The 71,677-nt window shown below is 42.7% G+C and overlaps 5 protein-coding genes across 11 annotated transcripts; all 5 read right to left on the bottom strand.

Moving 5' to 3' along the window:
* Positions 1–13,355: 13,355 nt before the first annotated feature.
* On the bottom strand, positions 13,356–33,854 carry LOC308311041 (inositol polyphosphate 5-phosphatase K-like). Of its 3 annotated transcripts, XR_013963580.1 has the most exons (15): positions 33,692–33,854; positions 32,156–32,220; positions 28,571–28,675; positions 27,281–27,389; positions 26,760–26,876; positions 26,108–26,283; positions 25,764–25,875; positions 24,405–24,514; positions 20,068–20,314; positions 19,570–19,707; positions 18,512–18,595; positions 17,808–17,912; positions 17,130–17,350; positions 14,924–16,811; positions 13,356–14,655 (listed from the first exon to the last, which is right to left on the bottom strand). XR_013963580.1 is itself a non-coding variant. In XM_080757538.1 (13 exons), exons 2-13 carry the CDS (start codon positions 32,206–32,208, stop codon positions 17,264–17,266), a joined length of 1,443 nt encoding a protein of 480 aa, XP_080613664.1. In that variant the 5' UTR covers positions 32,209–32,220; positions 33,692–33,854; the 3' UTR covers positions 13,356–17,263. The 3 variants fall into 3 exon arrangements, 1 of the variants encoding a protein (XP_080613664.1); XR_013963579.1 differs by having other exon boundaries at positions 13,356–16,811; XM_080757538.1 differs by having other exon boundaries at positions 13,356–17,350.
* Positions 33,855–36,707: 2,853 nt separating this feature from the next.
* LOC308310931 (uncharacterized protein) lies at positions 36,708–42,071 on the bottom strand. Of its 2 annotated transcripts, XM_080757392.1 has the most exons (5): positions 41,677–42,071; positions 40,946–41,007; positions 40,277–40,310; positions 37,326–39,241; positions 36,708–37,280 (listed from the first exon to the last, which is right to left on the bottom strand). In XM_080757392.1, exons 1-5 carry the CDS (start codon positions 41,933–41,935, stop codon positions 37,266–37,268), a joined length of 2,286 nt encoding a protein of 761 aa, XP_080613518.1. In that variant the 5' UTR covers positions 41,936–42,071; the 3' UTR covers positions 36,708–37,265. The 2 variants fall into 2 exon arrangements, with proteins under 2 accessions (XP_080613518.1, XP_080613517.1); XM_080757391.1 differs by having other exon boundaries at positions 36,708–39,241.
* A 913-nt stretch (positions 42,072–42,984) lies between these two features.
* On the bottom strand, positions 42,985–50,181 carry LOC308310868 (uncharacterized protein). Of its 4 annotated transcripts, XM_080757323.1 has the most exons (11): positions 49,945–50,159; positions 49,194–49,301; positions 48,761–48,858; positions 48,511–48,585; positions 47,718–47,786; positions 46,799–47,062; positions 46,187–46,328; positions 46,019–46,088; positions 45,583–45,734; positions 45,072–45,280; positions 42,985–43,667 (listed from the first exon to the last, which is right to left on the bottom strand). In XM_080757323.1, exons 3-10 carry the CDS (start codon positions 48,831–48,833, stop codon positions 45,118–45,120), a joined length of 1,008 nt encoding a protein of 335 aa, XP_080613449.1. In that variant the 5' UTR covers positions 48,834–48,858; positions 49,194–49,301; positions 49,945–50,159; the 3' UTR covers positions 42,985–43,667; positions 45,072–45,117. The 4 variants fall into 4 exon arrangements, with proteins under 4 accessions (XP_080613449.1, XP_080613448.1, XP_080613451.1 ...); XM_080757322.1 differs by lacking the exon at positions 42,985–43,667 and having other exon boundaries at positions 44,629–45,280; positions 50,121–50,181; XM_080757325.1 differs by lacking the exon at positions 42,985–43,667 and having other exon boundaries at positions 44,629–45,280; positions 49,170–49,301.
* A 1,930-nt stretch (positions 50,182–52,111) lies between these two features.
* On the bottom strand, positions 52,112–52,786 carry LOC308310649 (eukaryotic translation initiation factor 3 subunit K-like; the record flags this gene model as incomplete). Its single annotated transcript, XM_080757030.1, has 1 exon — positions 52,112–52,786. The coding sequence occupies one exon, from the start codon at positions 52,784–52,786 to the stop codon at positions 52,112–52,114; it is 675 nt and encodes a 224-aa protein (XP_080613156.1).
* Positions 52,787–53,678: 892 nt separating this feature from the next.
* LOC308310728 (vesicle transport protein SEC20-like) lies at positions 53,679–54,368 on the bottom strand (the record flags this gene model as incomplete). The annotated part of the gene is made up of 1 exon (XM_080757124.1): positions 53,679–54,368. The coding sequence occupies one exon, from the start codon at positions 54,366–54,368 to the stop codon at positions 53,679–53,681; it is 690 nt and encodes a 229-aa protein (XP_080613250.1).
* Positions 54,369–71,677: the final 17,309 nt, after the last annotated feature.

Below are 71,677 nucleotides of genomic sequence, written 5' to 3'. Positions count from 1 at the left end.
TGGAGTCATTAAATTAAATGATGTTGCTATCTCAGTTCAAGTCACAGTAAATTACCAACCTGTCAGGCCTATGCCATTTATGTATTCTATGATAACACACAGGAATATGTTTTAAAATAGTAAAAAATGTCAAATATGTTTAGGGGTAAGGGGTGGTGCAAGATAGTAGCCTGGCTTGCTTGGCCATACAATATGGGTGGATATGCCAAAGGCAATTTATTTAAATGCCATTGGTTCCCAACCTTTTTATACTGAACTTGAAGTACCACCAGAAAATATTTGGCTCTCCAAGTACCACCATAATAACTCATACATACTCATACCTGCCCTTTTTGTTCCATTCCTAAGCCAATAATGCTGCTGTTCTGACAAAACTGTCTAATTACTAATCGGCACAACTGATGATATTTCTAATGTGATTAATCCGTTCTCAAATCTTGTCATGCTCATTTCAGCACGGCGGGGAAGCCTATTTCAACCAATTGCTTGGTCAGAAGAACTACCTGTAGTAATATAAATATTTAATTCCACTTTTTCTCCTTTTTTGGGCGACTCCTGTGTACCACCAGAGGGGGGCTCAAGTACTAGGCTACTAGTACTAGTGGTTGGGAACCTCTGATTTGCCTCTGTTTACTGATGATTTTATTGAGCTCTCACTCTCAATAGACCAACGTCAAAACTGATGAACACACAATGAACAAACAACGATCAGTACATGAACAAACTTAAGCACATAAACATAACGAACATGACAATATAATGCATACATGATGAACACATGGATTTACCCATGGCTGCATAAGGGGAATGAAGGGAATGGAATGACAGGAAACCCATATGAACAACAACAAACGTCAAACTAAAAAAAACAAATCGCATCAATTAAACTCATTATACAAATCAAACATACACCTTAAATGTTGACAAAGAACGTAAAACATTGGTTCAGAAACAACAAACAAACCTTGGTTAATGAGTAATGACACGCTTCTCTCAAACAATTCATGTCCTTCCGTCTACACGGAGGCTTGACAAACAATGTTGTGAGCCACGCCGGACGTGACGTAATTCCAAATTACCTTTCCAAAACTAATGTGAAATAAAACAAAATAATGACAGAAACATATTTCTGGCAGCCAAAATAGGGCCCTTGGTGTAGAGGGGGAAAAGAGAAGGCCAAGTACAGACAGAGCCAAAAGACAAGTTTGCCAAGTATTGATTGTTTATGTGGTTAAAGATCTGAAAATTAATTAACATAAATTCAACTAATAGCAAAGATAAGTCAACAAACCACAGTAAATTAATTAACCCTATAGAGTGCAAAGAAAACGAATTTAGCGTTTAACCCTATAAGTAGTGCAAAGAAAACGAATTTAGCGTTATAAACGATAGGATATACCATGGCATTTGAGGCCAATAAATAATAATAATAAAAATGTCTAAAATAACATTCAGTATAGGAACAAGTAAACAACAAATATAGTGTGAAGCATGGAAAGCATATCAAATGGACACCTTAAATAAGAACTTTCTCATGCATTATTAACAGGGAAGTCATCAATGGGTTGAGTGGGCACTCAAAAGCAAGCCAATTCCAAGAGTTTAAAGATTAAAAAAACAAACAAATAAATAAATAACTACATAGTTCATTTATATAGTGACTTTATCACATTGGAGGAATCCATGCAAAGCCGCAAACTGCTCGTGGGGAGAACAGTTATGGCTTAAGTGTTCTGCTCAAGGACCTAAGGAAAAGTCTAATATGTCCCCCCATAGGGATATCCCTTGGGTCTAGTGTTTAAGATATTGGACTTTCACGTGGGAGACCCTGTCCGAATCCTGCAGGGTGTTACATTTACTGTTTCAACCAGCCTAGGTGTGCAATATGCTTGTGGTGGGCAACCTATGATTGTACTGCAGTGATGTATCACAAGAGAAGCTTTGCATCAGCTCAAGAATGTCTGGGGATCCTCAGATCTTCCCATAAAAACCAAGATCAGGATCTTCCAAAAGCCTGTTCTGCTGTATGCAGAAACAGAACAACTGTTAACACCACGAAGAAAATCCTAACACAATCAGCAACCTGGAACTGTGGCAGCGAACAAGCCAACTCCCTGTGGAAGAAGGAATTCTCCAAAGACGCTGGCGATGGATTGACCAAACCCTTCGCAAGCCTGCAACTAAGTATCACAAGATACGCCCTATAGGGAAAAGGAAGAGGGGCAGACCAAGAAACACCTGGCGGGGTGACCAGATGTGAGGAGATCTGGGCATACATGGGGAGCTCTGGTGAAAATGGCCCAGGAGAGCTATTGTTCCTGGCCTATGCCAGGATAGGCGTAAGTAAAGTAAGTAAGATGTATTACTTATTTCTAGGTCACTGTGCTGCAAATAACCATAAATACTTCTTGATATTAAAAGGGTTCAAAATAAATCCATTCACATACAAACATGATACATATTATTATAAGAAGATATTAAGCATCCCAAGGTGTGCATATTGTACATTGGACAGGAGAGGGATCTCTCAGCATGCAAAATGGTAAATGGTGCATTTATGTAGTGCCTTTATCCAAGGCGCTTTACATATATTGTGCATTACATTCACACATCCACACACATTCATACACCGATGGCGGCGGAAGCCATGCAGGGCACCAACCAGCACATCAGGAGCAATTGGGGGCTCAGTGCCTTGCTCAAGAACACTTCGACACTCTGGGGGAGCCCAGGTTCGAACTGGCAACCTTGCGGTTACCATCCAGCCACTCTACGCCTGAGCCTGCACCGCTGCCCCTGCCGCCGCAAACTCGCATATACGCACGCACGTACGCTTGCACGCACGCACGCACACACGCTTATTGTTGTGTTATTGATCGATTTTGATGTTGTTTGTTTGTACGGTATAGGGAATGTGATTGGGGGGTTTAGTGTTGGTTGTGATTTATGTCATTGGGTGGTGTTCATTTGATCATTTATTTTGGGGGAACCATGATGGATAGGGGCAGTTTACAGGGAGCACTTACACAATAGTTTTCCAATGACAGGGGCTGGATTTGCTGAGAGGATGGGGGGGGGGGGGGGGGGGGGGGTTGATATATACCCCCTCTGGTCACTATATAATTGTTTTATGTGTAGTCGGGATATGTTTTATTTTGGTGACGCTGAATTACCTGTTGGGTTAGAACTTCATGTAAGTTGCACATCTTTATGAAGAAGTGCAGTTCTTCATAAAAAAGTGCATTTTGTGTGTGTGTGTGTGTGTGTGTGTGTGTGTGTGTGTGTGTGTGTGTGCATGCGATCTATTGCTACTATGAGTTAAATATTCGTTTCATCATAAGAAAACAGACACTCAAACGTGTACAAAGCAGTAACAGAGCGTGAAACATGCAAGCTGGATGTTCAAATAAAAGCGTTCACGCTTGACAAATCCTCCCCATATGCTTTAAAACCGGGGCTCTTTCTAATGGATGCTTCCCCGCTATGAAGTTGAAAGCATTTTCATAGCCACAGCCATGGCCATGAGCTTTAATTCACTGAATTGTCATTTTGAATCATCATTCCATTTGAAGACAAAGTGTTTCCCTTTTGGCCTCCGTTTGTCTTTGAAGACTCATGATTACACAATTACGCAATGTGTGGCTTTTAATGATACTGCTCCTCTCCTTGCTTCAGACTGCAACACAGAATTCATGCAGTTACACACAACATATGGTGAGCAATGTACTGCAATTATCCTATTGCTCTGCCAATATGTGTGATATACTGGCACGGCAGTTATTCAGCACAGCTTCGGTCTTTGGCTAAATAGGTTCCACTGAAAGAGAGGAACCAGAAGAGAATGCTAGGTGGATTGTTTTCTAAATCACAGTGTAGCCTAGAAGCCTAGAGGTTTTACCAAAGGGTGGAGCTAGAGCATAGGTTTCAACAGGAAGACCGGGACCCGGAAGCACCAAATCTTTAATCTAATCTACCGGTAATCTAATCTATACAATTGCAAAAGTGTGTCACTTTGTGTTGTGATTGGCTGAGCTTTGCATAACGTCTGTGCCACATGGCAGTGGCAGTGAGAGAGGGGGGAGAGCGAGGGTAGAGTGAGGGAGTAGTGTGGATGGAGTGAGAATGAGAAGGAGAGGGGGGGGGGAGGGTGAGAGAGAAGGGGGAGAATGAGGGAGGGGTGAGAAAGGGGGGGCCAGTGAGAAAGAAAGAAAATGAAGGAGAAAGGGGAGAGAGAGGAGAGGGGTGGAGAGAGATGAGGGGAGGGGAGCGCGAGAGAGAGAGAGAGAGAGAGAGAGAAGGGGGAGAGAGAGAAATGTGAGGGTCGTGTATAGTGTGGATGTGCAGGCCTACAATTTACAATTTAGGCATTTAGCAGACGCTCTTAATCCAGAGCGATTTACAGTAAGCAAGAACACATGGTAATTCATCAAATATATCACAATATAATATATTTATAATATAATATAACAATATAATAAATCACACCTGTGTGAAGAGGACTCCGGGGCGTCCACAGAAGTTACAGCCCCACAGGAACGCTGTATTAACCGGGCCAGGGTGCCGGCCCGGTTTCGACGAGCCGCCCTGCTTCCGAAACAGTCGAGAAATGACAGTTACCATGTGGGAGTATCCGGGGGGGTCCATGGGGGTTCCCGGGGGGTCCCCGGAACATCCAGACCACCAGGAACGTTACATGGGAGCTGGCCTGTTTCCGGCGAGACACCCAGCGTCCGAAACGGTCGAGGAATGACAGAGTTACCGTGTGGTGGTCCCCAGGGGTCCCGGGGGGTCCCTGGAACATCCAGATCCGGTTTGTGGAATGCGGAATGCGGTTTAAGTATTGACAGTTTAAGTTGTTAAATGTCTGAAAACGCACATGAACATGAATCCAACACAACAGTGCTGTCAAACAAGTGTATAAAGCTATGAAAAGGTTTAATCTGCAACACAATTTTATGTAGTGGGGGGTCCCTGCTTCATCTTTCTCTCTCAGCTAAGGGGTCCTTGACCTGTAAAATGTCAAAGACCCCTGCGCTAGAGGAAAGGTGATGGGGCTAACCAATAAGACATCAATAGGATTTATCCTGCAATTTGCCTGTTACATATCTTGCGCACAAAGTTGACATTTTGTCCAAAGGAGTGGCACTCAAAGTAAAGGTCCACAATGTCACTCAAATGTTTTGGCTCGGAGGAGCACACTTTTCTAGATGTTTATTGGTTTTGTTTATTGGATCCATTGGCCACAGGCATCCGGGTAGGCTTATAGACATAATAGTTCCCCCGCACCATTTTATTGCTTTGGTGTTTCCCACAACCACATTCCCATCAGTAAATTAATTTTGACCCCAGAAGCCCATAAATCATGGTGAGCCACCGGCACATTGTCTCTCCCTAAGAGCAGGTTTTCTTAAGCGCCGGCCATAAAGAATGCATCATCGATCGTCCCTACTGGCGCTTTATTAATGCTCTGCATAACAAGTGTTTCGGTGTGCGATCAATCACATGAACCCACAATGTTTGTCAAGCAGACACGATCGGACCCTCATTGTACGCTTGTAGTGGCGGAAGAAGTAGCCTACGGACGGAAGTAAAAGTATCAACACTGCAATGTAGAAATACTAATAACAATTTACTTGAGTAAGAGTAAGTATTGGCATTACAAATTATGCCATGCAGTAGGCCTATATCCCATTTCACAAGTTGGTCATGTTTAGGCCTAAAGATATTTTGTGTACAACCTTTGCAAATTATGTGACGCATTGTGAGCTTGTAGATCGGCTATTTCCAAATAGCCAAAGTATAGCCAAGCCAGCCAGCCAGCCAGCCAGCCAGCCAGCCAGCCTGCCTGCCTGCCAGCCTGTCTCAAACATTTTTTGCCCCACTCTTCCCTTCAATTCAGCGTAAAAATAAACTTACTTTTAAAACATATACATATAGACTTTTAGGTTTTGTGCTTGGCCCTGATGCCAGAATTACAATACAATTTAGGCATTTTGCAGACACTCTTACAGAAGTGTGACTTACAGTAAGCAAGGAAAACTAAATGTAATACATCAAATGCATAGAAATAGTAATATGGGATCATAGGTAAACCAAGAACATATCAGTCAGTCTAAACAGAACAATATAAAAAAGTACCGGTAGTTTGGGGATAAGGGGTTTAGCACGGACAGAAATATAGCCCAAAGTATCAATTAAGTATAAGGTTTTAATTAAATCAACATAGCCTATCAAATGTACATATACTGTACAGTAGGTGTAATAATGATTTCTTGGACCTTCTGATTGCCACCTGGCAAACCATCCAAAACATGATGCTGAATAGGTCTACACTGAAAAGCTTATTGTCATGCCAATATAGGCCTATCTGTTGAAATACTGTCCCATTCTGATTTCCTCTGAAGACATTTTTAGTTTAGTTTTTTCAACGGAACAGTGATTCAGGCACACGCCATATTCCACCCAGCAAGTAACACGCTTGGCTTCTTTTCAATTCACGTTCAGCACAGGCAAGTTACACGATTAATCAAAATTCACATTTGTGACCTGTTATATCATCTGCAGCACAGCCTACATTCAAACAAACTCATGTCTGTTTCGTGTCAGCATGTAAAGCAACACTATTATGTGATCTTCTAACAGGGTCATGTGTAACAAAGAGAGAAATGCAGTGCACTACATCTTAATCAAAATGTCAGTTTGTGTGACCCTCTGATTTCCGTAATGTATTTCACACTTGATATCGCACAATGGTCAACTATAGTCTAGATTTGTTCTTTAGTTGTTTTTGTTTGTTATTTTTAATGTATTACCTTTTTTCATTCCTCACCATTCTTCCCCTGTTGAGCACTGGACTCTCGGAGGGCGAAGGCGTCGCTGCACACCGAGATCTCCCTCCACAGACCAGGCTTGGAGTCCTGAGTGAAGCCATGGAGCAGGTGCTTCACTAGCACACCGCTGGTGGTCAGTCCATCGGACGCCTTCTCTACCCCCTTCTCCTGCAGGGGGTAGAAGGCATGTGGTGAAATAATTCTCAGATTTTTGCAATACCACAAAAGTCCTGTATTCAGAATTTTACTTGAGGAAAAAAGTACCAAACCTTTTTCAAAAGTAGCATAAAGCTACACATTACATTGCAAGGCCTATTTCCAAGGTCTTTATTTTGAATGCATTTGTTCATAATGGATTAAGCAATTACTCGAATTAATCCCTGTTCTTTTTTACTTATCCAGGGTATAGGTATGCTAAGCATGAATTGTGTTTTTCAGAAACACCCTGCACAGTCACACAGACACAATTGTATAAAAGACATTTCATAACCTACACCCAGGGAAGATGTTCTTGGAGGAGTCAATGGGACTCTCCATAGACCACCGTGATCTGTCATGACAAACATACAAGGGGTTTCACATTACTCACAGCTTGTTTTCATACACTGTATTAACCGCTTTCACCCTAGTCCTATTTTGGGAATACCATTAGTTTGGGAATGCCATATGTCATGGACACTGGGCTCACTTACTTCGACTCCCATAATGCTTGGGTGCACTGCTTCTCCTAGGGAGAGCTGGGGCTGTCTTAAGGTGCTGCCACACTTACTAAAGAGCTGCGGACGTTCTCGGCTGTCTGCAGCTTCTTTTCCGGGTTTTTAGGCAGCTGGTGGATGGAAATTAAGCTCCACCCTCGCGGCTGAGTGCCGCAGAGAAGAGCGTTTCCGGGAATCTGTCCGTCGCGGCAGTCAGCCGCGGAGTTGGAGCTTCTTTTCCATCCACCAGCTGTCTAAAAACTCGGAAAGAAACATGCGCAGTTGAGACCAGGAAGTTGTACATGCCCAAATTTGTGTATTTACAACTTCCTGGTCTCAACTGCACATGTTTCTTTCCTTCCAGGGAGCAATGGCGTCCACCGTACGGTCTTCGCTTCTCGTCCTCTTTAGATAGTCCTTGATGTAGACCAGGAAGTAAAGTAAGTGAGCCCAGTGTCCATGACATGAGAGACACTGGGCTCACTGCTAAAATTTAAAATATCTAAAACCACATATTACTCACATAAAGACCTCCAGGAAAGTGTTCTAAATCATCATCATTAACATATATGTTTTTGTAAAAAAGGGTGAAGTTTCCCTTTAAGTCGTGAAAATAGGCGATCTACAAGCTCACAAGGCAAAGCCCACCACCTCTGCGGTGGCCGGCAGAGACTTTACCACTGTGCCACCCGAGTGCCTCTGGGCTCATTTGATTAAGATATATCACTGAGATTTTACTGACTATGACTCTGCCTTCCAATATGTGCATGCCCTTGGTAGGCAACACGGCCTGGCTGGGACATGTGCTCCAAGAACTTGTCTTTTTACAACTTAATTTCATACGGGAACCAGAAGACAATTGAGGTTTGATTGGGCCGAAACGTTATCTTAGTAATGAGAATGACATGGAATATTTGGGCAATGCTGACATCATAGTGACAACATAATGATGACGTATGCTTTGAATCAGCTTGGCTTAAAACTAGACCGCACAGTGTGAAGTTCACACATGGAGAGAAGCATTGAGTAAGAATGCAATAGAGACACTCAATATTTAACTGGACCATTACAGCCCATGCATAGGAGAAGCTTTGAATATGAACCCACTGTTCCCGACAATGAGCCAACAGCAAGGAAACTCAGGAGAATCAAGACCTTACAGTAGTCAACAGTCTACCAAGACTTTGACGCAATCTGAAGTAATGAGACATCATCTGACTGACACTGGAAAGACAACTCACATTTGTAAACAATGTGACAAGAGTTTCAGTCGGTCAGATAGCCTGAAGACACACCAGCTTATCCACACTGGAGAAAAACCTTTCCACTGTAAACAATGTGGCAAGAGTTTCAGTCAGTCAGGTAGCCTGAAGAGACACCAGAATATACATACTGGAGAAAAACCTTTCCACTGTCAACAATGTGGAAAGAGCTTCAGTCTATTAGCTGACCTTAAGAGACACCAGCGTATCCACACCGGAGAAAAACCTTTCCAATGTAAACAATGTGGCAAGAGTTTCAGCCTATTAGGCGACCTGAAGAGACACCAGCGTATTCACACAGGAGAAAAACCTTACCACTGTCAACAATGTGGAAAGAGCTTCAGTTTATTAGGTGACCTGAAGATTCACCAGCGTATCCACATGGGAGAAAAACCCTTTAATTGTAAACAGTGTGGCAAGAGTTTCACCGAGTTAGGCCATCTGAACAAACACCAGCGTGTCCATACTGGAGAAAAACCTTACCACTGTAAACAGTGCAGCAAGAGTTTCACTTTGTTAGAAAATCTGAACAAACACCTGCGTGTCCACACTAGAGAAAGACCTTTCCACTGTAAACATTGTGGCAAGAGCTTCAGTCAGTCAGGTAGCTTAAATACACACCAGCTTATCCACACTGGAGAGAAACCTTTCTATTGTACACAATGTGACAAAAGTTTCAGGCATTTGGGTACTCTGAAAAGACACCAGCATGACCACACAGGAGAAAAATCTTTCCTGGGGACCCCATAGAAACGCCCTCAACGACCCTGGGGGTGCATGGATGGACTTACAAAAAAAGAAGAAAGAAACAAATCAAGGACATCTGTGTTTGTTTTAGTTTTTAGTTTATAAAGTATCAAATGTTGGCACCAAAATATCGAACGGAATCGTGAATTTTGTGAACCGTTTCATCTTAAACACCTGCAGGCTCTGTCTACTGGTATGTGGATTGTTTTACCTTTGCTAAACGTACAAATATAAAACAACTCATATTCATAGATATGTACTATGTAGGTATTTGGCATACAAATTGTGGTATGTCGATTTATTTCCATGATTTATTTTTCGGGCAAGTGGGTATGATGACCTTTGGGCAAGTAGAACATGACCGGTACCTGCCCAATGGACAAGTTGCCTGTGAGACCTTAGTGTCATCCCCTGTGCCTGTGGACTGCTTAATTTATATACCGGTATTTTATTTATATATTTTTTATTATGTAGGCGTCAGCATTAGTTTAATCGTTGATTGGTCACCTTTACAACAAGGTACTGGACCAGGCGTTCGTGGAATGAGCAACACGGCTAAATGCGTGGGTTGCGTATAAAAGTGACATCATGAGTGATTCAGGTAGGCCTATAAAAAGCCTTTCTAAACAGGCAGTCTGGAGGTTGCCAATATTTGGGTCCTCACAGCACCACACCGGTTTCTGAGAGGGAGATGTTTGTACTGATTTGCTATAATGGTAAGCATGTTTAGTTGCTTTGTTCATTTATATTTGGGTTTGGTTGCTATGTGTATGTTTATATAATTAAAATGTTTGCATTTGTCAAGTCACTAATGTGTACTGTTCCTGGTTTTGAGTCGCTGTCAGATTGATTGATTGATTGATTGATGTGGTGACATTCAGTGTACTGATGCAGTTGATGGAAGGTGTGGCCATTGTGAACTGAGTCACATGCGTGCAACCAGAGAGCACCTGGTAATGTAGGCCTAGTTTGTTTTAGTTATGCATTTTACTATTGCACTTTGTATTTTGACAACTTTGTTTTCAAAGGATTAAACAGTGTTTTGTGTCTATATGTTTATGTGGAGTTTAACCGCTGTTCCTTTTTCGTTGTAGTTTTTGTAATAGATGTACCGGTTACAATTCAGCTGGCCGGCTACTGTGAGTGAGCAGGTTTATGCTCCTAGATCAGGGGTAGGCAACCTGCGGCTCTTATAGGTCCTCTCCCGTGGCTCCCAGTTGCTACGGCAAAGAAGTATGAAAAGGAATAAGAGGTTTTATTTTTTCTTTATGTAACCAAGTGTACCAAAGGATTTACTTTTGTATGACTACGCCACCTTGATAGTTCAAGGAATTATCTAGACCAGTAAACTGGGTTCCCCACAAAATGCAAGTTTGCTATAAGGACTTGAGACGGTGTTCCACAAACCGGAAGCACACAGCATGCAAGAAAAAACAGGAGCGACACCGTGGAAAGAGGTGCAGTCACAGCCAAACCTTAGTCGTGGGTTAACGTGAGATCCCAGTGGTAGCAACCCATACGGCCAGTCAGCTAATTCACCAAATTGTTCTCTTCGGCCTCCAAATGCAACACTCGCCAACATGTGGGGGGGGAAACGACAAATTAACAAAAGAAAACAGCTCAAATAACAGAAAACAGAAATGGCTCAAAATAAACTTAAACTAAACTAAAACAAAACAAACTAAAACAAAACAGCAGTGGCTATATCTAAAGGAGTGGGAACAACATACATTTAGTACACAATATAAATAGACAAAATAAATAATTGTAACAAATTGTTTGATTGTATACCTTTAAATGTCCATATGTGCCCTCACATTCCCTCCTGCCACATGAAAGAGGTCAGCACAGCTAGGGCACATGAATCATCAACCTGAATGATGACAGATATGTTTGGATTCATAATGAACATATACAGTACCTGAATGGTAACAGCTACATTTAGATACAGAATGAAACATGATTAAAACAGTCTTGAGACATGTTACTCACCCTGTCACTAGTACAGATAAAACCCCATGCAGACCCAGGTCTCGAGACCCTCGGCAGCATTCACCAAACATCTGATGTTGGCTAGATGACAGGGCCTTTAAATAGTCATTTGATTGTCAATGAGGAAGTAGACTGTCCCTATGGTGGCTCTTGAGGCTCAACTCCACCTGGCCACATTTACATTTAATCATAATTTATTATTGAATTTGTAGTAGGCATAAAGTTATTCTTTAATTTTGATATTTCAATCAATCAAAGTCATGTTACATTTCTACTCAGTCTCAGACAAAACTGCAAATGGCTAGAATGGAAAAGGCTGTGAACTGCTGAACCACATGCTGTCAGCGCCATCTGCTGGCATATATGGTACAAACAAAAATGCAGTTTTATTGCTGTGGAGTGTGGAGTCTGTGGACCAGTCATTTGAACACAAGCATCCCTGTTCATTTGCGGAAAATACAGATGTTAATTTAGTGAACATTTGAGGTTGTGTGGTGCATTACTGATTTGATATGTAAATATCTCTAGGCCTGTGGTGGTGTGAGCACTGTGAGCATGTAGGTCATGTACACACAAGTAACAAAAGCCATGCATTGGAGGGCCCTCAAAAATACAATGAACAGGTCACGTCTCTCTCACCCAAAAATAAGGTAATCTCAGATAACTTCATTGTAGACTGTTCATTGACGTAAGTAAAAGTATCAATTGCAATGTAGAAAACTGTTACAAGTAAAGGTCAGAAATTCAAAATGTACTTGAGTAAAAGTAGAAATGTATTGGTATAAAAATGTTGTTAAAGTACCAAAAGTAGAAAGTAGTCTCTCATCATCTAGAATTTCACATGTTTTCAAGTGTACAAAAATCTTTCGAAAATAGGAGATCCACCATCTCACAATGTGTGACATTGCAACACATTGTGAGCTTGTAAATAGTCTATTTTAAGTACAGTACTTGGGTAAATGTATTTTGTCACTGTAAAAAAAGTTATGAAAATGGAAGATCTAAACAAGCTAACAAAGTCTTGTTTTGAGCTTGTATACTATTTTATTTATTATATACGATACAACTTTATTGTCAGCTTACACTGAAATTTGTTCCTCGTGTACTTTTTAATAACTATAAACAGGAACCTCTTTTACATTTCCACTCCACGGCGACAATTTACAAGGGGTAAACATATTGACAATTTTATCAACAAATAAAAACTAGACTAAAATGTTTAGTGGAAATAAAGAAATCCAGCAGAACTAAAAGACAAGTCATGTTATGTTTGATTGCACTCGGGTGTTGCACTAGACTAGAATACTATGTATCAACCATATAGGCAGGGGTGCACTGGCCACAGGACGTACCGGTCATATTACCGGTGGGCCGCGACCGTAGGGGGCCGCTCAAGTTATATGATTTAAAAAAAAGTGACAAATAAACCCTCTTCTATCTTGAATCGTTTTGCCAGCATTCTTGTGAGAGCAACAAAGGGTTGTGTAGTTGTCTGTTGGTTTGTATCATTTATGTTGTTCTGTAAAAGTGGTGGTATTAGGGCTTGTTTGGTTGTGTGCCTCGACGGAGCGGAGTTTCTGCTATCTGCGCACAGGTTGTGGTGGGCCGGTCTGGGCCAAATTCGCGCGAAAATGACCGGGCCGATTTTTTGTCCCAGGCCAGCCCTGCATATAGGGTGATTTTCAGTTTATTGGAAACATGAACTGAACTTGAGGATGTACAGATCACAGAGATGCTGTAAACATGTTGTTAGGATATTTTGCTGTGGGGCAGCAGAGGGGTTGGAATACTGGTATACATATATCATAAACACAGATAAACCAGATATGAATTGTGAGAACCATTTAATATTTAACAAGGCTATTTTCATACCAAGAAAACACATCAATGTAATTTTAGCCTGTAGATAAAGTGATGGTGATCGTTGCTGTGGGGCAACCATCCATATTTCAACGTTTTTGACATTTTATATTTTAACTTTTGTCACATACGGTATCATGGTACATGGTGTTGTCTGTTGTGACACAAAAGTAGAAGAAATAGGGAATCTACAAGCTCTACTAAACTGGTCACAGTTAAAATATAACAATTTTGGGAGGTCCCCACTCCCCAGTTCAAATATGATTTATTTCTTTTTTAATAAATAAATAGAGTTGGGGGGTCGGTTACCATTTCAAATATGATTATTTTGAGGAGTTTTGAAACATTGATGATAACAAATATAATCAAAAATATAATCAAACCCATCACCATCTGAAAGGCACTTTGCTGAATAATTAAGAAAAAATATATATGTGACAGTTCTTTCTGAATACATGTATATAATATGACAAATAAACCAACAAAAATAACAATCACTTAAAATAAAACTATAATATCAATAAAACAGTGCAATAATATTCCTTTATGCTGCAGTGACACAGTTACAGTAGAGAAATGGAATAAACATGGAAATGAAACTGTACAGTTGTGCATCGACGTCGTTGTTATCGGGCAGAAACCTTGCATCTCCATATTTACACTTTTTATGTTGTTTTTTTGGGGGTGCGCACGCTTTTCCGACACACCGAAGATCCGAAGCGGGGGGACATGCGATGCGATGCGAAAAAGCGATGGTCCGACATACGCTGCTCCCGTGCTTGCGGTTAGGGTTAGGTTAGGATTGAGGTTTCGGATCAATAGTATGTCGGAACTAAAGCCTGCACCCGTTTTTTGTTGTGCTTTTTAAATTAATGCCCTACTTCGTCGCACAACAGTGTAGCGAAAACAGCAGATCTACGAGTTCAAACCGTGTCAACTTGTAGATCGGCTATTTCCACTTGTTTTTAAATGTTGTTAAAATGATAATAGGAAAAAAGGAAGGGATTTTTAGACATACAAGGTTTCCCCACCCGATAGCAATGATTTGCAAGCATTATGCTAAAAGAAACAACAACAAGGATCAGAAATAAGTGAACTGGCCTCAGAACAGTTGTTAATTCTGTCGACCAAATCGATGACTATAAATGCTCACCGGCTTTTCACTGGCGAAAACTACAGAAAAACGTAACAAAAACAAAGCTGTGATGACTAAAATGTATTGTCAATTTCGTCAACAAATAAAAACTAGATTAAAATGTTAGGGTGGACCTAGCCTCGGTACCAGGCTTTCATTTTTGTTGGTGCAAAAATTGAAAGCCTGGAGGAACGCATTGGCCGCTCTGGTCTAAAAGTGGGAGTCAACCCTTCCGGGTGGGTGTCGCTCCAAATTATGTGACGTAGCGCTGCACTAGGGGGGAGAGGAGGGCCGGGGGTGACGGACAGATCGATGAGATCCAATCAGGGCGTGCGCAAATCTCAGCCGCGACCCGCCCCTCTAGACCAGAAACCTAACACGTTAGCTCAGGCTAGGGTGGACCTAGCGTTAAGAGATCCAGCAGAGCTAAGACAAGTAAATGAATGCTTGGTCATGTGCGGGTGTCACGCTCCGATTAATTCTATAGAGGATAGAGTCAGTCTATAGAGAATAGATTCAGTCTATATAGAGTCTAGCAGTAGTAGATAGTCAGTCTATACAGCACAGATTCAGTCTAGACTCTAGCGGATAGATTCAGTCTAGCGGACAGATTCAGTCTATATAGTCTAGCAGTAGTAGATAGTCAGTCTATAGAGCACAGATTCAGTCTAGACTCTAGCCGCTAGTCTAGCGGATAGATACAGTCTAGCGGACAGATTCAGTCTGCTCCAGCGGCTCCCAGACGTTTTAGCTGGAGACACAAAAATAAACATTTGATCGTCTCCCCCGGGAAATCGTAAAATGTCTAAAACTGAGGGTTTGAACCAGATAGACACATGATGCTGCTGAGCAGACACATGATGCTGGTCACATATGTAGGTTTTGTAACTTTTGTAGCGATCGTTGAGTGAAGACACCACTATAAAGATGGAGTGTTGCTTCAGTGAAGGCACCACTGTACCTATTCTAACCATTTTAAAGTTCAGAACTAAGTTGGCTCCCTGTTGAAGGTAGAATACAACAACTGAGACTCATTATGGTCTATACAATTTTAAAGGATCAATGCCCAAAATATTTGAAAGATTACTTCCAGTATGTAAGTGATTCCCACAGCTTGAACTCAAGGGCTAATGTAACTGATCTTAAACCACCAAACATAAAAAATAAGGTAGGTAGAAGCTCATTCCAATACACAAATCCCAAAGGAAATTAAATTTGCCCAGTCTTTTATGACTGTCTTTGTTGTTGAATGCTATTGCTGCAGTGATTTCAGTTAGCTATAATAGAATAAAACGTGTTATTGTTATTAGTTAGATACCATACATATGCTGCAATTATTTATTTTGGGATCGCAATCGAATTAAGTCCTCTGAACATTTGTGCTATCAGGATACGGCAATTCTACTATGCAGCTTGGTGAATTGTATCATGAATTTATCAAATACATGTAATAAAATAAATACAGAAGGAGTGTTGCTTTATTCAGTAGGACTAGTGAGTCTCACAAACTTACACTTGTGTCTCCCACCTAACCACTTGTTCCTGTTCTCTAAGCAAAACCTATCCTCACGTTATATCAGTTCACTGCATTTTTTTATTGTTATTTTCCAGCTCAGGTTTAAATCAGTTATTAATAAAGTAAAATAAACAACAATCTGTTACTGGCCTTTTTCCTCAACCTTTTTTTCTTTTTATCCGACACAAAACGGTGCCCCCAGTAAACGGAGGACATTGTAATTGACATCATATCTCCGTCTCTGTGTCTTAATGCTGCACTAAGTAACGCGTTTTGTAATTAATACATTTGTATTTTGTCAATCTGTATGGTAGAGTATGTTTAAAGGATCCCTGGATAATTAGCCTTGTACCTGCCCTCTATAACTAGACATTAGACATAACAAACACCTAGATTTATTTTAGAAATAGTATGTCTTATACTCAATAATATTCTCGCAAGTAGAAGCTGTCATATGCCCATGTGTGGTCCATGGTTCCATGTATGGAATGCATGTGGTACTAAAAACCACACTTGTGTGAAGTGAAATCAATGCTTAAAGCAAACCTTTAAAGGTCCATAGACTTGGCTGACATGACGTCACGAGTGATGTCCTGTTTTTTTTTTTTTTTTGGGGGGGGGGGGGGGGGGGGGGGGGGGCATAAAAGTCCATAGACTTGGCTGCCACACGTCTTTTTCTGAAAGCCAGATGTTGGAGGGGAGAAGATGAACTATTTCTAGAATAAATAAGGTGTTTTAAAATGTTTGAGGGGCACTAGCCCCTCCTATGTGCAGCTTTGAGGGTGTGTGTAAACACAAACATTGTCCCAATACAAACATTGAAGACAAAAGTGAAGACGCAAATTGTGATTGGCCGGAATGAGATGATGGATAATGATGTATGATGATAAGAGCACCCCTCACTTCACACAGGTGTGATTTTTTAATTATAGTTATAGAGGGCAATCATAATGTATCAAGGCATATGAGTCTTATTAGCCAGGGATCCTCTTAATACACTGTAACTAATACAATTGGGGTGCTTGTATTTGCTCTCCCTGCTCTTCTATTGAGGCATTTCGATTGTGTCAAAGGTCATGGTATAACCTAGACACAAGATCGGAAAAACCTTTGACCTGATGGTCGAGGTTCAATTCATCACCTGAGAAAGCAGGCATGCTCTATTAGTTCAATAGAAGTACAAAAGTCAGCACTTGCATAGGAAACCGGGTTCAAATCCAGGGTAGTTACATCGTGCAGCTTGTGGCTTTGTCGAGTAGGTTGATATTCTCAGGAAACATGCCTTCTTCGACGGCCACCTTGGACTCGTGGACCTAAAAAAAAAAAGAGATGAATTATTATTATCTGTTCTATAACCCATTTAAACCTGAGGCCGATTCTACAAATCTTGGCGCTCAAACTATTTCATGTACAGTATTGGGCCCATCTAAAAATATTTTGTTCCAGGGGCACCGGCACAGGAGCAAAGAATTAAGTTAAAAAGCAATTGCTTAGATTTTCAAAAATAGCCGATCTATAAGCTCATAGCACGGCACGAAAACAGCATTTGTAGTCAGCAGATGAAACATGTTAAGCACTCAGAGCTGCCATAAGCACTTAGGGAAAATAACGTAACATACAGATGTGTTTTCAGAAGGGATATAAAAGAGGTCAGTCTACCTCAGTCTACTTTCCAACAGGATAATCTAGTCCAATATTCTCATTTCTGCTCGACTCACTGATTCTAAAAATGATCACCCGGATTGGTTGACTGACTCTAATGACACTCACCGTGAATGGCTCACTGATTCCGATAATGCACTGCATGGTAGCACTGTAGTAACACAACACACACTCTCCTCCTCGCACGGGAAGCTGCTCCTTACTGAAGTACACCTGCAACATAAACACATTTATACTTTATAATGTCTGGTGTTAAGTCCCTGTGCAGGTTCTTCTTGAGGTGTCCAGGTGGAACTCATCGCTATGATCACTGCCTCATCTACAACTCGATGATATTCATCTTTCTGTCGCTTCAGGACTTCCCTATATTCACACCTTGATTCAACTTGTTTGTGCTTCTAAACTGACTGTACCTGTAGGGACATAATTATGTATTGTAAATGTATTTGCTCTGTGCCCTTCTTTCTCTTGTGTTGTTAAACAGCTGATGGTGTGCTGGGAGAGATTGTATGAATCTATCTGCCTGTATACTTTGTCGAAAATGAGATGCTGAATTTGAAGGGGCTATCCCTTCAATAAAAATCTGACGCCTGCAGCATTTATATATATATATATATATATATATATATATGGATATATTCTTTCCCCAACTAACAGTCACATCTATGATAAGGTTGGATATTCTCAATCAAACACATTATTTATCTGGAAGAGCTCTTAATTCATTATTATTATTATTATGGACTGCTTAATGGACACTTGGACTCTACCTCCTGAACCACTGCTGCCCTGATTGAACAGACACAGTTTACCTGGACGAGTTGTTCGTTGAAGGACACTTCTTGGTCTTTGACCCAGGTGTAGGTGGTGTAATCTGACACACTGGTGAACCCCACCTAAAAAAACAATAACAATACATACATTAGTGATCAATTAACACCTGAAATAGCCACTAATTACAAGTAACAGGCACTGGAGGGGAGAGGATGCAAAGCTGTGTAAACCACCATGGCATCAATGCCAACGCTCCGATCACCCTCTGACCCTAAACCATAACCCTAGCAATAACCAAACCGTGGTCTTTACCACTAAGTATCTACTGACCTGATGAAGATCCATTCAGATCGAAACGGTGTCTTTCTTTCATTAAAGTATTCCTTTACCACATTCCTTTGCCTTGTTGGCCCTGCACCCACTGTCAAGGTGCGTGTAAATAGGCATGCTCTGTACCACTATCTAACCATGACATAACCATAACATAACCAGTGTGTTCAACCGACAGAGACCAATCAAAGGAAAGCAAAGCAAAGTTACCATATTTACCCAGAGTAACTGGACTAAGCCCAAGAACTTGTTTACAGCCAGGCCCTGCTCATAGAACATTTCATGGTAGGGGTTCAATGCGTTGCTCAAGGGCACTTCAACGGTGGTAATTTTAACGTGCCGGTCCGGGGATACGAACTAGCGACCTTCCGATATCAAGACCGCTCCGCAAACCGTTCGGCCACCGCTGCCCTGAATCCAGTTCCAGGCACTGGAGGGGAGAGGATGCAGACATTGCAGAGCATTGTAAACCTAGCCTCGGCATAGCCAGCCTTCACTTGCCTTTGCGATGCATATTGCCCCAGGCAAGATTAAGTCCGGCCCCTCTCAATTGTGGGAGGACTTCATGGCCGAAGTGGTGACGAGCCAACCAGATTCGTCTGGAACCATGAGGCTATAACCAACCAGGGCCCATAATTAAAATATGGGGCTATGGTTATTGCAAAGCTCAGAGCTCCGATCACCCTCTGACGCTAAACCATAACCCTAGCAATAACCATACCACTAACTAACCCGAACATAACCATAACATAACCAGTGTGTTCACCCGATAGAGACCAATCCAGTCCCAGGCACTGGATGGGAAAGGCTGCAGAGTTGTGTAGAGCACCATGGCATCAATGTCAGCGCTCCAATCACCCTCTGCTTGGAGACGCACCAGAGGACTGTCAAACATCTTCCTTAACTGTAAGAGAAAGAGCAAAAGGAGAAGTAGCAATAATTAATGGTTTATTTACAATGGTACAGGGAGTCTGGCCCTCTCTAGTCCAGCTTCTGGGGGAGAGATATGCCTTGATCTTAGCCAATAGGTGCACCTGGAAAAAGCATTCTTTTGGGGCTTTTTATGACTTTATTATCATTAGGACAGTAGGCTGACAGGAAATGGGGAGAGAGAGATGGGGAGTGACACGCACCAAAAGGGATCGGGACTCGAATATGTCAGACTAGGTGTCCTGGACCTGGAAAACATTAGTTCTGACCTAGCCTTGAATCAAGGCTGTGGTTTAGAACCACTGTATATACATTAAGAGAACAGCAGTAGTACCTGTATGGTGAAGATGCCGAGTACAGGTTTGTGGTCGCTGATGCCGTACTCCATGATGCTGGTGTAGGACTCCTGTTTGATCTTCAGGGGAAAGGCTTCGTCCTCCTCCTGGTGTTTGGCCTTCCTCCGTGCCAGCGCCCGCTCTTCACCGTCGCCATCCTGGTCTTCCTCCTCGTCTCTCTCTGAGGCATTGGGTCTCAGGCGCCACAGCACCCTGTCTGTCCACGCAGGCTTACGCTTCTTACCGCTGGACAACGTGACAAGAGGGACACACCCCCGGGGTTCATTTAGTTTTAGTCACATTTTAGTGTCAGTTAGTTTGTCTGTTTTGTCAAAAAAATATTTTGGCCATATGTATTTTGCCTTAATGGCGTCGAAATGCCTGATTTTACACTTGGTTGCATGCTAATCTACAAGTTTGCATGATCTTGGTAGATCTGCTATTTTCAGAGCGCAACCAAACATAAAATGTCTTTTAGTTGGATCTCATCTCCACTAGTCCCTCCCTTCCTTTAGTCTAGTTTTTATTTGTTGATGAAATTGTCAATATTTTTAGTGGGTTAATGCACATAATATCAGTTCCACAAGCAACACAATGAAAGACTTGTTGTCATGCTGAACATGCCGATGGAAGAATCATAAAGGGACACGTTGTCAGTTGCACACAGTGGTGTAAGCAGTTTGGCTGCCTGCTCCAAACATGAAAATACTCTATCGTCAATTTATTCTTTGAAATTCAGAATTATATCATTTCATTTTCATTCAGATTATTAATCTATCATTTGAAAACCAGATAGGAGCAATAGTCTGGAAACATGCGGTGCACGTTTTTCTTTTCCATGCTCCCTTATGGGACGCTCCTATTTCACTCTACACAAATACATTTTCCAAAAACGCTCCACTCAGAACAGGGATGCTGGGAGTTCAAGTGGTTAACAAATGCAACATTTAAAATGTTAAGCATATTTTGAATATGGTAATAACATTGTTAATCACAATTATTTGCGCCACCATAAATCGTCCCATCCCTAGTGTCTACCACCGTCACAAACAATGATGATGCCCAGACAACGGGTGTGTTCAATGACGCACAGGTCTTATGTCTTCAATGGACCAAGGGCCTTAACCCATTTTGAGCGGGAACCCCTTTTGGTGTTACATACAAGATTATGTTATAATTTAGCTATTGAAAAATAGCAGCTCTACAAGGTCTTTTAGGTCTGCTTTTTTTGAAAAATCGTTTTTTTATTTCGACGCCAGGCCTAAATGGGTTAAAGGGAACAACCATTGGTCACAGTTAATTGACAGAGACAACAGGACATGTGTGTCTTGCAATGACTGCTGGGAGGCAGAAGCGTGGTTATATGTAGCGGAACGCAACCTGCTTGGCTAGATCCACTACGTCAGTGGTTCTCAACCTTGTAGTGGAACGTAACCTGCTTGGCTAGATCCACCACGTCAGTGGTTCTCAACCTTGTAGAGGAACGTAACCTGCTTGGCTAGATCCACCACGTCAGTGGTTCTCAACCTTGTAGAGGAACGTAACCTGCTTGGCTAGATCCACCACGTCAGTGGTTCTCAACCTTGTAGCGGAACGTAACCTGCTTGGCTAGATCCACCACGTCAGTGGTTCTCAACCTTGTAGTGGAACGTAACCTGCTTGGCTAGATCCACCACGTCAGTGGTTCTCAACCTTGTAGCGGAACGCAACCTGCTTGGCTAGATCCACCACGTCAGTGGTTCTCAACCTTGTAGAGGAACGTAACCTGCTTGGCTAGATCCACCACGTCAGTGGTTCTCAACCTTGTAGCGGAACGTAACCTGCTTGGCTAGATCCACCACGTCAGTGGTTCTCAACCTTGTAGCGGAACGTAACCTGCTTGGCTAGATCCACCACGTCAGTGGTTCTCAACCTTGTAGCGGAACGTAACCTGCTTGGCTAGATCCACCACGTCAGTGGTTCTCAACCTTGTAGCGGAACGTAACCTGCTTGGCTAGATCCACCACGTCAGTGGTTCTCAACCTTTTCAGGCCGTGACCACCCAAAATAATCCTATTTGAACTGGGGACCCCCCCCCCCCCTCCACCCTGACAAGCATTCAATTTCATTCGGTTTGATTCGGTTCCACAGATAAATATTGTGAAAATAACAGATAAGCTATTTTCCCACTTATATTTTTTAGTGGTGCCGTGCAACCACTCCAAGGAACAGCAATGTCCGTGTTAACCTATGTGACTATGTATGTGACTATGTCCCTTTAACGAGTACCAGTAGGGGCGCTGTTGTGCCAGAAACAGAGAGATAGAGATAGTGCTGCTAATATGAGAGAGAGAGAGAGAGAGAGAGAGAGAGAGAGAGAGAGAGAGGAGGGGGTGGGAGAGGGGAGTTAAACAGAGAGATAGACATAGTGCTGCACTGTTGCCTGCTAATGAGAGAGAGAGAGAGGAGGGGGGTGGGGGATGGGAGAGGGGAGTTGCACCACTCAGTTCACACAGGTGTGATTTTCTTATATTATTTGACAAATTGGTCAATGTTTGACCCATTTTTATCGTATATTTTGTTGATTACTAGGCCTGTCACAAATATTACATAGTCGTCTAATCGCAATTATTTCACATAATTGCAATTATTTCACATAATCGTCATAAACATGTTGAAAAATATTCATACATTTTCAAACATTTTCCAAATACAGCGGAAATAGCTCGTCACATAAGACGTCACAATGCTTGTAGTTATATTTCTGCAATTTGTTTTACATAATTTGTAAGTATATAATATAGAATTTGTCAGTAAATTATTTGTATATTTAATTTATTTGTCGCATTTGCACTGTGCAATTTGTGATATTGAAGCCTAAAAAACCAAACAGAAATTGAGTTTTTATTCATATGTCCCAATGCTCAATGCCTAAAGCATTAAATCGTTAATAGCAATTAATTGTGTGACAATTAATCATGACAGCCCTTTGTTTCTTTCGTTGTTTCTTTCTTTCTTTCTTTCAAGTCTTAAAGGTCCTTAAATTGTCAGGGGATCATGTGGGGAACCCCAACCCACAGGTTGAGAACTATTGTCAATAGTATATAGTATACTATTTGTAGTATACAATAGTAATGTATAGTATTAGTTTACAGTATAGTATACTATTATCAATAGTATACCAGTAGAGGTTATGGGAGTAAAAGGAGGCATAGCACAGGACACATTAATGCGAGGAGGGACACAGTGGGCTTTTTGAACTCTTACTTAAAGACAAACCATGTCCAGTAGCACCTGTGGAGTCGAACAGAGGCAAACAAATGCAATGAATACAAACAGCTGACGAAAGGGACAACATACAAATATGCTGTTCCAACTCTTCACACTTTAATTAGTCTCACTCTCAGTCCTCAACACTCAGTCCTCAATGCGTACAGCAGAGGAACTCTATCTATTCAGGGAATCTGAATCGAATTAACATTGCCCCCCTTTCTCACTAACAATGTTCTGACAATGCACTGACAATCTACTGAATTGCCAGGTGAGTATGCAATTCAAACTGCAATGGGGAGTTTTCATATCTAGTACAGAGCCCTGGGGGACCAAGATTAACATATAAAGGCTTTAAGACAGTGGTTAAAGCAGCACTATGTAACTTTTTAACAACTATATAGCATATTATGTCCAACAAAAATATAAAGTTATATGTTTAAGCAATAACAATCATCCGTCCATGTATAGACTCAGGGGGATCCCTGCTAGGGGCTTGACTGTATTACTATGTATATGGGAGACGATGAGTTTCATCCTGGCAGAACTGCTAAGTCAAAGCAAAGACTGGTCAATCACAGCACATCCTCGCCGGACATGCATGCAGAGGCTCTTGGGTAATGAAGTCAAAGACGTTCAGACGGGCATCGATTAACACAGACATTGTCGCCTGGATCAACGACAGGTCTGCTCCAGGTCTGCTCATGAGAGGCGTGACAACGCAAGCATATATAAAAGCGAAACAGAATCCAGGTCCGGTCAGTCGTGTGCACGTAACGAGCACGCACGCGACAATTTCATGAGACTGCGCCCGCGTAAATACGCTTGCGTGCCCCCCCTCCCAACTTCACTGCACGTACAGAAAGAAAACACAGGTCTCATTGAAAATGAATTACTAGGCACGTTAATCGCTGCTCATCTGAAAGGACCTTTATTTAAGTCCAAAGTAGCTACTACAAACTACATAGTGCTGCTTTGAGAGCAGTTTGGAACTAAAGGCAAATGCTACCTGTTCTCATAGGTATAACATTTGCGTGGTGGGCTGGGTTACAGGTATAATGCATGCGTGGTGGCTGGGCGGGGTTACCTGCTGTCATAGGTGTCCGAGTTGAGGTCAAACTTGTACGTCGGCTGGAAGTCCAGAGAGCCTTCTGAAAACTGCTGGATGATTGGTTCTTTCTGCTTCATCATGGTCAGCTGACAACAACAACAATAACAGCATAAATGCATACACAACAGCAATATAAATGCATATTGTACATAACAACAACAATAACACACACAAAAATGAATAAATAAATAAAATAAATAAATGATGGTTCCTTCCGTTTCATCATGGTCAGTTGACAACAACAGCATGGAAAGTATAGTTCAGGTATTCGGAACTCCACAGAAATGATGTGAAAGTGTGTCATGTTTGATACAACTGATAATTGGTTGTGTCTGTGTGACAGGGTAAAAGGTTGTCTTCGGTGCATTTTTGGATTTAGTGAGATTCAGAATGTTTGGAGAAGAGACGTTGGGTCCATATTTTTACCACCATATTTGAAGTTGAACCCCTAGCCTAGCATCCCTATCTATAAATGCATCAATCTTTACAAGAACGCCATATATGGGCATAAAAGGGACACAAACATGATAACTGGGTGGGGCATGCATTTCCAACTTGCATCGTTCCAAGTAGGCCAGTGCAAAACGGGCACCACTCTAGTATTAATAATAATAATAAAAACTAGATAAAGTGCCCCTCGGGGCACAGGTCTGGTTGTGACCTCCTGGTTGCTATAATAGGCCAATGTGAAAAGGGTGCCATTTCTTCTTACACCTTGGATGGCAATTGGATGATTTGAGGCATTTTGTTCCAAAAATGTGTTTTGCTAAAATCCACCTGTTGGTGGCGCTGTAACAGGCCCATATGTAACGAGTGGGATATATTCCTCAGCCTGGTAGGAAAGCCTGTGAAAGATTTCACGTAAATTGCACGCTGCGTTCATGATTTGAGGCTTTCTGTTCAAAACGGGCCAATCCTGCAACCTTTGATAGCCAATGTTAGCCAATTAGGATGGAATACTGTATGAAATATCTGACAGATCCGGCTTGAACACATGACTATAGAGATAGTGTGTAACGATTTGCTGTGTTTTTGGACAGAATCTGGAGGAGTAATATCCAAAAATGTGTTTTTCAAAAGTCGGCCCTATAACAGGGCATTCTGGAAAATTTGGGGCAGAGGTTCATCGTTGAATAGCTGGTAACAGACGGACAGACACACACACGGACGGACTCGCACACGGACGGAGTGCAAAACATACTAACTCCCCATGCCTTCGGCCTGGTGGAGACAACAAAACATACTAACTCACCATGCCTTCGGCCTGGTGGAGACAACAAAACATACTAACTCCCCATGCCTTCGGCCTGGTGGAGACAAAAATCATAATCTAACCTGGTCTTTGCTCCATAGCAGGTTGTAGGTTTGGTTGGTGAGACAGGAGCGAACAAAGTGCATCCCATGATCCTGGATACGGAAGTTTAGATCACCAAACCAGAACACTAGCCTGGTGCAGGAGAGAGAGGAGAGGAGAGGAGAGGAGAGAGAGAGAGAGAGAGAGAGAGAGAGAGAGAGAGAGAGAGAGAGAGGATGAAGTTGGGATGACGGAAAAAAACCACTGGTGCATGTGTGTATGTGTAGTCTGTGTACTAACCTATGGTCCAGTATACTAGGAGCTTTAACACTCTCGTAGGTAGGTGTGTGTGTGTGTGTGTGTGTGTGTGTGTGTGCACTCTAACCTGTGGTCCAGTACAGTGGGAGCTTTAACACTCTCGTAGGTGTGCGTGTCCAGGATGTGTTCAAACTCGTCGACGCGCTCCGAGGCGTAGTGCATGTGAGCCGCCAGGTGGCAGTTCAGGAAACACATCATGTGACCATATAAGGACAGCCGGACGGACACGGCCCCTTTATTACCCTGAGGAAGGAGAGCGAGCCAATAAGAACACAGCCTCATCCATTCACTTAACCCTCTTATGGCCATCCTAATTAACAGTGGATTGTGCCTTCTACCTGCACTATTCATATGTTTAATTCGACATTTTAATGCCAATAGAAAAGTCTGTGACATACACACTATATACTGTATCTCATTCCAACACAGTAATCCTATAGTATTATACCCAGTCCTGATGGTGGTGGTAACTACTTTGACCAAATAGAGCGAATCTGGCGATGTCATTTCCTGTCCACGTGATCACAACATCCGCTAGTTTCCTCCACTGTGTTACACAGTCAGATGTCCGGGATGCATTCGCTAGAGAAGTCAGTTATGCCACGAAAGAAGAGGTCGGAAAAAAGGCTACAACGGAGGATTTCAATGAAGCCAGGAGCAATTTCCTCACTAGACGAGGTGTGTGTGTGTGTGTGTGTGTGTGTGTGTGTGCAACTCACCCAGTAACCACACAGACCAGTGCGCGTGTACTTGGCCTGAATGTCTCTGATGAACGGAACGTGTTCCAGTTTGCAGAAGAACAGCAGCAACAGACCCTGCATCCTGATGGAGGACACCTGCACGCACGTGCACACGCACACGCACACGCACACACACACACACACACACACACACACACACGACAGTAAATATTATTTTCATTCAATTTTCCACTTTCATTCCCCAGTGTTTCTCTCAGCAATGCATGATGTCATGGCGGCACGACAACGCTACACGGTTTGTGAGTGCTAGCGTGGCATGCATGAATATCACTGCGTAGATAATAGTCTGAAATCTCTGTGGGGAAAATGCCTCTGGTTATAAACCCGCTCCATATTTGCATACTGAGCCCTGATTGGTGAGAAATAGAGAAATCACAACAGAACGTGGCCAGAGTAATCTGAATCTTGAATCAAAGCAGTCACGGAAGGTTGATGTACGTGTGTGTGTGTGTGTGTGTGTGTGTACAATGCGTACGTACCTTGAAGTATTCCTGTGCTGCTAAGGTGGACATGAACAACAGACTCCAGGCGTCATCAAACGCCATGTCTGACATGAACCTTATAGGACCTGAATACACCTCCTGTAGACTATATATAAACACACACACACACACACACACACACACACACACACACACACACACACACACACACACACACACACACACACACACACACACACACACACACACACACACACACACACACACACACACACACACACACACACACACACACACACACACACACTTTTAAATCGGGACCACATCTGATATTGTTAAAGTTGGTTTGGGCCAGTTGGGGTTTCACAACGTGAACGACCAATTGGATCCACTCACAGCCAGGGAGGGAGTGGCACAACGTAGCCACATAAAGGACACTACCGCTGGGCATGTGCAAAGGGGCCCCATGATGTATTGACTTGATCATCCTGCGTTGTGCAAAAAAACCCATCAAAAGTAGCAGATCTACAAGCTTGAAATGTGGCACGAAGCAGCACATATTGAGCTCAACATGTAACCAATCTACCCAATGACATACATGTAACCAACCTACCCAATGACATACATGTAACCAACCTACCCAATGACATACATGTAACCGACCTACCCAATGACATACGTACATGTAACCAACTGTGACGGCCCTGCCCCCTCTGCCAGCCGGCAGCCTCTGTGATGGCAGAGTGGAGCAGGCTGTCAGCCCAATAGAGGGTATGCGCATGCTTAAAGTGAATGGCACATCGAGTGGCAAAGCAACATGCAAAGTGAGTTTAACATTGTTTAACATTGTTTAATGCAATCAGATATGACTTTTCTGTGTGGATGTATGGGCTGTCAAGGCCAGAAAGTAGTTTATTGCCACTCAGTAGGCGTTCCTGCATAACTTCCTGGTTTTATGATGATGTCACGCGCATACCCTCTATTGTGCTCACCTGATGTGTGTGTGGCTTAGGGGAGTATATAGGGAGCTCTTCTGGCTGCAGCTCACTCTCTCTCTCTCCTCCCTGCAAGCAGCGTCTGTCTGGGTTGCCACCTGGCCCAAGGGCCTAACCAACCTTTTGCCTAAGTTATGTTTTACACCATTTAATACAACACTCTCCTACATTGTGGAAATTACTGATAACTGATACCCTCACATCCCACACCTGATTATTTACCATACTTTAATTAAATAAATATACTACTCTTGTGTGGACTTTTTGCCATGCATCTCCTAGTGCATGACACCAACCTACCCAATGACATACATGTATGTAACCAACCTACCCAATGACATAAATGTCAGGCTTCTTAGGGGAGTTCAGATGGAGAAGAGAGCTGATGTCATCTGGAGGATCAGCTGACGCTACGTTCCATGTGACCATGTGTAATCTGTAGACAAGGACAATATGTTACATTAAAACATGTGACCGTGTGTAGCCTGTAGAGTAGACAATAACAATATGTTACGACATGTAACCTGTACACAATGAGTTACGACATGTAACCTGTACACAATGAGAATGAATGTACAGTAACATGAAAACGTGTAACCATGAACCTGTGTAGACCTGGGGTCTTCAACAGGGGAATATACTGCGGATAGGATATGGAGCGTGACAAAGAGCAAAACCTATTTATTTTAAATATGGATTTAAACATGTTTTACATGGTAACGCCGATCATTGCTGATAAAGCACTGTTTCTGTGGGACTGCATTATTATGAGTATAGACCATATATTTGTTTGAGACCATAGACTGGTACCAACCGCTGAATGGGAGAATGCATTGACTCAGGGGACCCTCGATACCGTTGTCGGTCATCCCAAATACAAAAAGGTATATTGGGTTCTAAAAGGACCCAGGGTAGACCCAAGAAGAGGGGAGGGGAGAAGAGAAGAGAAGGAAAAATAATCACACACACACTCTCTCTCTCTCTACCAATCACACCTTTTGGCCCTCCGAAGTAGATTTTGGCGACGTATTTCTATTTAATTTTTTGTGCCCTTTTTTTGCTTTTCAGAAGTTAGCGATTGAAGTTGCGAGTGTATTTAAACCGTACCTTCCCGAAGAAAACTTCTGGCGTCGGAAGGAGTATATCGACCGGCTTTAAGTAAGTAAGCCTTGCGGAGCCATGAGGGCCATAGGGCAGGAGTCTATCTCCTGTTTCTGTATCGTGAGGCAGCTTGACGTACAAGTACACCCCCCGGACATGACGCTAGTATGTAGCAGGGACCCCCAATCCAACCCTTGATGCTGAGTGTCAAGTAGAGATGCACTGAGTCCCATTTTCATAGTCTTTGGTATGACCCCTCCCAGTCTCAGGGCGGACACTCTAACCACAAGACCATTGAGCTCGTATGGACCGGCTTTAAGTCGGCAAAATGATATGATATTTAGTCAACTAATACTAGACAAAAACAAACATTTCAGATGACTAAAAACTAAACAGAATTTTAATTAAAACACTGACTGAAACAGCATCAACATGTTGCTGTAAAATAAATCCAAAATTAACACTGGTCTCCACCTGAAGGCGTCCCTCTTAGGCTTGAAAGCCTTCTTGCCACAGAGCAGGAAAGCGTTGTCCAGGGTCTTGGACACCTTGTGGTGCAGCTTGTCTCGGGGGTCCAGGTCATCCACGCAGGTCATCAGCTGGTTCAGGCGATGGCACAGCGCCAGCCGGCTGCCCGTTGAGCTGGCGTCGCTCAGCAGGCTCTCCATGCTCTGGGAGCGAAAGCGATCCAGCGCCCCGTACGGGCGACGCGTCTCTTCCATCATGCTGGGAATTCAAGACGGCGTGGTCGGCTAGCCTGTAGATGTCCGGGACTGTCACAGTTATTACATAATCGCCTAATCGCAACCTTTACCGATAATCGCAATTATCCTTGGAGTTTCTCTAGAACGATTTGGAGCGTTTTTTACTAATATTTCAAGAGCCACATAATATTTTGTTCTATGATGATGAAAACACTAAATATCTCAAAAAGAAAGGAAACAGTCGCTATGCTAATTATTTAGTCATTAGCAGTTGAATATAGCTTGTTTTAACAAAAAACACTTAATTGGAACAGAAAGCTGATTTTTTTTTATCTTTATAAATCCTATAATTTTAGACTAAATCTTCTTCCGGGCGTACCCTTCTTTGGAAGTCTAGGAACACTCTCAGGTTGCGGAAGAGCGCCCTCTATCATAAATACTGAAAACCCCAAATGACCTGACCAACGTCATACGTCATTGGCTGGTCTGCGCCCTGGAAATGAAGAATATACACAACAATGGCAGGCCCATTGCACTGCCCATAACTCCGACATCTCATTACTCCGACTACGTGACTTTGTGTGTGGTTAGGGTTAGGGATAGGGTTAATAATGTGCGAGTTGGACCAGCGCGCCGTCGGAATAATGAGCCGCAATGAGTCTGACACCCAATTGCAGTGAATGGGTTAAAGAAAATCATACATTTTCATAAAATCTTCACGTAAAATGTCATAATTGTCATAACAAATGTCATAAAGCTACATTGGTACCTACCAAAGCTACACGCCTCTTAAACTCTATTACAAAATACATGTTTTCAGCTACTACATTTATTTTGGACATAATTATTCACGGTTAATAATCCCATCCCTATTGTGTAACTCACTTCAAGAAGAAAGACGCGCTCAACTCTTCTCAAAGGTTCTTGAGGTTTGAACTGGGGTGCAGATTCTTGACAGTAATACTCAATGAAAGGAACATCCACAGCTCTCTCTTGAGAGGTTTTAAGGATACTTTATTCAATAAACATCCACAGCAGCAGCAGCAGCAGTCTACGAAAACGGGAAGCAGCTCTTTCTCCTCAGTGTGACTCCTGAAGAAGCCGTCTGCTCTGTCTTACAGTGAACTGAAGATGGTTCGCCTCCTCAGTGGCAAATATGACCTAGTCTTCCACTAGCAGGTCCAGAATATCATCAGCAGCATCAGTTTAATTTCTTAGTCCAATTACATATATCCAGAAGTAGAGTCAGAGTAGATGAAGGACAAAAGAAAACGGGCATTTCGGGTTTTTTTGCTGGCTTCAAATTCCATAGGATCCAAGCAGTGAGTGACATCAGAAGGAAAAGTGGCTTTTTGGGTGGGCCCCTGAGAGGAATGTTTTAATCCGTCTACTTTGTTTGCTAAAAATAAATAAATGAAGAAAAGGCTGCCGGTACGGCCTGGTTTCCTAAGGGTATTAGCATGTGTTGGGTAAACTAATCCAGCTTCCACATTGCTATAGCATTGATTTGCAAAGCAGCGTAGTGTATGTTCTTATAGCCCCCCCCCCCCACACACACACACACACACACACACACACACACACACACCTATAGTCATGTGAGACAAAAGCTCCTCACACTACAGCAATGCTTATTTCATAATATAGACCCACATTATGGAACTGCATCAGACATAACAAGTGGAGTCTTAAGCAGTGTCCATTTTGACAGAAACGGTCATATTTTATTATTATAAGATTTGAGTCAAATAAATGTACAGTTGATTTGGTCAACTAAAGTGTATTTTTGGCAGGCTTGATGATGATGGCTTCACGAGGCCCGATAGCCGATCTAGCGTGTAGATGGGCTACTTTTGGCACATAGAGTGGACCAGAATACGCACATCGACAGGCTGGGTGCTGGGCTAAAGAGACTTCATTTTATCACAGTTTTGGCACATGACACCCACTCGCAGCCAAGCCATTAAACGACTTGTCTTAGTTCTACTGGATCTCTTCTCCATTAGTCCTAGGTTATATTTGTTGACGAAATTGTCTATATATTTAGCCTAAGCTACGGTGCGTTCTGAAAAGAAGCGTCGGAGACAGAAGGACATTGGTTCCAATCCAACCTGAAGCTGGTGTCTCCATCATGGCCGTGTGTCTGTTTCTCGTCCTCCTCCATGTTCTTCACCACCTGGAACACAAGTTACAATGATTACATAATAGTCTAATCACAATTATTTAAGATAATAGTTTCCATGTTGAAAGATTGTCATACATAAAAAGCAGAAATACGTGATCTACAAGCTTACAACGTGTCCTATTTGTTTTGTCTAAAAATGTATAAATGTTTTTTTGTATATGTCAGTCATTCCACATGTGTTTTTTATTCATTATGTTCCAATGTTAAATGCAAAAAATATCATTATCATTATCGCAATTATTGGTTGTTAACCCTAACCCTTAAATGTGTAATCTACACGGCCTACACGGGGGCAAATAACACAACATAATAATAACCCACTTATAATCAAATAATAATATAATTTCTATTTCATCAACAAATTGACACAAATTTTGGGGCTTTAATCACTTGACCCCATGTTATACATTATTGTACAAAAATTGTGAAAATTGTGAGAATACTAATTGTTCATTATAGAACATTGGGTAAACAATCTGTCATCTAAATAACATTCTATACATTTTAAACCAAGTAAAAATTACCATTTCATTTTTACAAAAGACATTGAAATATGGAGATACGAGGTTTCTGCTGTGATAATAATAATAATATTAATAATAATAATAATAATAACAATAACTAGAAAAAGTGCCCCTCTGGGCACAGGTCTCCACCAGGGCAGGTCAGGTAGTGGCGCTAATATAAGCCAATGTGAAAAGGTTGGATATATCCTTCAGCCTAGTAGGAACGTCTGTGAAAGATTTCACATAAATTGCACGCTGATTTAAGGCTTTTTGTTCAAAACTGGCCAATCCTGTAAACTTTGAAAGCCAATGTTAGGCAATCAAGATGGAATATGAAATATGGGACAGATCTGTGTTGAGCACATGACTATAGAGATACTGTGTAATGATTTGCAGGATTTTTGGACAAAATATGGAGGAGTATAATATCAAGAAATGTTTTTTACAAACGTCGGCCTCCTGGTGGCGCTATAACAGGCCAATGTGAAGGGTGGGATATATTCCTCAGCCTAGAAGGAACGTCTGAAAGATTTTATGTAAATTGCACACTGCGTTCATGATTTAAGGCTTTTTGTTCAAAATGGGCCAACCCTGTAAACTTTAAAAGCCAATGTTAGCCAATCAGGATGGAATATGAAATATCGGACAGATCTGTGTTGAGCACATGACTATAGAGATACTGTGTAACAATTTGCAGGATTTGTGGACAAAATATGGAGGAGTAAAATATTGATAACCAATTTGTACGTCTCTAAATGTTTTAATGAATTGAACACACACACACACACACACACACACACACACACACACACACACAAACATACTGCCTTCCGCCTGGTGGAGACAATAATAATAATGTTTGCTGTGAATGTAGCCCTGAAACATGACTGCATGAACCATGGCTACTGTGAATGTAAACATTGCAAATTGATAGCTACAGACAGCGGCATACTTACTGTAAACTTGCGCTGTTGTTAATTAATCTATAGTTCTATCTAAAAGCTAACGTTAGCCAGCATCTTCATTTTGATGTGCTTATTTATGTTAGTTTTGTTGTTTCTTTTTCTAATGCGTTAAAAGAAGAACAAGCGCAGTTTAATGTTGTTTTCCTGTCTCTCTCAGGTTCCAGTCCAGTGTTGCCAGATCTCACGAGAGAAGCAAGCAAACAGCAGGAATGTGTTAAAAGTGCAGTTTTTTGTGTGGGTGCAATTGAGCTCAGAAAACCTAAAAATAAACTTAAAAAATATATATTTTATGTCACAATCCCTTTAATACCGCAATGAAGAAATGCTAATACGAAGTAAGAGTCCGGAATTTTAAATTTACTTGAGTAAACTAAAAAGAAGAAGAAGGGGGGAAAAGCACTGGCATCCAAATGTACCAAAAGTAAAATGCAATATAGGCCTAGTACAGAAATCTTCCATTTCGGGGCGATCCCTGGCACTGCTGGCAGTGACCTTTTTCTTTTCGCAGATAAGTAAGACTGGGACCGAGGCAGGCAGTGCAACTATAGTAACCAATTTACCAAGCCACTTTAAATAAATAAAACATGGCCAAAGTCGCTTATAATACACAGACATGGCAACACGGATTACCAAACGTCCACTTCTTGTACAGTGATGTCACGTGACCCAATGTCGTGTATTTGTTGGTTAATCAGATCATGATGGCGATGCAAAGATCATGAAGCGCAGAACAGGAAGACCAGATTCTATTGGGACACACGTTTGGGTGTAACCAATATGTACAGAGACAGTATTGTAAATTGTATGCACAAGCCAACATGTTATCTCGGAAGTTTTATATGTACCCGTACTGATGATATCAAGATAGCCCTTTTTAAAGCTTACTGTACACCACTGTATACTGCCCACTTGTGGTGCAGGCGAGCTACAGTAAGAGTAAATATAATGATGCTCTCAGAATCCAGCTGAGGCTCCGGAGGCGGACAAGTGCCAGTCATCTGTTTGTAAACAGTGGTGTTCCTACTCTGGATGCTGTTCTTAGGAATCTAATGTACAGTTTTATGATGAGGTTGAATGACTCAAAAAACGAAATCATACTGACTTTGGCCATGCCCAAGAGCAGCATCAGGTACTCCTGCTTCTGGAAACACTGGAGTGTCTGTATGTTTTTTTTTTTTTTTTAGATCTTTGTGTTTTTGTTGCTGTTTTTTGTTTTATTTCTTATTTTTCTGTTGTATTGTCCCCTGTATTGTTGATTGTTATGGACCATGTAGTCTGAAATAAAGATTGATTGATAACCAATTAATCAGCTGCTCTAATGATGGCTCTAATGCTCTATGGGTGGACGCGGTTACTCCGGACTTTGTTTCTTTCTGTAAACTGCAAGTGACAGATAAGACCACCCGGTGTCGCCCGTTCATAGAGTCTATGAACAACCGATTACAAAGTGACTGCAATTCTATGGATGGACTGAGACGTACACCTGAGTGGAAGATAGCCTCTTTTATTTGAGTGGGAGATTAGGGCAACGCTAGCCTAAAAGTGTTTTTACAGAATATTCATCATGATAAATAGAAATTAGAAATTGACCAATTAAAGTAGATCTATAAACAAACCACGTGTAGCCATGAAACATGGTTAACAATAACTAATGATAGTAGCTTGAACATGAATTCATGAATTTATGATATATTAAATAAGTATTAATTAAGGGTTACATTAATTAATAATTAGGGTGCCTTTAATATACCAGCAAGTGTTACCGACTGAACTAAGACAGTGTGCAAGAGACAAGTGTAAAGTGAGGCTGTGAAAACTGATTTGTGGAAGAAGAATCAGAGCAATAAAGTTGCCAAAAAAGCAAACAGTTTGTCTGGAGTCTAGATTTGTTCAAGGGGCTAACTGTATTTGTTTACACCTACACAGCTGCAGCCTTCATCACAAAGGGCTATTTCAAACTATACTTGTACAAAGTTAAAAGTGTAGAAAACTATAGTGTTTTGTGGCAGTACGATTCCATATTTAGTCATTTTCAATTGATTAGCTGACTAGGTCTAGGACAATGGTTCTCAAAGTGGGGTCGGGGGACATCACGATGCGTTGTAGATCTGCCATTTTTAGTCTTGATAACCACTTAAGGCTTTTGGTACATATGGGAGTCTGCTGTTAAATGCATATTAATTTGGGGGTCCTTGACATGTGGTTTGAGAATCACTGAGCTAGGACACCTATAGAGGAGAAATTATGAGCCTATTGTTTATTTTCTACCTCTAAATAATCCTTCTGTAAGCTAAATTCCCATGGAATACATCGTCTCAATAGAGCATATCCAAATCTGTTTAAAATAGAAGTGTCTATTATTACTGTATTGAAAATCATACCTCAATAATTCAAATTACCCTGGTGTTGTAAATAATAGCCATAATACCTTGATACCGCCCAAGCCTAAGACAACAGATTTCACAGACACAAAATATTTTTTTTCTGGCAAGACTTCCGACTTTTTAATTCCACATGTAGTAAAAAATATATATACATACTTCTAACATCATAGGCTTTCAAATCGTCACTATTGATTGGGTGTAAACCTTGTACGTCCAATGTTCCTTTTCAGGAAAGGAAAATAACCTGCGTTTCAATGGATCCAATTAACTTTAAAAGTTTTAAAAGTTTAAACTTTTAACTTTAAAATAAATCTTGCTGCACAGAGTAATTTTCTGATAACATTTCTCATAAACTGTGCAATTGATTGAACATCACTGCTTTTACAATTCAATCTTTTACAATGTTAAACTTATTGTCATTGTGGATTTTCACAGAACTTCTCTCTATGACCATGTCCAATTAAAACAGATCACAGCACTCCTTGGAAGGCACTTAAGCAATAATGTAAAAATTTGAATGACCTGAAAAAGGTCATTAAAATGTTGACATATTATTGCTTATAGCAGCTCAAAGTAAATTTAACATCTAAAGAAATTGACTACAAAAAACAAAACAAAAACAATTGCATAATTTCAGTATACGCTCAATAGGAACCAATTAATCAATGTGAAAGTACATACAGTAGTACATAACATAGTAGACCTCAGTCAATGTGCAAACCCATGTTGAAGGCAAGACATTTAGAGTATATGCTTTCAGAATATTTAAAATAGAAGTTAATGTTAAATGTTGGCAACAGACGAGGTCCGTACTGACAGTGGCCACGCTAATAAACATACATAACATGTTTTTAGTTACTTTTAAAATGTGCTAATGTAACCATTAGTCCATAATTCTGATTAGCAAACATCCATTACTTGTGTGGAACATTGATTAGTTAGTGTCACACATGGTAGCGTTAGTCCGACGTCCCAATAATCTTGACAACCATAAATCCGACTACCCAATATTCCGACCACAGAGCCCTATACCAACCTTATCCCCAAACTCTTAAGCCACGGGTCAGTCTTAACCAGGCAGGCCACGTAGTCAGACTAACAGGATGTCGGACTAACCCCACCGAAAATAGCTGATATACAAGCTTACACCGTGCCATGCTGCGAGCTTGTAGCTCTGCTATTTACCTTGTGCTACACTCACGCACAACTGAGTATCTAACTCAGGCTTTGAGTTTGTGTACATTTTTCAGGTGTTTCTTGAGGTTAGCAGACTGTGTGAATCTCTTGAGGCAGTGGCTGCATTGGTGTGGCTTCTCTCCCGTGTGCGTGTATGTGTGCCTTTTTAAATTGTTAGAATCAAGAAAGCCTCTCTCACAGTAAGAGCACCAGTATCTCTTCTCCCCGTTGTGCCACCTCAGGTGCACATTGAGGTCCATTCTCCTGGCGTATTTCTTCTCACAAAGGTTGCACTCGAATGGCTTCTCCCCCGTGTGCACTCTTAAGTGGGATTCCAGCTCTACTTTTGAGAAAAAGTCTTTATTGCAGAATTGACAGGCAAAGGGCTTCACTCTAGCATGCACCATGTTGAAGTGTCTGTTGAGGGAAAAGCCGAAGGCAAAGCCCTTGCCACATTCCTTGCAGACATGGGCCTGGCCTTTGAGGTGCACATGTCCGTGCCGACGGAGGCTCCTGTTATCTGCAAATGTTTTCCCGCAGAGCGAGCAGGCGAAAGGATGGTCGACCGTGTGCTGGCTGACGTGGGTCCCCAAGCCAGCTGCACTGCTGAAAACACGACCACAAACCGCACACTGGTGCTTGAGCAGCCGCCTACCGATGACTGCTAATGGCTGTAGCGGTGACACGATTGGCGGTGCTCGCTGAGGTATGGATTCCACACCGGTGTTGTGAGGAATGGTGACGGTTAGAGGGGAGGAAATGTTAGATTTGGCTTTTGGGATCTGAGGCCGATTCTGTGGGGTAGAGGCCAATGAATTCAATGATTTAGTCAACGGTCGCCTGATGTTACTGAAAGGTAGTTTTGGAGTTGTGGGGTTCTCATGAGCACTGAGTGCTTTGGCCAACTTGTTAGGATTGGTTGGTTGGAACTTGACAGCATTGATTTTCTTAGTCAACTTCTGACCACAGGCTTCTTTAGCTAGCTTGACATTAGCCAATCTACACCTTTTGGGGCTGACTTCACGACTTAATCTGGGTCTTTTAGCATGAACCTGAGTGGGTTCATCAATACTATTTTTACAGCCATCTTTAGTAAATCCTAGCTTCTTATGGCTAGTAACAATTTGACTTACACTTCTAGACCTATTAGCTGTGACAGAAGAGGTTTTATCTCGACCGATAGGAATGGATTCACTAGAGGTTTTGTTAGCGCAAGGGCTAGAAGATGATTCATGAGACGTCTTTCTAGGGGTGCTACCGTCTCTAACTAATCTAACTTTCTTAGTTCTGCTAGGAAATTTTATTGTGGATAAAATCGGTTTGACATCTTCCTCTTCCGAATCCTGGACAACTGGACAACACCAAGCTGGTGTCAGAGGAATTGGTTCAATTTCTTCTTTACAAACTGGAATATTCAAAACAGGTGACCCTTCTGTTAATGCAGGCAATGATAGTCTAGTCAATCTAACCACTGCAGACCCTTTCTGTTGAAAAACAGGTATTTCACTTGGTGGCACTTTGGTTTCCACGGGGATGTTTGAAATGGTATTTTTCAAACTAGAACAGGTTTGTGTGGATGCACAGTGTGAGGAAACTGCCGATAACTGGTTTGCTGTTGCTGTCTCAGACAAAGTAATTTGAGCTTTCTTGGCTTGAACTGTTAGCATGGCATCCCTCGGTAGAACTGAAGGGAAACTATGAACCCCTTGTGCATTCTTTGGTTGCCGTCTTTGCAATTCTGTAGTATCTTGATCCAGTATTAAGACATCTTCCGCCGTTTCAGAGGATGCTGATGTTACTGGTATCTGCCGTGTAATGTTAGAGTGTTGCGCCATCTCCTCCAAATTAGGTGAAGGTATGATGACGGCTGAAAGCTGGCTCTGAGCTGCCCTTTCGCAACTCGAGTCATCGTCCGCTTCCCAATGTTCTTGTTGAAGGGCAGTCAGTCCTCTGTTTGAAAATGGCTCATCTGTGGGGGGTTCTTCAATGGTAACATAACAGGGAAACAAAGGGAGATATGTACATGTTAAGACATGGTTTTAATCCAAACAACAATTTATCAGGATTTCAATATGAAACTGAAAGTACTACGATTGGTGTGCCGTTTAAATGTAGTCATTGTTTATAATTAGAACGTAAAATGACATATCTTGGTCTCTTGTTCCTTTTTTACCTAATGGCCCCTACACACTGTAGGAGTTTTAAAGTTGTCGGCAAGTCATCAGATCGTTATGCATTTCACACTGCAGGAGTCTTTTTTAAATCGTCTGCCATTATATCGTTGTGGCTTTCACACTAAACGATTGGTCGCAGACTAGGCATCACACACTGCAAGAGTTCACCAAGATGCGATCGAGACCCAATATTAATTTGTTTTTATTTTTACATCTCACGCACGTGCAGGATGCCGTGATACGAGTGCGAGACCGACACAAGAGGACACCTCTCTCTGTGCATGCCACACACATAGGAATAGCCAGGCTACACGGCGAAATGTTTGTGACAGCGTGTAGTGTAGCCTACGAGGGCTGCAGTGATCCTTTCACACACAGCGAGCAAAACCTCTGCGATCTATGCCTGACCTTGCGTCAGATCGGGAGTTGTCGGCGAGCACCAAAAATGGTCCCCGACAGCATAATCGGCAAATATCGTGCAGTGTGTACGAGCCATTAGTTGTTTCTTCTTGACCAATGTTTTATTTAGACAGACGCTTGGGTCATTATTTACCTGATCCTAGTTTATTTTAGGAACTACATTTGTTCTCTCTGCATTCTACCAGTTGTGTTGTTCGTTGACTACATTCTACCGGTCTTGTTGTTCGTTGACTAGAGCTCATGGATAGACCCCTGGGAACCCTGGTCAACGGTTATAGGGTTTAAGTGGCTAACCTCAATGTGACTAAGTTCCTGGTTAAATAAACATTATATAAAAAAGGTGGGACTGTTGGGTCTCTGCTCTACATGTAAAGTGTCTTGAGACACTTTAATCAAATTGAAAATAATTGTATGTTCTTCACCTTGTCCATCGATCGTAGGCTCATCACCCTCCATCTAGATAAACGGAAGAAAAAGGTTGTTACAATCTCATACAAAAAGGCAAGTACAAAGAAAACTGAAAAAGATATCCATCTGTAAGTCCTGGATAACCACGATGTAATCAGTAATGAATTATAAAAACTAACCAAATCTAAGTTGGCAGTTGCTTCTTCTTTTTTAACAAAATAAATATCAGTCAAGACATCCATAATCAGTGGTCCAACTTTTTAGCTGGGGACCCATACATTTGATGTCTCCCTGGGACCCAAAGTAGTGAAAATAGATTTCTCCCTACTAATTTATGGAATTTATTTTATTACCAGTAATCTATGACATTATTGTGATTATTATTTCAATAAAGGGACATTTAATCTCGAGCCTTACAAATGCGTCCACGACTAGTGGGGATCGGAACCAAATATCTGTCATTGCCATGCTGGCTTATGGTGGACTTTTTTTTTTCTCCAAAATTCTATTCTTGCCACAGACATACAAAATGAGTACCCAAACACAATCAAAGACCATTACAGTTCTGTAACTCTTGAGTGTACACATGGAACCTGCCGCCATTGTTCATTTTCCATGGACGAGGTCAAGTCTCGCCACCTGTCTACTGACATATTGATCACTCAGTGGTCAAGCTCTCTTACCAACAGATGACTTCCATCTCCATGTGTCCCAGGCTGCAGCAAGGCTCCCACAGGAATGAGGTCTGAAAGACAACAGCAGCAGGCCTGCCACAATTACTTCATAATATTCGCCTGATCCCAAATATTTTAGATAATAAGTTATTTAAATAGACCGGCAATGTATGTCGTTGTCAAATTGGTTAGACTGATGTTGATGCAACCAATTTCCCTGGGGACCCCCTGGAAGCCCTCACCCCACTTTGAGAACCACTGTTTTACATAATGACTGCTTTGAGTGGGTACAGAATGGAGCTATGGACCAGAGCTACTTTAACCCCATCATCCATATTCAGGGAGTATGGGAGTAGCTCTCGTCCATAGCTCTAATGCTAATGCAACGCATTAGAGCTATGGATCAGAGCTAGGTATCGGGGTAACATTAGCCAAAAAGCAACAGATATCAAAAGCGTAGATTGGCTATTATTATTATTGGCAAAGGAAACTTTATACTAAGCACAGTTGCAACTCATGTCCGTGTACTAGGTTAGGTACAGTAGATTTATTCAAGAACTGTATTTAAGTACCATTTTGAGGTATACTTTTACTCAAGTACCGGTAAATGTTTACTTCCGGCCATTTAAGTAGTATTTCTACGTTGCCGTATTGATACTTTTACCCAAGTTAAAAACAAAGGTGAGTACTATCGTACTATCCCTATCCCCCCACTGGTTTTACTAGAAATTAAAACTGACCACACTGCACGCCGGCGTCCTGTCTGCTGCGCGGACCTCGGGCTGCAGTACTAGTGGTGGTGGTAGCGGTGGCGGCCGACCTGGTGCATCTGGTGCGCAGGGCGTCGTTCTCCCGTCTCATGGTGCAGATGCCCGCCCGCAGCTCCTCCACCATGGCCTCGTACAGCCGCGTGGTCTCCGCCACGGCGCTCCGCAACATGCCGTCCATCACGGTGGCATAGCGCGCCTCAAAGTCCAGGTCCACGTCCTCTAGCGGCATCTTGAGTTTTTTTTAACTATGCGTTATGCATTCATATAACTGTTATCAGTGGCTTCTTCTTCCTCCGGCTTTCGCTGCCCTTCGGTCCGGTCTATCTAGTTCGTCTTGTTGCCTTTTTTCAGGACCGGATGTTTTGTCGTTTGAACATCTGCAATGCATTCTGCGGTGTTGCCAGATTTTGCGAGATATAAGCGACCAGGTGAAAACAACCCCAAAAGAAGCATCTCCACACAGAGAGCAATTTAAATCCAATATTCATCAGCTATTTCCCAGAGTCTGTTTTTGATTGATTGATTGAAGTATTTATTAACAGTTTGCAGAGTTACAGTACATTTCAAGCACAACTCAATACAAAAACTGTTTGTATTTACACACACACACACACACACACACACACACACACACACACACACACACACACACACACCACCTGGTCTTTGACATAATTTTTTTTGAGAACCACTGGTTTAAAACATTAGGAAACCAGACCAAATAAGCAACTTTGAAAATGGGGTGCCCTATTGTAAACAAGTTGGTGTCGTCCACTCACAGTTAACAGTTTTTGTATTGAGTTGTACTTGAAATGTACTGTAATTCTGCAAACTGTTAATAAATCAATTAAAAACTACCAATATTTACAAGCAAATTCACATAAAAACAAGCCCATAGTCGCTTATAAGCGGACATGGCAACATTGCTGCAACAACCGGTCCTTTGCTTTTTAGGTGCATACCGCCACCTACTGTACGGAGTATGTAGCCTGAAGTCCCTCCCACCCAACTCCCTACAATGCCATTGCCTACATTAATTAACGCCATTATTAAGCAAATACATTTGTAATAATTAATTACACTAGGCCTACATAATAATACTAATCATCTTAAAACAACATGCTGCTTACACACAGCTGCCTCAGTAATAATACAATTATGCCATGAGGGACCAAACCAGTACTTTTAGTTTACCGTTCATGTTTTTATTCCAATTTGCTTTTGCTTTGAGGGCCTTGCTGCTGTAAACAAAATTGCCCCCTTGGAGGTAAACTTTATCTTACCGTGGGACTTTTACTTAAGTCATGTTACTTTCACAATAACCATTTCACATAAATGTGTGTGTGCAGTGACCACCTTTCTAAATAGGCTACATTTTTTGTTGTCTTTGTAAGCATAGTGACCTCAGGGCCAAGTGAAGTTTCGTGTGGCATGGAATGTAGGGGGGAGGGGAGGTGTAAGACAGGAGAGGAACTACAATGGCCAATCGCTTACTTAAAGTAAGGTACCTCCCGCCCGTCTCGGTGAGAGACCAGTTCACAAGTTCAGAGTGGCTCCTCCTGCACACCTGGTTATCTTCCCCAAGCAGCAAATGGAACGAAACAGCAACGACAGGCGGGTTTTACTTTCAATGCATATCGGAGAAATGGTAAGAAACCCCCTCCTATAAAGTATGTGCATGCAGCATGAGGGACGTTCTCCAGGGAACTGGGCGATGGGGTCCACAACAATAACTCTTAAAGAAGAAGGATGTTCAACAGGCCAGATGGATGACAAGATTCCAGCCGGAAGATACGGCCGAGGTCACGACAGGGGTCAAGGTGGACCTGCTGGGAGGCCCTACGGCAGACAAGGGGAGTTTTGAAGACGAAGGCGCTGAGATGGCCAGGTGTTGGTGTAAATCCTTGATCACTAGACACTTGGGACAGTTGGGCTGATAAGAGAGTGCCAAACCCGGAAGACTGCAGAGGGAGAGACGGTTTAGTGGTGATAAATTAAAATTTTGCATGAGGTCAGTGTTGTTCACTTAAGCATTATTTTTCTTTATGGTTGTTTTTGAAAACCTGTAAATGCACCATGGTTTGTGCGTTTAATATGAGGAAGTCTTCCAGTGTTTGGCCCCAGCACTCCCACCAAAACTACCCAGGCAGTGCAGGCACTAAAAGAAAGAAGTGCTTTTGGAACCCGAATTGTATTTTTCCTCTCTGTAATTGCATAATTACTAGCAAATCCAACCACACTAGTCTCTCATGACAGACTGTTGACTCAAGGAAAACAGGCTGCTGTTTTTCCTTTATTTTTTGACGAAGGGTTCTCAGATTGCAACAGCACAAACAAGCTGTGAACGGGAATACCGGACAACTCGCCTCGGTGCTTCCCCGTTTTTCCTCCCGGAATTAATTTGTCACCAGTGAGGGGGATGACTTTGTAATATGCTATTGGCTGTTTGTATTCTTTTTGGAAAAATATAAAAAGATACTCCTGTAGAAAGGCTATATTATTTTACTTATATTGACCCTGTAAACAATTTAGTATTATTTAGTATTATGTAAGGTTTTGCACACTCAAATGGTACCTCGTCAGATAATCCCCACATAGCCTACAACAACTTCTGTGAACAGACTTCAATGTAGTAGCTTTTCATAAATTATATTTGCTGTCTGCTGTCATGAAAGTTTATAGTTAGAGAAATTCAAAGTCCAGCCGTCTGCTGTTCAGCCTCTCCCACCCCTCACTGGGGAACATTCTGGGAGGAAAACAGAAACGGGGCGAGTGGTCTTGATACCGTGAACGGATGCATGACCACGTACGTACTACGACGTAGCTATCCAGAGGCGACTTTAAATAAATGATCCAAGTACTTCTTCCACCTCTCACCACCACCAACAATGAAAGAAAGAACACAGCCATGTGTGCGGTAAAATGTTATTGTCAAATATTAAACATCACCAATGCCGCTTTACCTCATTTAGATTCCAATCGTTTTTCTATTTTCAAAACGATCATAATAAAGAAATCCATAACAAGTAGAGGTCAAGCTCATCTGCTCCAGACATTGCACACCCACCAAGTATGTCTGTATAGTTAATATTGTATTTCAGTTTAGAGTTGAATGAATATAAACATGAGGCCATGAATGTAAAAAATAACATGGAATCACAAAATCAAACTATCTGCATAACATACTGTAAACACAGACCAACTCCTAATGAAAAAATATTCCCAGTGACTATGACCACCAAACGTCATCATTAGAGGGAATCCAGTAGTGTTAAACGTGTGTAGAGTAGTTCTCATGGTCAACCTTTATAGCAACAGTGATTACGATAAAATAAAACATTCTCAAATCCCAATCTCAAGAGGACCTGCGTGCATAGTTTGCATAGCTCATCGCCAGGCATGTGTCACGTTTCAGTCGAGCGGGGGACGGAACTTCCCGTCGTTGCCAACGGAATCAGGAAACTCCTGGAGTATACGGCCAACCACACAGGATGGGAGGTCGACCAGGACCTCTCTTTGAACGGATCCCCAACACCAAGATACAAAACCGGTCTGTGCCAGGAACCTGTAACGCCTGAATGACAGGGAAGACATTGTCATTAAATTGCTGTATGTTTACAAGCTCTTTTTGCAAGACACCATTGTGCAATAAAGTATGAAATAGCGCTTAAGACAAAAATGCTGACATTTGTTAAAATTGCCTTGCGGGTTGACTAGGTACTACACTACAGGTATCGCATAACAAGGTGGGGCATGCATTCCCAACTTGCATCGTTTCTGAGTAGGCTGGAGCCTAACGGACATTATTGGGGGGGGACACAGAATTTAAACTATTTTCTGTTATAATACAACTTTGATAACAGAACAAAAACGTACTCTCCCTCCGTTTTCCTCTTAACACGGCCATAGTTTTCTTTGTACACGTTGTGCATATGCTGTAGGTGGAAACCATTCAAGCAGATTACTTCAAAGCCTGGATGATCAATCATGCACGTTGTGTTTGGCACATCGTTTATTCTTCTTACAACCTTTTGTGGGGGAAAAAAAAGAAAACCTCATGTCACTATGCAACACATCGCAAGGCTTTAAATCTGCCATTTCCACAATTTAAATTGATACATGACACCATTAAGTGGGTAATCAAATCATAATAATCAATTGAATGTATTAGTTGAAATATAAATACAACACACTTTAAAAAGTAATAAATAGAATAATCAGTAAGAAAATAATCCTACAATGGAATGTTTTAACAACTGTAACCAGCAGTGCAGGAAGATACACCAGCAGAATATTTCACATGTTACTTTACCTTTGGAATTTCCCGACAACAGATGTTTGCCTTTTCAGTTTGCATTTTAGAGCATTTCCCACACGTGCACCTATTAACAGCAGCATACAGAGAACATGTTTGTGACTGAAAGACTAAATCCACAATTATGTCACAAAGTAAGCAGGTAATGATGAGTATAATATTTACCAAGCAGAGGCGTCCTGCCGTAATCTTTGTTGCTGTGGGTTTTCATCCTGCCCAATCTGTCCATCCTCATTTTCTGAATCGGAAGGCTCTTCAGGCTCGAACATGTACGGTTTTATCTCAGACATTGGGACAAATGTGTAATCTGATTTGGGGGGAAAACAAGAAGAAAAAAAAGGGGGGGACCTTTAGGAGATTCAAAATCTTAAAATACTTGGTATCATCCACCTAGAAGTTACTGTAAATATGAAAATATTGAAATGAAAATATTGCCAGCATTAGAGACACTGCTGTTAACGAGTTGAACCGCAGCATGCCCATGTCAAGGATCCCCAAGATTATATGTAATTGGCTGCCGACCCCCATCTGAAAGTATGTTGTTCCAGGGACCCCCAGTTAAAAACTCAAATCTTGGCTGTGAAAAAATATATATTTCAAAGATTTGCACTACATTTTCACGATCTTTCAAAAATAGCAGACCTACAAGCTCGTAGCGCAGCACTCAGTGCCACGCTATGAGCTTGTAGATCTGCTATTTTTCAATGGCTAAAGTATAACAATGCTTAAAACACCAAAAGGGGTTCCCGCCCGCAAAATGGGTTAAAGTAGACTGACCTACACTGGACACCTCCCACTCATCACCCTCATCAGTGGCTTCAGAAGCAGAGTCAGAACTGTTTGAAGGCATGTCTCCATCAGCAACGTGATCCGCAACTTCAATCTTCACTGCCGGCATCGTTGAGACATCAAGACCCTCCTCTGGTATTAGAAAGATCTCCACCGGTTCCTCTTTAATCTGTGGAGGCTGTGGTTCCTCCTTGACTGGACCAGGGATGCCCTCCTGCGTAAGGCAAATCTCCTCCTTACACACGACGATGTCTAGAAGGAGAAGAATGACGTGTACAAAATGAGGAATCACTGGGTTAGATCAGAAACGAAACAACTAAACATCTCACAGATACAAAAAGCAAACGGGCATCGATAGCATCCGCCACTCGCAAACTAAAATCTGTCTGAAGTTGTGTTTACAGACACAGCTGTGACGGATTCTTCAAACAATCAATAGCAGCTGTTATACTGTACGGTGTACGTCACTGCTTTGGCACTGCTTAGCATAGCTCTGACCCAGCCTGAGGATGGCTCATTTCATACCACTTTGACACAACTCAGCCCAGTTCTGTAAAGTGGAAACGGTGGCACTGCAGTGTTGAGTGGTGTTAGGCATGCCAGTGGAAATTGGGCTTGAAAGATTCTACTTTTAAGGGGACATAGTTACAAAACTGACTAATTGTTCTACATGGTTTAGCCGAAAACCCAGCTGTAAAAGAAAATACAATGTAAACCATGGTTATGAGACACTAAAAGCCTTTCAGTTATAGTGTTAATGTATAACGACTGTATAACTGGCTAAATATATTGGGATATTATCATTGTCATATTCTTTGCTGTGATGATTCTATATTGAAAATTAGAGATCGTGTGACAGCAGTACATCAGAACAGAAACAATGAAAGAAAGATATTATGAAACTTACTGAGGTCTTCGCAGTCTTCAGCGTCCTCGTGTTTAAAATAAATGATCCCGGGTGAGTTCACAGACGGCTCTGAAATGAAGGAATTCAATAACTAACTAGGTCACAGTGGTCTCTATAATAATAATAATAATAGTAAAGCTTGTGGATGGATCTAGATACACAGTGAAGAATACAGTAGGCCCTCATAAGGACAGTGATGGGGCACAGGGGTGGCAGTGGTTCATGGGGCAAGAGCAGCCACTTGGGAATCGGAAGGTTCGATCCCTGGCTCACCCTGGGGTAGTGCGCAAGACATATTACGCCCAATTCTTCCCAATAAGTGCCTTGCATGGTTTCCTTGGTGTCATATGTCAATGAGTACATAAATAAATAATATTAATAATACATAGATAAAGGCACTCAAGACACACAAAAATAATATTCTTTATTGTCCCTAAGGATATTCGTCTTCACAGTCTGTTCAAACACCCACATCAAAAACAACACAGAGCACATAACACCAAGACAATACAAAAACATGAGGTGCCCACAGTAGCCAATACAGAACCATCCTATCGGCAGAGCAGTTTGTTTTGTTTAATGCCTGAGGGAACAAAACTCCTACTAAAACGGACCATTTTCCATGGCAAGGTTCTGTATCTTTGTCCAGATGGCATGAGGTTAAAGAAGCGATACAGGGGGTGATCAGTGTCATTTGATATTTAAAGTGCTACCCGTGTGATGGCCTTATTGTTCATTTCAGTGTGGGTGTAGGATGTCCGATGACATCTCAGAGAGAGGCAGTGAAACTTACTGATGTCTTCGGGTTCCTCCTTTTTAATTGAAACCGGTTTGATCTGGTCCACCTCCATGTTGCACTCCACGGAGCCTGGAATGAAAATAAATAGGAATTCCAAGGGTTTAAGATGAGAAACATCTCTTACAATCAACCATTTAACAGACAATAAGGAAGAGGTAACATGGCCAATCAGTTGTCAGTTGTTTAAGTTACTTACTGGGTCCTCGCTGAATATTCAGGACATAATAGAGACAGTGAAACTTACTGAAGTCTGGATGGTCTTCCTCCTTTTTAACAGTAACAGGTCTGGTTGGGTCCACCTCCATTTTTAAGTCCATATTCTGGAATAATATAATTGAGATCCTAGGAGGGAAATTAGAAAAACGTAACACACACACACACACACACACACACACACACACACACACACACACACACACACACACACACACACACACACACACACACACACACACACACACACACACACACACACACACACACACACACACACACACACACACACACACACACACACAATCATAATATCCTTCTAAATGGTTCAAACATTTTCAACACATTTCAAAGAATTCCTAATAGCCAATATGTCAATTTGTGCATGTAGATCGGCCATTTTCAGCATGCAACAAGGAATAAACCAGGCTTAGCATTACCAGAGGATGAACTGCTGTGCTTACAGTCAGTGTACCTGTAGGTAAAGTGTCTCTCTGTCTCCTCAAGGTAAGGAGCCAAAGATGATGCACGCCTTAATGGAGAAACGTTTCAGCCTTGTTCCAGACCAACACCTGAATACATTAGAAGAGCACTTCCAGAGTTTGTAAAGTATAATAATAATAAATATATTATCACTAAACTGAAGGAATATCTAATATTTAAGGAGTTGATGAGGAAGTCTGTAATGACGATGTTTCCCAACATCTAGCCATAAACAAATAAAAATAATTTGCAATTTGTTGACCATGTTAATTAACTTAATTTATCCACATGGCTTTTCATGAATTAAAAAAAAAGTATGGTATACTGGGATAAAGTTGCACTACACCCTTTCAAAATACAAACATATTTAGTTCTTAGGCTACTCCACTAGGCTACCCTTTTCCCCACTACAATCATATTGTACAGCTTGATTAGATGATTCATAGCAAAGATATTTCAGCAAATATCTACGTTTTCTTACTTCTTTTTTTAAAACGTAAGTAACCACTGCTGTCCTGAGTGTTGTTTGTTTGTTTTGGTTTTTCTTTTTTTTTGGGGGGGGGGGGTGTATTCCACCTTTGCTGTTCATTCAGTAGCCTTCTAAATGTGTCCCACTCTTATGTCAAAGGTCACAAGTAAGTTGATTTACTTACTTACAGTTAAATAAGTATTCAGTAGATCAGTTAAAACGTTTACTTGACCCGCTTCAGAAAACAACTATCCTATCCATACCTGTTGCAGCAGCACTCTTATAGCTGCATCGGTGTGGTGTACTGGGAGATAGATCTACCCTGGGATCCTGTCTAAAATATTAAACGAGCAACACTGTCGTAACAATTTAGAAGCTCACGTGCTGAGTTCGCGAAAATGCCGTTTTGGTGACGTTAATACAATATCGGTAGACCTACAACAGAGCTCGTGGTGGTCGTTGTTTACAGTCGCGCCACTGAAACCATATTACTACAAAGCTAACTGTAAACAAAACAAGAGTTCCGGTCCTGGCTTTCAAAATAAATCCATAACAAACATTTATTGTCTCTGGGTGGAAACCAGCGTAAAGTTGCATTACTGCCACCTAGTGTGTGGAAAAACTATCTCTAGGGCCTAGGCCTACTTCATTGAGCAGTGAGCACTACTAAATTAGCAGTGTAGAAGGACTGTTGCATTTGTATTACTGACGTAATAAACTGGCCTACAAGTAGGCTCTGACAATGGGTGCAATCGGCACTACACGGTAATCTGTCAATGGATTACAATGGCAGGCTATTACATAACCAGAGGGCAACCGGAGGGGAGGGGACATACCTTCCCTACTACTTGGCCTCACTACCCGAACCCACCTCACCCCTGCCCACTTTGACAGGCTGGAATGGCTTAAGGTTGACGACAGAGTACAGCACCTTGCAATGGGTCTGGTCCACAAGATTCGTTACACCATCAAGATACCCATGTACCTGTCTAAATACTTCCTTAAGTCCACACCCACAACACCAGAGGGAGTTCAACAAACCATTGCAACCCAGATTCGGCACAAACAAGGGATTAAATTAATTTCGCTCCCATACCACCAAAATGTGGAACACCCTAACAAAAGTCATTTAGACATGCGAATCCCTTGACTCCTTCAAAACTGCTCTCAAAGGGCATCTACGCCATTCTACGGACGGCTGTAATTCGAAACTGGCCCCCGTAAAATCTGAATCCACCCACCCCTGTTTCCCCTCACTGTATATGTTTTCCCTTTTTTACCTCCTATGATGATTTATTTTTTTAATACTATAGTTGTGTATATTCGTACGTCTCTAAATGTTTTGATGAATTGAAAATGGTGGGCCCAATTGTAAACAAGTGTAATGCTTTATGGTGTCGTCCACTCACTGTTAACAGTTTTTGTATTGAGTTGTACTTGAAATGTACTGTAATTCTGCAAACTGTTAATAAACCAATCAATCAATCAATCCCAATGGGCATCCGCCCTGAAAATGCATCCTTGAATGTGAACATTAAAGTACACAACCCATGGCATGAAGCCTTGAATTCATGATGTTTTATTATGGTTCTTTGATGACTGGGTCATTAGTCACTAGGAGATTCTGCAAGTCTATAGTACCAAAGTTGATGTATATATATTTTTTTGTTGAAATGTTTGTCTGTGTCAGACCCCAGGAAGACTATAGCTTTTGTCATGGCAAAATCAAATTTGCGGGAAATTTGGGGATCCTAATAAACTATATACAATCCTACCGGAGACTTAGCCGGTCATCAAATTATCAATCTGAGAATCCCATCGTCAAATATTCGGGAAAACAGCGGTTCCCCTGTTGAGACTATCAAATTATTGGCTTCGGAATGCGACAAAAACCTCATCTGAATCTCACTGAATTCAAGGCTTAATGGGGTGTGTCGTGTATAATTCGCTGGTTCCCAGACAGTGGGTCGGGACCCATTTGTGGGTCATGGACACATTTGTAAGGGTCACAACTAAATATCCCGTATTATCTTAGTTTCCTACATTCTTTTAAATTAACATAATTTAAAAAATCATGAATTTTAGTGAAAATAGCTTAGCTTGTGTATATCTGCCATTTTCACTAGTTTGGGTCCTGGGGAGACATTACATTTTTATTTTGGGACACGAGCAAAAACGTTTTGGAACCAGTGTAATTGATAGAAAATAAAGTTTTTTTGGGGGGGGGGGGGAGGTCCTTGGGCCTGAGTCCTTTAAACCATTACGTAACCTTATTAAATGAGATGTATCATTCATTGGTAAGAGAGCACACGTTGCTGCAGCACCAAGAATGTCAGAGAGAGACATCTGTGGTCTATTACGTACAATATATTTTACATAAAAAATAGGTACAAAATCCAAATGGTGTTTTCATGAAAAAATATTCAAACATCATTTTTGGCCAATTTTGACAGTCCTAGTAGCCATGATGCTGGATACACTCTCAAAGTCAATCTTCTCCACGATGTTCTTGGGCTTGATGCTCTCCTGGTTGCAGATGAAGATCTGCCCTTCCTTGTTCTCTGTCCAGCCATGCTTGCTCATCCACACCTTCGCCTGGGTGTCGAGAGGGTCCCCCAGCATCTCGGCCAGTAGGCCACGTTCAATGTTCTGGTAGGTGATGCCCACCACGTGGCAGATGAAATTGCGTACAGAGTCCTCGAAGCCAGTGATTCCGTCGATGACCTCCCTGTTCTCCTCAAGACTCGTCCAGAAGCTCTGGAAGTGGCAAGTCTCCAGCAGGCTCCCCAGGTGGAGTATCTGCTTGATGGGTCGTTCCTCTTGGTGTGTCTGATCGATCATGCACCTGCACAGGGTGAAGTCGGTTTGGGGCAGGTTGGTCAGGGCCTTCAAAAGGATCTGTGACGTCACATTCATCTGGAAGTAGGCTGGGTTGAACTGGTACAGTTTGAGAACAGCCAGGTTAGCCTCGCCGTCGTACACATTCTCTTTGGCTTGTGCCTCCACATATCGCTCCAGCGTAGCAAGGTTTTCTGGGTTATACCTATCGATTCCACGCAAGAGATTCTCCACGACCGGCCTCATCTCCTCGAATGACGCCGCCATGTGGGTCAAACCTTTATGTTGGTGTGTTTGTGGTAAAATGATGGAGTCAACAGAGAACCAGAGGCAGAAAGAGCTTGGAATGGAAGCTCGATGGATGGACAATCACCACCACAGAATTACAGAATTCACTTTAAAGAGTTATTACATACGATGTAATACAATGGGTGTGGATTCTAAAAGAATGCTTATGGCATACACAAATTCCTTTCAGTTTGGGCCTTTGAACAAATTAGTAACGTGATCTCCTCGGGTGTGAGAGGTCTGATGGAGTCGAGCTATCAAATCAAAACTACAATAGACGTTAAGAGATTCTACCAACCAACATATTCCAGCAAGCTTGTGGAGTCTTTAAATAGCCCCACACCCCAGTGATGAGGTCATGGCTGCATCATGTTTATGTCACCTTGACACTTGGTACATCTACCGGCTATTTAGTGTAAGTGTAGTTAGTAGTTTACAATAATCGGTATATCATTTTCCATCATGTGGAAACCTTTTCAATCCAGTACATCATTTTCTAATCAATCTAATCTGCACTTTATATTCATTGGGCATGACTGCACTTTAGGCGTAACTATCCGTCACCCTGATAGGCAAACTGTCTATGTTGCAGGATTCCCCTGCCATAATGTAGGCAATCAGGGCCTCAACGACTTCCTATAGTTAAATATGTCAGAGCCACACCATGATAAATATAGTATTATATATATAATATTGGCAGTATTTCTTGCCTATTAATGGTGCGGCCCCTGACCAAGGCAGATGATGGATGGAGCCCGCACACCACAGGTACAAGAATGACGTTCTTTATTGAGAAATCTGACGTTTCGATCTATTTGATCTTCATCAGGTCAAGGGTGCCCCTGACCAAAACAGAAAGAGTGTTTGTTGCCTAAATGAAGGGGAACAGGCGCTTCTTGACGATGTGGAGGACGGTGAACAAGTACAGCATCAGGGCAAGGAAGACGAACAGCTTGTCTGTCAGCTCACGGCGGCCGTACTTCAGGATGAGCCTCCTTCCCAGGTGGATGGTCCCCGCCATGGAGCGGAACTCCTCGTTGGTCTCCTGGATAGTCCTGGAGGAGGTGGCCAGCGCGCCGACGGCGTCCACACTCTGCTTGACGTTGTGGTCCATCATCCTGCAGATGGACATCAGGCTGTCCGTGATGTCACTGCTGGTCCGAACCAGGCCGTCCTTGGCCACCGTCCTCTGTCTGAGCGCGGGGTCGTCTCGTCCGCTTCGCAGCAGTTCCTCTTTCTCCGCCTGGTCGATGGCCAGTTTGCAGGCCAGGTTGGCTTTACGCCATGCCGCCCGGCTGCTCAGCATGTGCCTGCGGTGGCTCTCCGTCTCCGTCTGGATGGCCAGCGTGTCTCTGTCTCTGTCCTGCTCTCTGGACATCTGCTCCAGGTCCCGTATTCGGAGTCCGAGCTGGTCGAGCTCGACTTTGACCCGAGAGTTGAGCTCCGCGAGAACAGACATGGGGCCACGGCATTCTCTGATGTCCTGAATGAGAGCTTTGATCTCGAGGTCGTGTTTGATTATTCCTTCTCCGCAAATCCGGACGTCTGAGGAAGACGCCATTCTTTGTTTTGTTTTTTAAAGGAAATTGACATCATTAGAAAGTGTCCTCTAAAGTGCCCAGAGTGTCCACTTTTGGTCATGTCGTGTTAACACACTATATTTCTCTCTCTTATGTTGCTAGTGATGTCACACAGATGTGTCCAACCTCACACTATGATTGGCTGAGATGTATCATCAACGTCTCCAAATTTAAAAACTGCAGTCTGTCTTCATGCTCAAATATGGAGATATTAGAACCACTGCTGTAGACTATGAGTAGCCTATTGGCTGTGAGTATAGCCTATGAGTAACCTGTAGGGTAAAGCAGAGGTTCTCTGGAGGGGGTTCAAGGGGGGTCCCGAGCAAAATATGTTAATATTGCATCAAAATGGTTTAACCACTTTAACCATAATCACGTAACCAGCCCTTTGAATTTAGTACTGCTGGGTAGCTTAACACAACACATCATCATGTATTGCTTAATTTAGGCTAATAACCTCTGTGTACTACACCAGGATAAAACATATTGTGACGTCAACAACCGGCCAAGCTCCCATTGCGGCACCATATAACCACGCCAAAGTGTCCCCTCCGGCGTCCCTGCTGTGTAGTATAGTCTATGTCTGATACTATTGATAAATGGAAATAATCAGGAGGAATCAAGAATCACTTATATAGAATGTACTTATATTAAGAATATTTATTGTCTACCCCTGTATCCACTTGCGGTGCAACTGTGCAACATAAAACATCATGCATATCCAAGAAACAAAGCTAAAACGCGGCATAAACAAACATTTAAAAAGGGCCGCAATAATGTATGATATGATGTTCAATTCATAAGAAGTTATACCAACACGCACATAGTGCCAACATGGTGCAATAATAAAGTAAAGACAAAGTAACTCCAAATTGCACTTAAGACTTAAGTACAGTTCTTAAGTAAATGTATTTAATTACCTAACACCATGCTGGGGGTTGGTTGTGGCTCTGTGACATTAATGTGAACCACTGCATGTTTTGAACTATACGACAGCAAATCAACAGTAAAGTAAAAATCACACACGTGTGAACTGAGTGGTGCAATTCCCCCCCCCCCCCCCCCCCCCCTCTCTCTCTCTCTCTCTCTCTCTCTCTCTCTCTCTCTCATTACACAGCACTACCCCTCCCTCTGTTTCTGCCGCCCCCTACTGGTATAAATCAGTAACATACTCAGGCTCATACACACAGGTGTACACACAGGTAGGTACATGGACATTGCTGATTGTAGGAGTGGTTGCACCACTCAAAAAAAAAATCACACCTGTGTGAAGTGAGGGGTGCTCTTATCATCCACTCATTGTCAATGGGGATTTCATCTTTGTGTAGGAAAAATAATATGCTGATTTGCTCGTCTACGGCTACTCGTGAATTCTCCATTCATTGTCAATGCATGGCATTTAATGTTTGTGTCAGGACAAAAATCTACACTATAGCTGAATATAGGAGGGGCTAGCGCCCTCTTGCTCTCGTCCATTTGGTTCCATTTGACGGACCACTGAGATTGTATTGACTAGAGTCTAGTCAATACAATCTCAGTGGTCCGTCAAATCCGGTAATGTCCGGTAATGAGGAGGCTAATCGCAGTAGTCTAGTCACTAGACTACTGCGATTAGCCTCCTCATTACCCAATAAAAAAACCTATTCCACAGAATGCCCATAAATAGTCATTATAACATCAAACACCAAAACACAACATTTGAATAAAGAATAATTGGCCTCACACACACTGAAGAAAAGAACATCTGTGAGAGGGATCGAAACCATCAACGACCACCAGATGGCAGTGCTGACCAACAGTTGACAGGAATCAAGTGGCACAATGGAATATATTTTCAACTGTGTGGAAAGTATGATTGCCCTGCTCAGTAGAATAGAAACAGCTGTGGTTCCCCACCATTCCCAGCCGCCCAGTACAACAGCAGTCCTGTGTACTGGGAACTGACCAGTACAAACACAGTCCAATACCGTTGTACAACTTGTACTGGGAACTGACCAGTACAACCACAGTCCAATATACCATTGTACAACTTGTACTGGGAGCTGTCCAGTGCAACCACAGTCCAATACCGTTGTACAACTTGTACTGGGAACTGACCAGTACAACCACAGTCCAATATACCGTTGTACAACTTGTACTGGGAACTGACCAGTACAACCAAAGTCCAATATACCGTTGTACAACTTGTACTGGGAGCTGTCCAGTGCAACCACAGTCTGGTGTACTGGGAACTGACCAGTACAACCACAGTCCAATATACCGTTGTACAACTTGTACTGCTAAAGCGAAAATACCTTTCCTAAAACAAAATTCCAGTTTTTCATAGTCCTCTAACCAGAAAAGGTTAGCACAGATGGTTGTCATTTTACAAAATAATGTCTTAATTATTCATATAATGGGCAGTAAAACAAAAAAATAATTTCATTTTCAATTTCTTTCAAATCACACACTAGACACATTCTGTCCTCCTCAGGAGTACCAATGAATCTACCCGTTTCTAAAGCTAATGGTAAGGCACACATATAGATACAAATGGACCCCTGAGGGTCTGTAACTCATAGTGTTCCCATTTAGTACACTCTCTGAATTAAATTAAGATTACAGTGTATTGGGGTCCCAGAGATTAAACGAAAAAAACAAAACAATATGGTGTCAAATGGGGGGTCCGGTGAGTGGTGACCTAATTCATATCAAAATGGGGGTCCTGGAAATCCAAAGGCGGTTCTCAAAGCGGGGTCCGGAGACCCCCAGGGGTCCTTGACGATCAAAATTAGTTGATTAATAGCACATCTAAATCTTTAACCACTCCCGGTCCGACCAGCTCAGTGGCCTTGTGGTAGTTTAGTGTCCGCCCTGAGACTGGGAGGTCGGAGTTCGATCCCCAGGCAGGGTTATACCAAAGACTCAAAAAATGGGACACAGTTGCCTCCCAGCTGTTTTCAAACATGTTGTTTTAACGGTATAACATCTTTGTACGGGGGGCCCTGGCACAAAATAAAATTCAGATGGGCGTCCATGGCCAAACACATTCTGATTGATTTGGGAGTCCTTGGCATGGGAAACGTTTGAGGACCATGCAGTGTTGTAATAGATGCCACAGATATTAGGGTGGAAGGAATGAGAAAGAGGGACTGTCAACAGTCAACAATATAGGCTTCATATAGAGGGATGACGTGTTGTTTTCTGATTCTCTCTCTCTCACTCTCTCTCTCTCTCTCTCATATGATGGAAAAGGTACTATGGGTTTCCTTAAGGAAAAACAAAGTAGGCCTATACTCATTAAGAATGCCCCAAGGTTTTGAAAGGCATTAAAATCCTTAGAAAAGAACAGATGGACAAGCTCACAATGCATCGCACCGCATTGTAAACTTGTACTCGAGTACAGCCTATATACTTAGTTACTTTACACCACTGCAACAGTCAACATGTCAGTGTCAACACCATGGGCTTCATAGGGGGATGACGTGTTGTTTTTGGAACCTCTCTCTCTCAGCTCTCTCCCTAAGCCCTGGATGGGCAGAAAGAATGACAAGCAGACAGCACAGAGACAACAGGCAGGGATGAGCTAAGCTGGTGTTGTGGAGAATTCCGCGCATTCCAACAGGGTGTTGTTCCTGCCCAGCTAATCGGCGAGCGCCGGCCGAGCGCTCGTGGGGGAGCTCACCACTACACAAACAAACACGGGCTGAACTCGGTGGGGGGGGGGGAGGCCCACCCCACCCCCTTACACACACACACACACAGGACCCCTTCACAGAGGGGAAATATGATGTCAAACATTCCCATACATAGATAGTCGACAGACAGGCACACTGACTTTACCAAACACATACATACGCGGTACACTTGTTTGCGCGTGCGGCGTGCGTGCACATGCGTAGCCTCATGCACTAATAGATACCTGGAACACACCCGTGCACTGGGGTAACTGGGGTAAGGGTGAAAGGGTGAAGGGTGTGAGGAAACAACAAGGTCTGTCTTTGACATTGAAGGACAATTTAAAGCATATTTCAACTAAAAACTGACAAAAATCATTTAGTATACAACTAGAACAGAGCCATGTTGCTCCCTGGAAGGAAATAAACATGCGCAATGGGCTATATGCAGCCAGCACTTCCGCGTTCAGCTTACTTGGTCTCAATTGCGCATGTTTCTTTCCTTCCAGGGAGCAACATGGAGACCACCGTACGGTCTTCGCTTCCTAACCTTATTTAATTAACCTTGGACCAAATGCACATGGACAGGGGAGGAGAGGACACAGCTAAACATTAACCAAACAAACAAAACTATGGAGAAAAAACAAACTATACCTATAGAGCTCTTTGCTACGGTCATTTAAGTTCACTTTGGACTTTTCCAATAATATCCACAAGGACCACAAGAGCATTCGTCTGTCTGTCATTCTCTCTTACTGCACTTAAACCGGAGGTAAACAGATTGTGACATTGGTAATTATCCACACATACGCATGCATGTGGGTTTATGTATAATTATGCATATGGACGTGCATGTGAATATGTCCATATGACACATGCGTGTGTGTGTGTGTGTGTGTGTGTGTGTGTGTGTGTGTGTGGGCGGGATGAGCTCAGGACTCCCTTTGTCCTGCTCTCTTGACCTTTGACACGGCTTGACCTGTGGCACGTGCTGGGCCTGCCGCTGAATTACACCCCCTCCTCCCCCCCCCCCCCCCCCCCCACACACACACACATTTCGGGGGTTGTGTTTGTTTATGGAATTAATGCCACCTGAGCGCATGCAAACAGCTGGCGTGTGGCGTGTGCCGAATATACCCCCACATACACACACACACACACACACACACACACACACACACACACACACACACACACACACACACACACACACACACACACACACACACACACACACACACACACACACACACACACACACACACACGAAGATGACAGTGGTTATCTTTGCGACGGTGCCACTGTAGATGACCGTGAAGCCCGATTGTGGAAGCACATATCGGGACAAGTGAGGACATGTTAGGCCTGGGATCAGGAGGCTGAGGTGGTGCTGGATCAGCATGGAGCCCGGTGTCTTTGCTGGCGCCACACATCCATTGTTGGGTGTGTTTCTCCGCGAGGTGTGTGACCCCCATTGTGTACACACACGCACGCACGCACATACACACACACGCCACTCGCGGCACTCCATCTGTTGGAAGGCAACCTGTGACCCCTGACCTCTGAATGACCACGGGCGCTGACCAATTGCAAGTGTGTGTGTGTGTGTGTGTGTTGGTGACAGGGCAGGAGGGGGAGGGGGGTCATAAAGACAATGTAAAAAATAAAACAATGGCCAGAGAGCCCACTCAGCACAAAGTGCTGTGGGCCAGCGGAGTTAGAGTATATTACGGGCCACGCCAGTATATTCAGACCAGCGAGCTTCACGTCGCCTATAAGACCTGACTGATCCACGTGGTTACATTGTATGCACTCGTTGATTTATAATTAGCGTGGACTTAAAACTGTTATTCGTCTATAGTACTCAATTGTATACAGTGTTCTTTGGAAGTGCACTGAATAGAGGCCCCCGAACATGCAACTTCAATTTGGTTGTGAACGTTCGATTGGACGTTGCCTTCGTGACAGCAGCCATTTTCGGTATAGAAATAGTCAGTTATCTGACCTCGCCATCAGTGATGGCAACCCATTCTGAACGGGAACCCATTTTGGTGTTAGCATCATGTTATGCTTTGGCTATGGAAAAATAGCAGATCTACAAGCTCATAGTGCGCCACTGAGTGGCGCGCTACGAGCTTGTAGATCTGCTATTTTTGAAAAATCGAAGAACGACTGACATTTTTAGAATCTGATCTCAGGTCAGAATGGGTTCATCAGACCAGTGTGTGTCCAGTGGAAACCTCGTATGAATCTGATCTCAGGTCAGAATGGGTTAAGCCCACTGATACTGTGGGACTGGAAGCCAACCCAAGGCACAGCTATAGGAGGTAAAGAGGGTGGACACACTGCAGAGCTCATGGACCCCATGATCCTGGCTTAGTTTACTTAAATACTTTTGCATACTTGACCCGGAGTATCTACTTTGAAGACTTTGACTCAAGTATACTGGGGTTGAGCACACCACTGTGTGTGTGACACATGGAAGAAACAACAAGCAGTAATATGTTCATGTGGGTCGTACTGATGTGATTCCCACCACAGTGCTCATATTGTGTTACTGTTAATAGGAGACTCCTGGACTCCAGTTCAAGCTTCCACAGGGCTCTGTTTCCAAGAATGTGAAGCCAGACAGAGATGTTAACGCAATTGTTCTCGCAGGGAAGCACTGGAAAATTGAATGAGTGGGTGTTTTGCACTTCTTCCATTCCATTTCCAAATCAAAGTTCAATTTGGTTTAGTCAACGTGTAAAAAAGAAAGAAGAAAAAAAAATGGAATCCGATACGTATTCACTCCACAGGACCACTTTAGGAAAGATTAGGCTACCCCACTGTCCAATGTACAATATGTATTTACCATGTATCATTACATTGAGATGTACAAGAAAGGTCGCAAAGCTCCAACTTTATTTCAGACAAGACAGACGACTTTGAATTTTATTTCTCTGCCCCCTGACCTGTGCACGTGCCCATACTTTGACTGGACAGAAGGCAATGGTACAAAACGGGGGAAGACGGTGATTCGGCTGCAGCTCGGGGGAGGGGTGCAGCAACAATGCTCTTCATTACGGCAGTATATATCCATATGGTTGGCCTACATACTGCAGGGTATGGACATGTGCTCCTCCTGGGGGAATTAGACTCTGCTGTTATCTTGCTTTTTTTTCACGCACGCACACAGCCCCACACTTACGTGAAAGTGAATACACATATGCGCACATGCACATGCAGAGAAACGTAACAAACACATACCCTCCCTCTCTCTCTCACACGCACGCACGCACCCCTCATGTCTTCATTATTATGCCCACCTTAAGGGGGATACATCCCCCTCCCCTGTGGCCTCTGTGACCCTCAGAGCTCTCCAAGGGACACATGTCCTGCTGGCAGTGTAGAATTACGCCTTGTGCACTGTACATTTGTGGATTTATGAATTCAATTATATTTTATATAAGGTTTTTTACATCGTTTGCAAGTACTGGAGAACGGTGGCCTACATTATGGTTTTACGGGTTTGTGCATCCCTGAGTCTACATATCAATATGGCAACCCGAAATGCAAAACTCACAACTGCTGTTGTGAGAGTTCGTAGATTTGCTCTTTTTCCTATTCTTGAAGATTTCTGAAAATGTTACCATATTGGTGTCAATTTTGTCATTTGTGAACAATTTGAAAATGTGCACCTATGATGTGACCAAACTACGAACAGCATGTGAGAGTGTGTGTATAATTATTTGGATGCAGCGCCCTGTTGGCCAGGTGTAGCTAATCAGTGCTGATTACACCTCAGTAATGGCTGCGCCCAGGGCACCCTTCCGTGGCGAACATTAAGGCAGAAATAGCAGATTGATTCGGCTAAAAGGTTTGCTGTATGAGCAATACTAGCAGACCTATAGACCTCTGTGGGATGGCAGTTAACTGATTATATCAGGTTTACGTATAAGACCATTTCAGAGGAATTCTCTGTGAATTAGTAGAAATTCATGGGGGCTTGGTAGATTGAAGTCCTTTGTGTGTACTTCTATCTCTGTGATGGCCCTCTTGGGGGAAAGGCCCTCGGCGTGAATAAGATTGTGGCCCCAAGGGCGAGTGCCCTATAATTATACTACAATACCCAGGGGGCCACGAGGGGCCCGGCCCATTAACGCCACAGTGCTGATGGACTGCGGGTAATTGACAGAGCGCATGGAGACAGAGTGCTGTGGAGGCGAACGCCAACAAACCAAATTAAGCCCCTTTCTCATTTGAACACTGGAAAATGTCTGGGGAATTAGGTCGAGATGTTGTGCGGTGTTGGCCTTTCACACATGTAGCATGTAACAGGAGAATGTCCGACGTTCACACACAGGTAAATAGCCCGTTTGATAAGGTGGGATGTATGGAGTCTGGGTGGTAGATGCATGCACACATTAGCTACTCCCAATTAAATATAACACAGGCACAGCTTGAAGGAGAGTTTCAAAGCCGAACGCTATCTTTTTCCTTCCACAGAACATGACATATACATTCAATTGCTTGACATGCACCCATTCAAAACACAAACGAAACATCTTTCCTTCGGCCTAATGTAAAGTATAGACAGCGAGCTATACAACCTGGTTTCCATGTAAACGGGCCGCCCTGGGCGGTAAAAGCGAATGCACGCACACACGCACGCACGCACGCACGCACGCACGCACGCATGCTGCATTACTACATGTGAGGACATTAAGATGCCCTTTTTTCTTACCCTTTTTTAAGCCTAAACCCACAGCTGAGTTGTACGTAGTTGCACGGCGGTGTCACACACTGAAAGGAGCAGATCTGCAAGCTCACAGCACGTCACGCATGTACTGTAAGAGATAGATAGAGAGAGAGAGAGAGAGATAGAGAGAGAGAAAGAGAGAAGCTCCATTATATCCAGATGTTTAAGATGGATCAGAAAGAGGAAAAAAAAACACACATTTACAAAATCATTACAGTTGTATATTCTGTAAATTCATGTCAAGCTAGACTCACTACAGCATTTCAGTAATGTATGAATGGCTGCAGTGCATGGGCGGACACGGTCACGCACGCACATGCAGAGAGAGCTGGGTCCCATCCTAAATTAATTTAGCTGTCAATCACAGACAGACATGCTGTCTCCAGGCATCAGAACAATGCATCACAACGACACAGTGAAGCACACACTTGTTACCGCGCTGTCTGTCTCTCTCTCTCCTCCTCCTCTCTTGTCTCATCAGTCTCATCATTGCTTTTGTTTGGGGCCCTCCAGCTGTCCCTCGCTCCTTCATCAGTCTGTCTGCTTCATCTCTCTCTCTCTCTCTCTCTCTAGAGTGTGCCATTCCTTCCTTATGTTTTCCCCTTTGTTGCTCTGTGATGTTTCCCCTCCCCAGCCATGCTGTGTGTGAGACTCTGACTGGGTGCAGGTGCGCTGAACTGACTAGATAATGTTTGGACTTGTTTGCTGTTTCGTCTCACGTTGCGTTCCAGGTTCCTGTCCTTGTGTGATCCCAGGGAGGGATATTATATAGTGACGTTGCCATTCCGCCCTGCCAGGTGTGTACCGGTATTCTAAGTTGTTATTTATCGGAAGTTATTAGTAAAGTTCCTGTGCCACTACTCCTTCTCTCTCTGCATTATTGGGTCCGAAGTCGTATCCGAGACGGAACATGACTCTCTCTCTCTCTGTCTCTCTCTCTCTCGATCGATCGTCTTGATAAGTAACCTATACTTGTGATTATCGGTTGATTTTCACTCGAAACCGCTACTCTGCTCCTCTGCACATCCCCTCTCTGCACTGCAGTCCTCCAGTATAATATAGCTATATTAACTCATTTAGCTGGAAACTGATATACTCTCAAGTTTTGTGTGTGTGTGTGTGTGTGTGTGTGTGTGTGTGTGTGAGTGTGCGTGCATGCGTGTTTGAGAGCCACTCCATCATCCATCAAGAGACATGAAGAGACATGTGCAAAGACACCTGCCATTCAAAGAGAGTGTGTGTGTGGGGGGAGGGAGAGAGAGAGTGTGTGTATGTGGAGGGAGAGAGAGAGAGTGTGTGTATGTGGAGAGAGAGAGAGTGTGTGTATGTGGGGGGAGGGAGAGAGAGAGAGAGAGAGAGAGAGAGAACTGTACTATGTATGCAACTGTGCATACATAGTTGCATACCCAGGCACACACGTTCACACACATCAGCGCACGTGCTTGTGGCCACCTACAGTATACATGGCTATATCGTAATGCAGTTACACATAGTCTCTCACACGCACACCTGCACACGCACGTGCACACACACACACACACACACACACACACACACACACACACACACACACACACACACACACACACACACACACACACACGTGTTTGTGCATAACTATCCCAGCGTTTCCATGAAGATGACCTGCAATCACTTGACAATAACCACGCTCAATTGTAGAAAATACATTTTCCGCCACAATCCGCCCCCCTATTCATCATCTCCTCTCCTCTCCTCTCCTCTCCTCTCCTCTCCTCTCCTCTCCTCACACACACACACACCCACACACACACACGCACACGCACGTGCGCGCACGCGCGCACACACACGAGAGCCACTGTGGAAAGTAGCTGCTGTGGGAACACAAACCAACCATTGTTAAGTGTTGAGAGCAGTTGAACGCATGCAGCCCTCATGCGGCCGCGCCAGCGCCTCAACACTTTCCAGTCTGAGAGCGCCACTGTTCACACTGGCCTGGAGAGAGAGGTAATAAAGGGGGGGAGGGGAAGGGGGGGGGGGGGGGGGGTAGTAGTTTCGATTTTGACAGCACATTTTGATTTAGTTTTAGTCGTGTTATAGTCATCTGAAATGTTTTTGGTTTTAAGTCTATAGTTTCAGTCCACTACAGTTCATTTTGTCGGCTATAAATGTATCTTATTGGCGGGCCTTGATGGCGTCGTAACACTGTGGTGTTATACACTGCATGGTTGCATGATGAAAAGTGAAAATAGCAGATCTGCAAGCTCGCAACGCGCCGCACTCTGCCACGCCTTGTGTGCCTTGTATAGATCTGCAATTTTCAGAGCATTAACGTTTTAGTCTAGTTTATTTGATGAAAATAAAATGATATAGTTTCAGTCATCATAGCTTCATTTTTGTTCAGTTTGAACTTTTTTTAGTTTTCGTCGGTGATAAAAGGTCGACGAGCATTTTCCATCGTGGATTTTGTCGACGAAACCAACTCTGAATTCACAACGTAGAAATACTACGAAATAATAAGTCCTGTATTCAAAATGTACTACAGTAAAAATACATCAATGAATATATATATATATATATATATATTGATGGGGGGGGGCGAACCCGAATGACCATGTAGCCTATACAGAGGTCCTTTCTCAGTCTCCTCTCTCCCTCTCCCTCTCTCCCCCTCTCCCTCTCTCTCTCTCTCTCAGTTCTATCCAAACTTTCCAAGTGTTTACGTTCTCTATTAGCTGAGTGGTGACGCAGGGGATATCCCCCTTACCCAACATGCACGCACGCACGCACGCACGCACGCAGGCAGGCACACACACACACACACACACACACACACACACACACACACACACACACACACACACACACACACACACACACACACACACACACACACACACACACACACTGACACACACACACAGACACACACACACACCCACGCACACACACACACACACACACACACACACACAGAAAGGGGAAGGGCTGTCGGTGTGGCAGACAGCAAGTCTCCTCGCCGATCCGGTGGTGAGCGTAACTAGGTGTAATGGTCAGTCTGTGGTTAGCAGTTGTATGGTCCCATTCACACACAGTGTGTGTGTGTGTGTGTGTGTGTTTACATGTAGTGGTGTATTTTGATTGAGCTGCTAATTGGATCATGTTTCTCTTTCCATGCAGGAGTAAAGGGCATCCCTATTTTCTGTGCTCACGTGCATGTGCGTGTTTGTGCATGTGTGACTGCGTGTGTGACTCTGCCAGCATGTGCACACTTACAATTATGTGTGAGCCAGCGCATGAGTCTGTGTGTGTGTGTGTGTGTGTGTGTGTGTGCGTGTGTGCGTGCACTCATTGCATGCACAATTGTGTTAACATGCAAGCCTGCATAAACGTGCTTGTGCGTGCATGTGCGCAGTGCACTGAACATTGCCATTCATGTTATAATGTATGCTTGTATATTTGTGTGTGATACAAATGCCTGATCTTTACTTGGTTGTGCACTGAAAATAGCAGCTCTACAAGTTCTCAACCCATCACGGCACAACGGGTTGTGACCATGCAGATCTGTTCTTTTTTCCCCGGCAATGGCGCGCAAGCGAGTATAAATCAGGCAATACATTATCAAGCCAGACTCACTCCCCCCGAGTTATTCAGGGCACGGCAAATTCAAACAACATTTGTCATTCTTTTTATATTCTCCTGTGACTCCCACCAGTTGAACATATACAAGGAGCCATACAGCCATTTTGGCTAAAAGCTGAAAATACATTATGGATTTTCCCAGCGAGCAAACATTTACGTAGTGGCTGGCAGCTATTCCCAGTGCGGCGCATGCAAGCCAGGTCACAGTTATATAGCCTATATACGTTTCACACAGACTTCACATATTTAAAACCAGGCAACGTTACATAACTTGGACGTCTGTAAATATGGCATGAATATATGCATGTATGGCCATGAATGGATGTGATGTTCTTAAGCAAGACGCCTTTCCGGAGCCGTGAGGTATAGGGGTGACAGGGGTCGGCCTATTAGAGCTGACAAGTTTGGGAGATTCCTCCAAAGGTTGTGAGCGGCCCTCAAGGATTGGGGTGGTTGTCAGGGGCCTTCAAGGAATGGGGTGGTTGTCAGGGGCCCTCAGGGAATGGGGTGGGTGTCAGGGGCCCTCAGGGAATGGGGTGGGTGTCAGGGGGCCTTCAAGGAATGGGGTGGTTGTCAGGGGCCCTCAGGGAATGGGGTGGGTGTCAGGGGCCCTCAGGGAATGGGGTGGTTGTCAGGGGCCCTCAGGGAATGGGGTGGGTGTCAGGGGCCCTCGGGGAATGGGGTGGTTGTCAGGGGCCCTCTGGGAATGGGGTGGTTGTCAGGGGCCTTCAAGGAATGCTTTTTTACGGGTTTCCTTGGTTAAAACACTGCTTCTCAACGTAGGGTCTGGGAACCCCCCATGGGGTCCTTGGGGGTTACAGGGGTCATCCGCTAAATAGTTAGGAATCAAATGGACTTCATACGTCTGTAACTCTGAGAGTGTACAAATGTGAACAAATGAACCCTTTCGGGTCCATTTGGTTGCATTTGGACACTCTCAAAGTTGAAACTAACAAGGAGGTTTAAGGACAATAGCGGTGTAATGGCATGCTTGACATGTATGTCATGTATACTTCACATTACTGCAACTTTTCCCAAGTTTGCCATCGATTCATTTTTATTTCCAAATGTGATTCATCAACCTCGCAGGAAAGCGATGCAGGAATTTGTTAATTTCAGCATGGAATGATGACCAACATGCAGAGATTTGTAAACTTGCTTGTCAAAGTTAGGCTATCGCTGTGCATCGTCCCTATTCTGGGGGCAACATTCTGCCAAAATAGCTAGTTTCCCTATGCTAAGTTCAGGTAAGATCATTTGCATGAAATGTAAATTTGCCTTCTGGCAAACAGACAGTAAAACACATCTAAAATGCATACATAAAATACAATAGGACCTACGTAACTCATAAAATCCATTTCAGTAGCTGCTTTTGGCACTCTGGCAACACTGTAAAACAGACACATCCAAAAATGCATACATAAAATTACAATAATCATAAAAATACATTCCCAAAAGCAATTAGCAACAGTGGTTATGTGCTGTGTGGGTCGGGCGGAGAGGTATATTTTATTTAGCTGCCTGAAGAAGAACCTTATTGTGCAATATATACGGAGTGCAAGCTATTTTATTTATATGACTCCTGTGAAGTGAGTTATATAAAAAAACAGACTTTTAATTTGTGTAAATGAGTTCCTATAATGAATGAGTCACGTGTGGTTGTGTGTAGTTTTACTTAATTTGGAGGAAGCAGAACTCCTCTAAAGTTCTGGCAGCATATCTGGCAACAGACTTGACCTTTCGTAACGCATCAATTTAGAGTGTACATTTAATCTTCTATTCCAGTGGATTGCAGGGAACGTAATAACGGAGCTCGTTCAAATCAAATCAAATCAAATCAAATCAAATGAAACTTTATTTGTATAGCACATTTCCAACGACCGAGGTCGAACTAAAGTGCTTCACATCACAGAGCATAAAAACATACATCGAGGCAAAAGAAGAGGATAGGAAGATAAATGAAAGCAAAAAATAAAAGGAAGGAAAAGCATTATATAAAAAATGTCAGAACAGAACAATAGATCAAAAACAAAAGGCAAAGTGCATGGGAACATAGTGCATAGGTAGGCTATAAAGGCCACGGTAAACTTAATTAGGAAACGCTTCACTGTTCAAACAGTGAAGCAAAGAAATGTACAGCTCCCATCAAACGGTGAAGCAAAGACATGTACAGCTTCCATCAAACGGTGAAGCAAAGACATGTACAGCTTCCATCAAACGGTGAAGCAAAGACATGTACAGCTTCCAGTGAGTTTCACAGTGTTACAGTTACACTATAGCGTTCCCATGTGAGCTCACTTGGAAAGAGCCGGAAGGTTCCCTTTCAACACCAGGAAAAGAAAAACAAAGCCCCTAACATTTCGCTGCAGGGAGAAACAACGGCAGCGTTTCATTCAAGTGACACGCTCAAGGACCTTTACCTTAAATGTCCCAGGCAGCATTCTTTTCTGTGCGAGCTCATCTCTGTGTTGGAAAAAAATAAAAGGAAAGAAAAGAAGGAAACACACAGGCCTGTGCTGTGTGAGGTTCACGCCGGGTGAGCGGAAGAAAATAAATAAAGCGGAAGGCTTTTTTTGGAACGTGTTTGATCGGGTCCAGTGTCGAGTGTGTAGGAGAGAGAGAGAGCTGTAGAGTAGCTTAACGATGAGGTAAATTAGGGACAGCCTATATGGATGGATGCTTCTGGAAGTGAATCGACCTTTAGCAGAGAGAGAGAGAGAGAGAGAGAGAGAGAGAGAGAGAGAGAGAGAGACAGAGACAGAGACAGACCATCCTCTCCTCCCCTCCCCTCCCCTCTCCAGTGTTAACCTCAGACATCAGACATATGGGTCCACCTCAATGCCCACCTCCCTGCACAAGTATACAGTACAGTATATTTTTGGAGCGTTTTGATTAAGAACATACAGTATGATCTTATGCACAAATATTTACTGTGGGGCCCGTCTGAATTGAAGGACTTTCCATTATTCTTCCCTCTGAAAATGAGCTGCATTTGTGTGTGTGTGTGTGTGTGTGTGTGTGTGTGTGTGTGTGTGTGTGTGTGTGTGTGTGTGCGCGCGTGCGTGTGTGTGCACGTGCGCATGCATGTGTGTGTGTGTACGTGCGTGCGTCTGTGACAGACTGATAGACAGAGAGAGAAAGATGTGAATGGAAAGCTGGAATATCAGTGCCAGTGGTGGAAAATGTAGGCTATACTCTTTTTTTTGAGGGGCTCGGCCTCCTATATGTCCAGCTGTTAGTGTGTGTGCACAAACTTTGTCCTACACAAACATTAAATTCCCATTGACAATGAATGGACAATTTAAGTCAGTTTAAACACAAACATCGTGTAACACAAGCATTGATAATGTTGTATTCAACTCTCAACTGTCAGTGAGAAGTGAGCGATGATGTACAATGATAAGAGCGCCCCTCACTTCACACAGGTGTAGTAGTTGTATAGTAGTGTATGTGTGGGTGGACTGCGTTGCAGCACATGCTGCCAATCACTCACCACAGGTGTTTGAAGGGGCCTTAAGTAGTCTACAACCAATCACAGGAAACAGTGGCAGTCAGCAGTGAACACTCTCTCTTTCGCACGCACGCACGCACGCACGCACGCACACACACACACCCACCCAGTCAGGCAAATGGTGGGGGCATGGGAACTATTATTAATCAGAGAGAGAGAGGGAGGGGGGGGGGGGGGGAGGGGGGTTGCACTATGTTTCTACAGATATACCTTCATCATATACGTACATAATAATGGGACTGGGGTGGGGGGGAATTAAAGAATAGAGATAAATATTGTTATACGACACCTGTTTTGATATTAGCCCTAATGCACTGTCCATGGACCATGACTAATACATGTATTATGTTCTTATTGTGGGCCGCCGTTGGCGAATATGGTAATTTTGTTTAGGCTATTTGGTGATAATATATTGCACGTCCCCGCTCCTAAGATCCCCATCCCCACTTATCCCCGCTACATAGAAGCCATTGCCTTGTGTACATTTTGTGCATTAGTTCAACGATTACAATCTGACATGCAAATAAAATTAATTATGATATATATAACTATTTAACCCAATATCAGTCATTTTGAAGGACCAGGCATTAAAGCCAAAATATGAGAACCCCATTGGAAGTAATTAGAGTACTTTACTCAGACCATATAGGCATTCAAAGCCATAAATCATTAAGATAAACTTTGAATAGAAGAATGTGGAGGTGAACCATTCATTTAGCTTTGGGGAGACCAGTTGTAAAATGTAATAGAGTAAATGTACTCAAACCAAAATGTACCTTTTATCGTACAGGCATGTAAAGCCTTTATGCCAAAAATGTAATTTACCAATCTCTAAATATTAAACCTTAACTTCATGGTATAATGTTAACCTTAGCTTGAATATGTTTATAGAAAAATCAAGACTTTAAATGAGAGAGAGTATAAAAAGTATAAGAGTAAAATCACCTGAAAATTAATAATTCTGGGGTCAGAGGTTTACAAAAGTGAATAATAGCGACATCTGAAGGATGGGAGATTTACAAATGGTGAGAGTGTCACAGCTCTTGTTATGAGAAATGCAAAGATTACCGGAGACTGAGTGCAAAAACATGTTATTCCCAGAGAGAAGACAATGGGGCGCCAGTGAAGGTCAGATAAATGAAAAAAAGCGTTCAGAGCCAAAGTGACATGGAAGATATGATTTCTGGTTAATAATGGAACATGGCAAGTTGGCAACCATTCACAAACAACCAATGTACCAAATGTATCTATCAACATGTGTCTCGCTTTAGAGACTGAAGTGGAGGAGAGAGACAATATATTGTTTGATTTGTTACTGCAAGTGTCACCATGAAAAAGCCAAAGCCTATATACCTGTCTAGGACAACAGCCAAGTAATTAATAAAAGCCAGTGTTTAAAACTTGGATTGTGTGGGCTCTCATTGCTGGCCATGATGCCTAAGTGTATCTATTTTATAAAAAAATATATACATGGAATTCCTGGCCACACCCCCTACTTCCGCCCGCGTCTTTTCTCGGAGCGTGACTGTTGCCTTCATAGTGAACAGAACACCTGCCCAGCGACAAGCTTTGTTTACAATTGGACACGACATAGTGGCAGCCATCTTTCACTCTGACACTGATGGACTTAGCATCTGATAAAAAACGCATGACAGCTGACAGCTACCACACATACTTTACGGTCTCGCTTCAGTTTGCCACATCCCCACGCACGCTGGAAAGCCTATAAAAGCTGACAGGCTATAAAAGGTTGACAAACAG

The sequence above is a fragment of the Protomyctophum bolini genome, assembly GCF_963924005.1.
Source record: "Protomyctophum bolini genome assembly, chromosome: 23".
In the NCBI taxonomy this organism is placed as follows: Eukaryota; Metazoa; Chordata; class Actinopteri; order Myctophiformes; family Myctophidae; genus Protomyctophum; species Protomyctophum bolini.
The sequence above is the reverse complement of the archived record's forward strand: the minus strand, read 5'-3'. Positions and strand labels throughout refer to the sequence as shown.

What these genes read in the sequence shown, in the direction of transcription:
- LOC308310868 (XM_080757322.1), bottom strand. Translation starts at nt 48,833, where the DNA reads ATGGACTTAAAAATGGAGGTGGACCCAACCAGACCTGTTACTGTTAAA. An exon ending in GTGGGAGGTGTCCAGTGTAG is followed by an intron (nt 46,329 to 46,798) that starts GTCAGTCTACTT and finishes CCCCCAAATCAG; the next exon opens with ATTACACATTTGTCCCAATG. An exon ending in GTTGTCGGGAAATTCCAAAG is followed by an intron (nt 45,735 to 46,018) that starts GTAAAGTAACAT and finishes CCCCCACAAAAG; the next exon opens with GTTGTAAGAAGAATAAACGA.
- LOC308310931 (XM_080757391.1), bottom strand. Translation starts at nt 41,935, where the DNA reads ATGCCGCTAGAGGACGTGGACCTGGACTTTGAGGCGCGCTATGCCACC. An exon ending in GAGATGGAAGTCATCTGTTG is followed by an intron (nt 40,311 to 40,945) that starts GTAAGAGAGCTT and finishes CCGTTTATCTAG; the next exon opens with ATGGAGGGTGATGAGCCTAC. An exon ending in GCCTACGATCGATGGACAAG is followed by an intron (nt 39,242 to 40,276) that starts GTGAAGAACATA and finishes TTACCATTGAAG; the next exon opens with AACCCCCCACAGATGAGCCA.
- LOC308311041 (XM_080757538.1), bottom strand. Translation starts at nt 32,208, where the DNA reads ATGGAGGAGGACGAGAAACAGACACACGGCCATGATGGAGACACCAGC. An exon ending in CCTGACATTTATGTCATTGG is followed by an intron (nt 27,390 to 28,570) that starts GTAGGTTGGTTA and finishes GTTTATATATAG; the next exon opens with TCTACAGGAGGTGTATTCAG. An exon ending in TCGGCATCTTCACCATACAG is followed by an intron (nt 19,708 to 20,067) that starts GTACTACTGCTG and finishes TTTCTCTTACAG; the next exon opens with TTAAGGAAGATGTTTGACAG.